The sequence below is a fragment of the Stegostoma tigrinum genome, unplaced genomic scaffold, assembly GCF_030684315.1.
Source record: "Stegostoma tigrinum isolate sSteTig4 unplaced genomic scaffold, sSteTig4.hap1 scaffold_86, whole genome shotgun sequence".
Classification (NCBI taxonomy): Eukaryota; Metazoa; Chordata; class Chondrichthyes; order Orectolobiformes; family Stegostomatidae; genus Stegostoma; species Stegostoma tigrinum.
In genome coordinates, this window is record NW_026728811.1 from 197,395 (window position 1) to 269,483 (window position 72,089).

General features: G+C 43.8%; 1 protein-coding gene across 9 annotated transcripts; it reads right to left on the minus strand.

Moving 5' to 3' along the window:
* Positions 1–6,974: 6,974 nt before the first annotated feature.
* Positions 6,975–44,590, minus strand: LOC132209324 (gastrula zinc finger protein XlCGF7.1-like). 9 transcript variants are annotated; one of them, XR_009445424.1, is made up of 4 exons: positions 23,858–24,022; positions 20,735–22,174; positions 15,032–15,082; positions 6,979–7,092 (listed from the first exon to the last, which is right to left on the minus strand). XR_009445424.1 is itself a non-coding variant. In XM_059644456.1 (2 exons), exon 2 carries the CDS (start codon positions 22,019–22,021, stop codon positions 21,101–21,103), a length of 921 nt encoding a protein of 306 aa, XP_059500439.1. In that variant the 5' UTR covers positions 22,022–22,174; positions 44,454–44,590; the 3' UTR covers positions 18,079–21,100. The 9 variants fall into 9 exon arrangements, 3 of the variants coding, with proteins under 3 accessions (XP_059500439.1, XP_059500437.1, XP_059500438.1); XR_009445423.1 differs by lacking the exon at positions 6,979–7,092 and adding an exon at positions 11,299–11,733; XR_009445425.1 differs by lacking the exon at positions 15,032–15,082 and having other exon boundaries at positions 6,975–7,092.
* Between the last annotated feature and the right edge of the window lie 27,499 nt (positions 44,591–72,089).

Below are 72,089 nucleotides of genomic sequence, written 5' to 3' on the forward strand. Positions count from 1 at the left end.
ATGGTGACAAAACGTCTGAAAACTAACCTTCCAGCTCAGCGAGCAAACTCACATCCAGAGCAGATCAGGTCTGAGCTGTGCAGTCCTACTGAGGGGAGCTGTGAATGGACATGGGCAATTACAGCCATAACGCAAAGAGACATCTCCATAAATATTCCCAGGCTCAACGCTGAGGGAACACAGGACATCATCCCACTGACAAGGCAGAACTGTTTGTTTCCGTCCTCAACAAGGAGTGTCGAGTTGATGTGGTTTGATTTATTACTGTCACATGTACCGAGATACAGTGAAAAGTTATGTTTTGCATGCAGTGCAGCCATATCACACAGGCGTACCTTTTGTATCTTCTTATTGTGGCCTCTTCCTGAAAACCTCAATGTCATTGATGTTGATCTTGAACTAATTTGACTCACTCCATGGAATATCGGGAAATAGCTGAAGGAACTGGATATGACAAAAGCTGTAGGCGCTGACAACCCTCCAGCAATAACACTGAAGGGTCATGTTCCAGAACTGGCCTGGACACGAGCCAATCTGTGCCAGTATATCTACAGCATTGGCATCTACCCAGAAATACGGGCAATTGCCCAGCAACGTTCTGAGCGCAAAAGCAAGAAAAAAAACCCAGTCGAGTGAATTTACATCCAGTCAGTTGTCTCCCAATGTTCAATGAAGTGATGGAAGGAAAGTGGACAGGACTCCCAAGCACCACATTCTCAACAATTAGCTTCTCACTGACACTCTATATCTTCTAATGTTCGCTGTCTTTGTTCATAGTATCCATTTGCTTGCCGTTTTAGATTTATCACCTTCCTTCCGGCAGGGAGGTGGCGTTCAAACACAATCACATCAAACATGAGCTTTCCGAATGGTGGCCCAGAGCCAAGGGACGAGACAGAGAGGGAGACAGAGAGAGAAAGAGAGAGAAATGTGGAGAGAAAGGGGGGTGGAAGAAAGGGGAGAGATGGTGAGAGAGTGGGTGAGGGGGGGGGGGGATGGAGAGAAATGGAGAGGGTGAGAAAGGGACAGAGAGAAGGAGAGAGAGAGGATGTGCGAGCTCAGAGATAGAGAGAGGGAAAGAAAAAGCCCCTGTCTCACCACTGACTGGTCCCTTTTGGTTAAAGTGACACAATGCCGACATCTGCTGGCGTCCCCCGCCACTACACAGGGGATGGTGAAGGGTGAAAAGCATCAGAGGTTCAGTCAGAGAGAAAGAGAGAGGAGCTAGCTCACAGCAACAGCAACACACATACAGAGTGTGCTGGTGTAGAGAGGATTGCAACTGTACTGAGACTGGTCTGAATAAATATGCTAATGTTCAGAAATGTTTGTGTTCCCTCTGCAAATGAGGAAATGGTTTGCCTTTGGGCATTGTTCTGACATTACACACAGTTAATAGAGTATTCCCTTTGCAAGTGTATTCAGGTACCTTCGAGTAAACAGTTTTGTGAGGAGGCATGGTGAATCTTAATGCACTTTCTGCAATTTGTCATGTTTTGGAATCTACTCTCCCAGATCCTAAGCGGGAAAAAATTCAAATGTGAAGGGAGTGAGATACGCAGTGGGTTTATTCATGCCTCATTCTGTTCATATCTCAAGGACAACATCTACCGGACAAAACTGCTTTGTGTCTCCAAAGATATTGGTTGAAGAACAAAACAACTGCAACCAGAGAGGTTCGGAGACTGTGATGCCTTGTGAAGCGAAAAAGAAAATCGGTGGCTTGTGTAGTGTCGTGGGGAGGCAAGAGGGAGCGAGAGAATGAGTCTTTGATTCATGACTTTTTAATTCCTTCATGATTCATTTGTTCAAATTTCCCCCCAGGGAGTCCCACTGCAGCCAGAGATAGAAATACAGATGCAAACACACAGAGACACACATTAACAGGACAGGTGTATCACTTTAAACAAAAGAGGGAGCGACATAATGAAAGAGGAGTGGGGGCAAAACACATTTCAATGGATTCACCCTCAAGACAAGAGATAGCCCATTGCACAGAGACACAGGCACAGAGACACACACAAACAGAGAGACAGATACTAATGCACATACTCAGAAACACTAAACAACAACTCATATTCCGCTTGGGAACCCTGCAGCCCAATGGCATTAATGGGGGTTTCACCAGCTTCAATATCTCCCCTTCCCCCACTGCATCCCAAAACCAGCCCAGCTCCCCCGCAGCTGCCTAACCTGTTCTTCCTCTCACCAATCCCCTCCTCCCACCTCAAGCCGCACCTCCATTTCCTACCTGCTAACCTCATCCCATTCCCTTGACCTGTCCGTCCTCCCCGGACTGACCTATACCCTCCCCACCTCCCCACCCATACTGTCCTCTCCTCCTATCTTCTCCTCTGTACGTATTCAGTCTGCCTTCCCCTCTTCCTATTTACTTCAGAATCCTCTCCCCATCTCCCCTTTTCTGATGAAGGTTCTAGGCCCGAAACATCAGCTTTTGTGCTCCTAAGATGCTGCTTGGCCTGCTGTGTTCATCCAGCTCCAGTCTTTGTTATATCAGATTCTCCAGCATCTGCAGTTCCCATTATCTCTCTCACACTCACACATACAGTTACAGAGACACACAGGCATATTTATACACTGACACAAACATACACAGACCTAGAGACACACAGCCACATTTATACACACAGAAAAACAAAAAAAAAACAAAAACATTGATAGACACAGAGGCACACACTGAGGCACAGACATACAATCCGATACTGACATCCACACAGACACACTAACACACAAACACACAGAAACATACACACATACAGCGAAACACAGCCACATATATACCGACACACAGAAACACACACACAGGGAGACAGAAACAAAGCATACACGGACAGATTCTATATGCAGTAACTGACACTGCGCTGAGATTAACCACCGTTAACATAGTTTTTGTTAATCAGATAATGCCCAGTTTTTCATGATGAAATGTCAATGAGAAAGTGGGAAAGCGCCTTGATGTCCCTTACTTTATTGTCAGGGCAAAAGTGAATGTAAACTCACTGACTTTACAAGATACCACGATGTGAAGCTGGATGAACACAGCAGGCCAAGCAGCATCTTTGGAGCAGGAAAGCTGAGTTTTCGGGCCTCGACCCTTTATCAGAAATGGGGGAGGGGAAGGGGGATCTGAAATAAATATGGAGAGTGGGGAGGTGGATCAAAGATGGATAGAGGACAAGATAGGTGGAGGAGACTGACAAGTTAAAGAGGCAGGGATGGAGCCAATAAAGGTGAGTGTAGGTGGGGAGGCAGGGAGGAGATAGGTCAGTCCAGGGAGGACGGACAGGTCAAGGGGGTAGGATGAGGTTAGTAGGTACGGAATGGGGGTGCAGCTTGAGATGGGAAGAGGGGATAGGTGAGAGGAAGGACAGGTTAGGGAGGCAGGGATGAGCTGGGCTGGTTTTGGGATGCGCTGGGGGGGATTGAAGCTTGTGAAATCCACATTGATACCATTGGGCTGCAGAGTTTCCAAGCGGAATATGAGTTGCTGTTCCTGCAACCTTCGTGTGGTATCATTGTGGTATCGTTGTGGTACTGCAGGAGGCCCAGGGTGGACATGTTATCTTAAGAATGGGAAGGGGAGTTGAAATGGTTCGCGACTGGAAGGCCTGGTGGTTTCATGGTGAGGTTGGGGTTGGAGCAGAGGGAGCGGAGGGCTGCAAGTTCTGCAGGGGCGAGGTTGTAGTGGGTGGGAGGGTGGAGAGGTTGAGGCGATTGATGCCTCAATACCTCCCTCACCTTCCTCGACCTCTCTGTCTCCATCTTGGGCAACCACTAGAATCCGATATCTATTTCAAGCCCACCGACTCCCACAGCTCCCTAGTATACACCTCCTACCACCCACCTTCCTGCAAAAATGCCATCCCATAATCGCAATGCCTCCATTGCATCTGCTCCCAGGATGAGGCATTCCACTCCGATACATCTCAGATGTCCTCGTTTTTCAAGTGCCACAAGTCACCCCCCGCAGTGGTCAAGAACGCCCTCGACCATGTGTCACACATTTCCTGCAACTCATCCCTCACGCCCCATCCCCGCAATAACAACTATTGTGATGAGAAAAGGGTGGGCATTGGTTCATAGGTCATTGCCAGGAGAAGAGATTGGGGTGTTTTGCACCCTGTAGCTTGTGGAAAAGAGTGAACATGAGTTCACACAACGACATAAGTCATAGCATGAAGGAAGTGTGAATGCTCTCACAGGCCGTTACTAAGGCAACAGTGTTGGGATGGTTTTGTAGACTATAGCAGGAAGAATATTGTGGGTTCCGGTTCGCAGCATGTTGGTAGGGGAACTGAGGAAGGATGCGTTCACAGGCTGTTGCTTGCAGAACAGTGGAGATGTGCTGATAGGCCGTTACTAAGTTAACAGAGTGGGGCACGTTCACAGGGTTTTGCTGTTAGAGAAGAGAGGGGATGGGTTTACTTGTTGTTGCTGTGAGAAACGATTGCGGATGGTTCACAGGTCAGAGAGAGGGTAACATAGACAGGATGGGCTCACAGGCCACCGCGAGGGTGTCCAAATGGAATAATTTCACAGGTACTTGCTGAGGAAATGGAGTGTGAACGTGTTCACAGGATTTTGCTAAGAAAGGGAGTAGGGTGGGTTCAGAGGTTGTTGATTGGAGAACAGAGTGGGGAGGGATTAACTGGCTGTTAGTGTGAGAACAGATTGTGGATGGGATCTCAGGTCACCGTTAGGATGACAGAATGGGGATGGGATTATAGGTCACTGTTAGGATGACAGAGTGGGGATGGGTTCGCTGGTCACTGTTAGGCTAACAGAGTGGTGAAGGGTTCACAGGTCACTGCAGGATGATAGACTGGGGATGGGTTCACAGGTCACTGTTAGGATAATAGAGGGGGATGGGTTCACAGGTTACTGTTAGGATAACAGCGTGGGGATGGGTTCACAGGCCATTGGCAGGGGATCAGAATAATGAAGGGTTCACATGCTTTTTCTAGGGGATCAGCATGGGGATGGGTTTGCAGGCCGTTGCCAGGAGAACAGAGTGGGTTATCATCTCCCAAACCATTCACAACCTCATCACCTCAGGTGACCTCCCACTCACAGCCTCCAACCTCATTGTTCCCCAAACCCGCACCGCCCACTTCTATCTCCTTCCCAAAATCCACAAACCTGCCTGCCCCTGTCCGACAAAACTCATCTCCACCTATCTGGACTCCATTTTCTCCCCCTTGGTCTGGGAACTCCCCACCGACATACATGACACCACCCAGTCCCTCCACCTCCTCCAGAACTTCCAATTCCCCGGTCCCCAACACCTCATTTTCACTATGGGCGTCCAGACCCTATACATCTGCATTCCCCATGCAAATGGCTTATAGGCCGCCCCGCTTGTTCCTGTACTGCAGACCCGACCAATCCCCCTCCACCGACACCCTCATCCTCACCCTCAACAACTTCTCTTTTGATTCCTCCCACTTCCTACAAAGGGGGTGGCCATGTGTACCCGCATGGGCCCAAGCTATGCCTGCCTCTTTGTAGGTTATGTGGAATAGTCCCTCTTCCACACCTACACTGGCCCTAAACCCCACCTCTTCCCGCGTTACATTGATGACTGCATCGGCGCCGCCTCTTGCTCCCCAGAGGAACTTGAACAGTTCATCCACTTCACCAACACCTTCCGCCCCAACCTCAAGTTCACCTGGGCCATCTCCAACACATCCCTCACCTTCCTAGACCCTTCTGTCTCTATTTCAGGCAATCACCTAGAAACCAATGTCTATTTCAAGCCCACAGCTACCTAGAATACACCTCCTCCCACCCACTTTCCTGCAAAAATTCCATTCCCTCTTCACAATTCCTGCACTTCCGCCACATCTGCTCCCAGGATGAGGCATTCCACTGCCGTACATCCTAGATGTCCCCGTCCTTCAAGGACTGCAACTTCACTCCCGCCCCCCTACCACCCCCCCACCCCGCAGTGGTCGAGAACGCCCTCATCCATGTCTCCCGCTTTTCCCACAACTCATCCCTCACATCCCGCCCCCGCAATAACCGCCAAAAGAGAATCCCCCTAGACCGCACATACCATCCCACCAACCTCCGGATACAACGCATCATCCTCCGACACTTCCGCTATCTGCAATCCGACCCCACCAACAAAGACATTTTTCCATCCCCACCCTTGTCTGCCTTCCCGAGAGACCACTCTCTCCATGACTCACTTGTCTGCTCCACACTCCCCTCCAACACCACCACATCCAGCACTTACGCCTGCAACCGCAGGAAATGCTCCAATTGCCCCCACACCTCCTCCCTTACCCCCATCCCAGGCCCCAAGATGACTTTCCACATTAAGCAGATGTTCACCTGCACATCCGCCAATGTGCTGCATCCACTGTACCCGTTGTGGCTACCTCTACATTGGGGAAACCAAGCGGAGGCTTGGGGACCGCTCTGCAGAAATCTATGCTCGGTTCGCAATAAAGAACTGCACCTCCCAGTCGCGAACCATTTTAAGTCCCCCTCCCATTCCTCAGATGGCCATCATGGGCCTCCTGCAGTGCCATAACGATGCCACCCAAAGGTTGCAGGAACAGCAACTCATATTCCGCTTGGGAACCCTGCAGCCCAATGGTATCACTGTGAACTTCACCAGCTTCAAAATCTCCCCTCCCCCACTGCATCCCAAAACCAGCCCAGCTCGTCCCCGCCTCCCTAAACTGTTCTTCCTCTCACCTATACCCTCCTCCCAACTCAAGCCTCACCTCCATTTCCTACCTACTAAAATCATCCTGCACCCTTGGCCTTTCCGTCCTCCCTGGACTGACCTATCCCCTCCCTACCTCCCCACCCATAATCTCCTCTCCACCTATCTTCTCCTCTATCCATCTTCGGTTGCCTCCCCCTCTCTCCTTATTTATTTCAGAATTCTCTCCCCATCCCCCTCTCTGATGAAGGGGCTAGGCCCGAAACATCAGCTTTTGTGCTCCTAATATGCTGCTTGGCCTGCAGTGTTCATCCAGCTCCAGTCTTTGTTATCTCAGATTCTCCAGCATCTGCAGTTCCCATTATCTCAGACAAGCCCAATAGGTCTGGCAGCATCTGTGAAGGAAAAAACAGAGTTAATGTTTTGGGTCCAGTGACCCTTCCTCAGAGCTTTGTTTTTGTTCTTGCTTCACAGCATCTGCAATTTTTTCAGTTTTTATTTAGTATTTAACTCACTGCCACATCTCTTCCAGGCATGCCCACCTTGAAGAATTTCTGCTCCTCTCTCTAATGGGATGTCTGTTCCGATCTTTCTTCTTGTCCACCGACATCAATTTCACCGTAACTCCTGGTGTTTGCCCAAGTATTTGCTAAAACTTCCTCGCACAGACATATCACATTCTTCAGTGACTACCTCCAGCTCAGACTTCCCTCACGTGGATTCCAGCTGAAGTTTTATCCATCATGTTTTGAATCCTCCCACTGTCATAGATCTCTGAGATGTTCAACGTTCCATAGATAGCTGCTGTTGCCGCACCCAGAGATCCACACTCACTGCCATGTGGTGCCACATACACACTCTCAACCTTTCTTTCCAATAGCATCGCATCACACTGGCTCAGGGCTGCACCACTCTGTAGTTCCACTTCATCCTCCGGCTTATTCGTTGTGCTAATAAGAAACTTCTTCTTTTCCTTTCAGGCATCAAGGCCCACAAGATGCAACAACTCAGAGATACCCATGAGCCTTTGGAAACTTCCTCTCCTCCCCGTCCCTCAGCCTCCATCTCCTCCCCAACTCCACCTCCTGGCGGGTATTCACCATCCTGCCTAACCTTCTGCTCTCTGATGCTGAACGTTCTGTACTCAGCAAAGGCCTCAGCTTTATTCCTCTGCGTTCTCACCCAGTTCTGAGGAAGGGTCACCGGACCCGAAACACTAACTCTGTTTTTTTCGTTATAGACGCTGCCAGACCGCCTGAGCTTTTCCAGCAACTTTGGTTGTTCCAGAAAATCTTCAACTGTACTTTCCTGCCTTATCCCCAAAACTGCTGATTCCCAAATTAAACAGAAATTTGTTTAATATCAAGTGTGCATTGCCAAAAGAGCTTTTAAATATCTGATTGCAGGGTGTGGTGTGTGTGTGTGTTCTGTGGAGCTGACTTGCCAAGGTGCTCACATTGACGAGACCATTCAGGTGTTCTCACCATGGGAAAGGCTGGAGACGATCATGGGAATTCACTGTCCATCTGCAAATTCATACAGCAGGGAGAGAGCCATCATCTGTTCTGCGTGTGGCAAAGGATTCAAATCAATCATTTATCTCATTGTATAGCGACTTGCTCATTTTGATAAGAAAACTTCTCTATATTCTGTGAACATAGTCTTAAAAGCAAAATGGACTTGGTGTCCACAAAATCCCACAGACACTGGTGAGAAGCGGGTCACCTGCTTCGTGTGTGGGCCAATAGTCACTCAGTCATCTCACCAACTGAGATACTTGTGAGTTTGCTAGTGACTGCAGGGATTTAGATCCTGCAGTTAGTCGCTCCTAGAGTAAATAATGTTCTGATCGCTGGGTTTTGCTTTTGCTCATATTGACAATTCTTGGTATTCTAGATACATGGTTAGTACTTCAGTTTTACTGAATTAAAAACATTATTGTTGATATTCTTTCCCAAATCAGTGTTTAACATCATCTGTTGGATCTCAAAGGATAATCTGGAGAGGGAGCGTTGGTAGGAACAGAACCCGTAGCCTGGACACACTCCTCGGGGACACACTGTGAGAGGCAAATAGCACATTGGTCTTTCCCATCTCTCTGTTCTCACAGAAAAGTCCCCACGTGGGTTAACAGTGAGGTGTGCTGCAAATGTTTTCCAACTGTACTTTTTAATGGTTCCAACTCCTAGGCACAGAACAGAAGCCACTTTCTAAGTCTGTTTCGAGTCAGGAAAAACATGACTGAATCCTGGAAATGTGTGTCAGTTCAGATACTGATGTCAAACTGTCAACTGTTCCAGAATAAAAGTAAACATGTTGAAACTTCTAATCTGAAATTGACTGTTGCCATTACAATGTAACCATGCCTGGTGCTCACTTTTAAAATAGACCTGATCAAAGTCTGTATTAAAATAGATGGAGAATGTTAACCTCAGACACGATGATACAATTGGCATTTCATCTGCCAGGTGAGCAAGGACTTCTAGCATCTTTCTAGGATTGCTCTGTTTTATTTTGTTAAATACCAGAATAAAGAAAAGTACATTAAAAAACATTACAAGTCATAGCAACACGGGAGTAGACTATTCTGCCCATCAGATGCCTCTGCATGTGGGTTATAGTAAACAACGGCGCTTGTCTTAAATGGTATTACGTCCTGTCCAGTCTGTCCAAAGGCCTCAGAAACTGATAGTCAGACTTTGAGGCACACAGTGACTACACCTAGAGAAATGGTGGTTAGCAGCAAGAAAATGCCTGAGGTCAAGATCAGCAGCAGGACAGCAGTAGGTGAAGGGCTCAGAGGTGAAACCTAGCAATCAGACTGGAGGGAGGACTGTGGTGCGGACAGCCCTGACTAGACGAGAGAACACCTCGAGATTTGACTTTATTTATTTACTACCATATGTACGGTGTAAAACTTTGTCTTGTGACCACTGCAGGCAAATCATAGTAAGCAAGGACATACAGGTCAAAGGATGCTGGGACAGAGTGAGGTGTGTAGCTTACGTCACACAGGAGATGTGCTGAGCAAGATCAGCATTTGAACATGATTTGAAGTTAGATAGCCCATTCATCAGTCTAATAAAGTCCGGAAAAAAGCTGTTCTTGAACCTGCTGGTGCGTTTGTTCAAGCTACTGTATCGTCTGCCTGATGGAAGAGGTTGTGGGAGAGCATTACACAGTGGGAGGGGTCTTTTATGATGTTGGTAGCCTTTCTTTGTAGGCATGTAGTCCATGGGTGGAAGGTTGGCTTCCGTGATGGTGTGGCCTGCGCACACCATCTTCTACAGTTAGTTCAGTCCTGGGCAGAGCAGTTGCCGTACCAGGGCATTTTGAACCCAGGGCAGTATGCTTTCTATGATGCATCTGTAAAAGTTGGTGATGGTCCTTATGGACTTGGCAAATTTCCTAAGCTGCCTGCAGAAGAGATGTCATTGTGCCTTCTTGACCGTCACATCTAACTGGTAAGTCCAGGCCAGTTTCTTGATTTTTTATCATCACTCCTGGAAACTTAACTCTCAATTTCCGCTCTGTTGACTTAGATGGGAATGTGTTCTCCTCCCTTCTTCCTGAAGTCAATGATTCGTTCTTTTGTTTTGCTGACATTGAGGGAGAGGCCGTTTATCATTGCATCATGACACCATGCCTCCAGTCTCCTTTCTGTAGGACACAAACCTCAATTCAAGTGGGCAATATTTTCACACTTTGCCACTGAGCAACTTTACAGAAGGTCATGGGCCCAAACAGGCCAAGTAAGGGCAGGGCAACAGGAACTTTTTCAGGCCATTCAGCTCCGAGGCTGCAGAACAGAACTTGCACTGTGTTAGTTACAGGGAATTGCTGAACAAGCACTAGCCTCCACTCGACAGTGCCCCAATTGTAAGATGCAGAGGGAAATTGATACCAGTTAACAGTCTGCACTGGAGGGTTTATTATTGAGGGAGTGGGGAGATGGAAGCTGATGGTGGCGCTGGTGCTGGTCCCTGAGTCTCAAATCAGCAATTATCAATCCTTCAGCTACTTCCTGTAACATTCGGGTGACCACCTGACACTGAAATTCACCGAGTGACAATCTCCTCTTGTAAATCTCCAGTAAATCTGCCTCTACCACCCTCTCTGGCTGCACATTTCAGATAATAACCTTGCCCATTATTTAAGATTTTACTCTGACATTCTAGCCACTTGTGTGAAACAATGTGGAACGGAATGTTTGTCAGTGTTGACATGGCGACCTGTCTGCAGTGACATGACTGGGTTTCAAACTTCACCCTCTCCGCCGCTGCCTCCTCAATCAGCCTGAAACTATGTTCTTTCAAGCACTTGCCCAATTTCCTTTTGATTGCTCCTGAACCTCGGCATTTGAAAGATTTCTCCCCAGCGTAGATACTGGTGTACTAGCAGCTTGGACGAATTAATGAATCCCTTCCCACACACAAGAGCATGTGAAAGCTCTCTCCCCAGTGTGAATTCGCTGATGTATCGACAGGCTGGATGATCGCCTGAATTTCTTGCTGCAGTAAGAGCTTTGGAATGGGGAGTATCCTATGGGAATGTGCTGGCTCTCCCTCAGTCCCCACGGACATTTAAAGCTCTTATCCCAGTCACAGCAATGATACTGTCTCAATTTTGCAAATAAAAATATGTACCTCTTCCCACACACAGAAAAGTTAAATGGCCTCTCTCCAGTGTGAACCTGCTAGGCCATCAGCAAGGTGGATGAATGAACAAATGCTTCACCACATTCACTGCAACAGAACAACCTCTCTCCTGGATGACTGCGTCAATGATATTCCAGCTCATATGAATAATTGAATACATTCTCACAGTCTCTACATTTATATGGTTTCTCCCCAATGTGACTCTGCTTGTGTTTTCGCAATCCAGATGATCAACTGTAGCCTCATCCACATCCACAACGTGCTGCAGTTTCTTCACTCTGTGAATGGGGTGCTTTCTGTTTCCAGGAATCAAGCATCACTGTCAGATCCTGATGTGATATTTGAGTTTTCCACTTGTACATGTTCCCCATCTAATATCTGGTGAAACGAATTGAAAAAAGGGAATGAGAGAGAGAGAGGGAGAGAGAGAGAGAAACAACAAAAATACAAAATAAAAACTGAAAGAACACTGGATGCTGTAAATCAGGAACAAAACTGGAAGCTGCTGGGAAAGATCAGCAAGTCTGGCAGCGTCTGTGAAGATAAATCAAAGTTAATGTTCTGGGTCCAATGACCCTTCCTCTGAACGTCCGGGTCACCAGACCTGAAATGTTAACTTCTGTGAAGAAAAATCAAAGTTATCAGATTTGCTGAGCCTTTCCAGCAACTTCTGTTTTTTAAACAAAAATTCAAAGCAAGATTGTGAAATTGAGCTGAATAAAGCTGCTCTTTCATGGGGTCAGCAGGTGAAAGGAAGAGTCTGAAAGCTGCCAGATTTTACCAACTTACATAAGTGTCCATCAGGAAGTGCAACCTACCACCAGGTTTTGGCCGACACAAGAGAAGTTGGGAAGTCAGCAAGGAAGGATTTCTATATTTGCATCTCAATGTGAGGTTTGATGGAACCTGTCACCTCCACAAGTTGGAAAGCCAAGAGCAGCAGGTCTGTGTAAACATTATCTCCAAATTCCCTTCAAGTCACATTCTGATTTGGACATAAGTTGCTGTTCCTGAATTGTTGCTGATGAAGATTCTATAAATCTTTATCAGAAAGCTTATGGTTGTACCTTCACCACCTTGTCTGCAACAGTTCAACAACAAGAATACTATCACCTTCTCAGTGGGGAACTTGGATTAGACAGATCTCCTCAAGTTCCATTTATTGCAATTTTTCTTTGGATTTGGGTTAGTAAGCAGTGTGTTTCCTGTGCATCTGAAATTAATAATTATCTCGTATTACTGTAGCCACAGCGGTTTACTTTAAAACAGGTTTTTGAGGCCTGGCTGTAAATTGGATATCTTTGCGAGCACCTCTTACGGATTTTTTGTTCTTCTTAGATTATTTTCTAACCCGTTAAGGAAAATAATGGGGCCTCAAGGTTTGATAGAGATTTACAAAACTTTCTTTTAAACAGTTGAGCAAAACGCTCATTGCTCAGAGAGGGAGACTTCAGCTTTCACTTTTACTTTGAGTTTTGAGCGGACTTGTGAAGTTATTGGATGAGGAATGCCCTGCAGTTCAGTTCACTAAATAGTGAAGGAGATATCGTGAACTAGATAACCTTAGAATGAGGAGTTAGAGTTTGCCCACACCAGACGTGTTGTAACTAAACCTTAAAGCCGTTATTTTAAGCTGAGCATATTTAAGCTTGAGTACATAATAGCTCCAGGGAGAAGCTGTAACATTAAAGCATTAAAGCCAAAAGTGTGTTAAACCTACAAAGGTGCAGACACAGAGGCTCTGGTGTGAGTACTGCATAACTCTTGGATACAGGCTAGGCCATTTAGGACTGAAATGAAAAACACTTATTCATTGAAAGGGTCGTGAACCTGTAGAATTTTCACCCATAGAAGGCTGTGAAGCCAAGTCTGAATATATTCAACAGACAGATGGATTTTTTTAAGACTTTAAAGGTGTCAGCAAGTGCAGGGCAAAAGCAGGAATGTTGTACTGAGATGAGGATCAGTCACGATCACGATGAATGGCAAGGCAGACTCAAATGCTGAACGGTCTGTTCCTGCTCCCAGTTACTATGTTTCAATGAGTGCTGTATTGGGTAATGTACAAAAGCTATTTTGTTTCTTTTTAATTTATGACTGGGTTTTTGCAATTTGTGTGGTTATATATTTACTGTGTTTTTAAAAATAAATTACTCAAATTGTATTATAAGTGAATAGTTTGTTTTATTCTATTTTATATTCATCTCTTTTGCTAGTTAGTTTCTATTTAATTGTTAAAGCAAAATCTGCAGCACTATATGCTTATGTTTTAGTGAGAGATAACATTGTTAAACTATTAGATTTCTGCCTGGCTTGTCTAACAATGACTTCAGCTGGGATCACAACATGTGGAGGGTCATGCGGTCTCTTGATGGGATTTTGGAGTTCCTTAGCTTTAAAAAGTATCTGTGTCTTTCTTGTCCAAATAACAGCTACAGAATAGTTCCAGGGCATAAAGCAGAGTGTAGTGGGCATGTTCATTGCACAAAACCTAACAATGGTTTAGATGTGGCTAAGAGTTTTCCGGAAGTGAAAGATAATTCACTGATCAATCTAAAATCTTTGAAAACTAAACCAAGAGAATTAGAAAATAAATTGAAGGTAGAAGTACAAGTAGGATCTTGTGAGGATGAGAAACTTCAAGTCATTTTTCAACATTTAGAATTGGAAGAAAGGAAACTTTGAAGCAGGATATCACAGTTGGAATTGGCTGATATATAGTTATAAATGAAAAGAGACAGGACTTTGAGAAAAATATAAATACCTGAAATTATAGAAAATGAAAAATAGAGAGTAATGAAATTAGAAGGCAAAGTGAACAGGGAATAATGGAGACAGAAAAGCAAGGAGAAATGCAAAAGGAGGTGGATTTTAAAAATCAAACTCCAAAGAGATAAAGAAATTGGAGAACATGAGTTTGTCAAGGAAAAGGTGAGAATAGAGAAGGAAGAAACAGGTAATACCCTGACGGGTAATAATGATTCCATTGAGGGAACTGATTTACCCAAGAATCTATGCTTTGTATCTAAATTAACAAGGATGGAGCCAAGACATGCTTTACCCCATTTAAGAAGGTCGTTGCACAGATTAAATGACGAAAAGTGATTTGGACTCCCATGTTACAAAGTATTTTGGCATGCTATGACAGTATACACCAGCTCCCCAGGAGAACAGTCTGCAATGTAGGAAGCTTTCTAAGTGACAACAATGAATGCTTATCTGCTCGTCTCTAAAGCTTATGAATGGAGGGTGACATTTACTGATACCCCCCCGAAACCTCCATTAGTGTACATGCGCAAAACACACACGTGCAGTACACCAGCCTGTACTGCCAATGAATTCTTACCAACCGGTTGTTAATCTTCAAGCTTACTTGGGCCCCACCGCATTTTGTTTTGTAACTAGTAGGGTTTTCACAAAGTCTGCACAAGTAGAGCTTTCTGCATTGCGTATGTCAGGAAACTCAGCTTTAGTTGAAGTTAGAGAAACATTTTGAGAAGTTATGGGAAATTACCATCATGAAATAATTCAAATAGCAGTCTTTCAAATTTATAAACTTATTTTGATAAGCACCAAGTATTCACGACCAGTGAAGCAGCAAATCTGGCAGATACTGTTACTATCTCACACAGACACATATGTGGAGAAATGAATGTATGGCGATATTTCATCTCACCTGATTTTATGTCACTGGAGATGTTCTTTTCTCTCTCTTTCTCAGTCAATTCTTGTTGGAACCAAAAAGAATGTAGTATTTCCTCAGCATGAGGAAATCCTTCTAACACACAGCCAGTATGTTATCACACCCAAAGTGATGGTACAGGATTTAGATGATTGGCACACATAAGAAATGTGAGAATTCAAACAGTGTGAAAAAGGTAGTATTTGCAAACAAGAACAAGGGAAGGTCTAAGACTTGAGAGAATGAGGTTTATGGACTGTCATAGAGTCAGATACACAAATGGACTGAAGTTGAAGCGCAAAATGCAGCTTCGATGGTTTGACAGTGACATCACAGGCAGTCTGGCCAGAAGGTGGCCATAACTGGGTGTTAAATATCACAAGTTACAATGAATTTGAAATGAAAATAAAGGATGCAGCAACTGGATAGAAGGAAGACTGGTGCACTGGTACAAAAGAACTGTAGATAATCAAAGCAGTATGGAGATTTCATTTCAATAAAACAAACCCCTGTGAACATTGGAAATTTTAAACTAAAACAGAAATCGGACAAACACAGCAGGTCTGGTAGCATCTGGTGAGGAAGAATAGTTAACATTTCAAACCCTGAGAATGTAGTCCTGTATTCTTTGTTTCCAATTATGCAACGTCTGCAACATTTTGCTTTTATTGGTGGCATGAGGCTTTTCTCCTTGGAGAAGGGAAGTTAACTTGAGATCTGATTTGTGTGTGCAGAATCCTGAGATATCAGAACAGAGTCGATAGTGAGACATTGTTCACTGTGTTGGTGAAATCAGAAGCAGAGGATACCAGTTCAATGAGACTAACAAAGGAATTCTCATATGAGGAGGGTGAAACACCTTTCCCATTGCAAGTGGGAGAATGCATTGTCAGGTTCATTCAACCCCTTTAAAAGAGAATTGGACAATTACGTGAATGGAAACGATGAAGGATTGGGACACGATGTGGTGCTCATGCACAGACACTGGGGATCAAATTCTGTCCTTCGATTCTGTAATAAGATGCAGGGAATTCTGGGACTGCATGTGGCTCTCATAACCTCCCCCATCCCCAAACATTCAAATCAGATTAGAGAAATGAATGTGTGCATCACAGGCTGGTGAGAACAAGTGGGTTCAGGGCTGTGTGGGACCTGCACCAGCACCAGCACCAGCATGGTGGGAAATGAGGAATTTAAACTGCACCTAAACTGGAAAAATCAGATGCGCTAATGTAGCCTTGATGAAGAGTTCATAAAATGTTCTCAAAATAGTCGCTTTGAACAGCATATTCTAGAGCTAACCAGAGAGCCAGTTGTACTGGACTTGATGTTGTGCAATGACAGAGGTTTAATTAACAACCTCACAGTGAAGGCACTCAGAGGTAGCAGTGACCCTAATCTGATGGAATTTTACAACCATTTTCGGGGACAGGAGTGGGTATCAGACTATTATTTTAAACTTAAATTAGGGCAGTCATGTGGGTGTGAAATCAGAGCTAGAGTGAAGTGGCAATTTAGCTTCAGAGGTCGGTTGAGATACAATGGCAAATAATTAAGGGGATACATCAGTATACACCCATCAGATACATTTGAGTGAGAAAGAAAAGTTCCAAGTCAATAAGTATGCTCCAGTAATCATCACACAGATATGGTGACAGGATGACATGGATTTGGAGCAGGATATTGAAGGATTCATGACATTGGAGGATTGGAAACTGGGAAAAAATGGAGGAAATATTACATCATCTGCGGGTAACTATAAAATGCATTTAAGATGATGTCAACTACAAAGAAGAAGCATACAATTGCTGAAGTATGGGTGGCAGATTAGACAAAGCAGAAGGTATAAAATGGCAAAGAATGACTACAAGATTAATAAGGAGAGAAAAAAAAAGTAGGAGACAAAGTTAGCCAAAATACGAAGACAGTTTAGCAGTTTCCCTGCATATTTAAAACAAAGTTCATAAAGGAAGCATCTGTACTAAAGGAGAAAAGTCTGACGAATTACTAATAGAAAACAAACAGATGGCAGGTGAATTGAACGGGTATTTTTCATTGGCCTTATTCAATAAGCAGGAATTAATCAGGAAATGGAGGAACTGAAGAAAATTACAATCACCAGAGAAACATATTGAGTGAATTGTCGGAACTACATGCTGAGACACGCTGAGTCCTGATGGACAGCATCCTGGAATTTAAAGGAAATGACCAGAGAGTTGATGTGTTGGTTTTGGTTTTGGATTTGAAAATTCCCTAGATTTGGGGAAGATTCAGAGATTGGGAAACAAAGAAATTTAAATCCTTTATTCAAATGGGTATAGACATAGAATGCAGGTAACTGCGCACCAATTAACTTATAACGTATTCCCTGTGATGGATGTTATGATCAAAGATGACTTAGCAGGGCATGAAGCAAATTTTAAGGTGAGCAGTCCGTGGTTCGGTAAGAAATCAACTTTAAACAATTTATTGTCATTCTTTCAGGAAGTAACACATTCTTGATGAAAGGGAACCAATGGAGCATAATGGCACAGGTTTCTTGGGATAATTCAAGAGACACTGCAGAAATTCATTCCAAGGAAGAAGAAACTTGCTAAGGTGAGGATGAGACATTCACTACTGCACGGGATGGTGGGTAAAGATATTCCCATTGGTGAGATTGTTAGCTATGATGTGAGAGTGAATTGGGATGGCAATCAATGTAACTTAGAACCAAATAGTACGGAAATAAGTGTAAATGACAAGAATTCCTAAATATTTTCAGGGAACTGTTCAACAGCATTGTTTTATTCATTCATGGATTTGCACTTTATTAACAGGGCTAAGTTTTGCTGCCTGTCGTCAAATGACCTTGACATGGTGGCAGTGAGCTTGTGTGCGTTTGGTTTGGAGACACCCACAATGCTGTAAATGAGGATTTTAATCCAAAATATGTTTTCAGTCCAGCGAGAAAGGATGTACGACTAGACTTGGTTTTTGGAAATGAGGCGGGGTAAGATTATGCAAGGGACCTAGCATTAATCCCAATGGTACACCACTGGACACTGGCCTCCAGTCACACAAACAGCCTCCTCCCATCACCCACTGTCTCATCAGTCAGCCAATTTTGTATCCAACTTATCAAGTTATCCTAGATCCCCTGTACTTTGATCTTTAATTTTATCATGTGGACTTTCCTGTTTGGTCTCACCGGTGAGCTCCTTTTAATGGTTTAAATGTTACTTTACGGTCCATAAATAATATAAGGATTGGGTGGTTGTCCCTGGTGTATTAAAATGTGTAACACAATCTTTTCCACTGCCTGTACCAGGGACCATGCGGAGGTTTTTTGGAGGGTTGAAGAAACAGATCTGATGATCCTGAGTCTGATGAGTAGCGAAAGGGAGTGGGATCCCAGTCATGGGAACAATCTGATTTGGCCAAATTGTCTTGAGCAGTGACAAGAGAGTGAACAGGAGTGGAGAGCTTGATGATGAGCGCGGCAGGCAAGACAGTGATCTTGACCATATCAACAGCTCCCTGTCAACCATCTGACTGGAGTTTAAGTGTTTAGAGATGTACAAATGTTGCATTTCTTCCGCTGTTGCATTATTTCTGAGTTAACTTGGCCCCACGTTAATAATGTCATGACAGGATATGGGATGTGAAGATTTACTGAATTAAACTTTGAGGTACTCTGTCCTGAAATAAACAGTGAATACTGAACATATGTTGAGTACACGGAGGTATTTGTCAATCTATGGGGTTGACTAGGTCTGAAAAGTAACCAACTGGAAAACCTTTCCCAATCACTTCTTGCACTACTAGAGCAGATAGGCCTTGTGTTGACAGCAAATCAATTGTACTACAATTGTAGAAGCAGTTTAAACACACTGTATGTTTAACATATTTGAATGATTTGACTTTTATTGAGGATATTAATCCCTATAACTGGGATGAGATTTATCCAATATTATCAGAAACAGACCTCAATGAACACTGTTCATCTCCAAATGTGCTTAGCAGCAAATCTCTGTCACGCAAGTAACTTGTGAATTGGCTGGTATCTTAGCAGATTGGATGAGTGAGTGAATCTCTTTCCAAACTTACACCAAATGACAAACGAGAAGCTATCACATTCCAAACTCAGAAGTGCCCTGTGTACCTCAGATTACTCTGAAATGGCAAGGTATCTTAAATTTTTGAGCATTAAATGAAACCAGCTGATTCAAACTGCTACTGCCATTCAGAATTACAGGATTGGTGTTCAACAGTACTGGAATGCTGCTGTCCAACCAAAAAATGTTCTGCCAATCACATAAATGTGTAATATGGGATATGTGTGATGCTAGGCATGTCTGCCATAATCCCAAAGACTGGCTGATCGTATCAAACAGCATTTCCTTTTGAATGTTTGCAATGGCAAGGTACTGACCATACTCAACTAGTCCATGCTTGTAAAATGCAAACGACAGCATTAGATGTAATTCTGCAATTTGACAACATTTTCAAAGTATTTCATAGTTATGAATTACAGTTGCTAATTGCTAAGAATTACACTGACAATCAATTTAGAGTTGTCAGTCCAGCTCACAGTGTGGTCCATTTGCATGCACTGGAATCCATGTGTGTTAGTACACAAGACCCTGTTATTTGTTGACAGGCAAAACATATACAGATGCCGTACCTGTTTCAACTCAAAAAAATATAGGCATCAGCCATTAGGTGGTTAATTTTTCAGGTCAATGCCAATCACAGGCAATCTGCCTGGTTTAAAGTGTAAACAAAGCTTTGAAATGTCTGCTCCAGCCGCACAGGGTTTAAAATCACAAACAGTTTCCAAGTGAGGCAGAGTTTCAGCCAATAGGGGAGCTCCAGATCCAGTCCCACTCCTCAGACACCCCAAAAGGTTGGAGGAACGGCTGTTCATGCTCAGTCCTCCAACTAAACAAGAGTGTCATGAACACTTGGTATGGGAGTTGGAAAAAAATTTCTTTCCCAATCCTTCCAAATTAATGGGAAAATAAATTATAATTGGCGTTTTCCGCTATTTCTTAAATTCTCCCATTTCTTAGAGTTTTAATACTCAATTGTTTAGTGATAATTAACTGAGCTTTTAAAACTTTTCACTTCTAAGTGACTAAGCATAGTTCGCAAATATTAAGAGTTCACTAGATAGTTAAGTACACAGAGTACTGGGAGGTGTTTCATTCAATAATTCTGTTCTATTTTTAATCTTTCATGAGCTGTGTGCTCACAGTCAAGTTGGGGATGTCCTTACTTTCCAGGTGTTTGTTTTGCTGAGCTCTTCTCATTCTCAGCAGTTATGTTTGTATTTCCTCTGTCACTGATGCACACATTCAGTTCCGCATTTTTAAAAATATAAACTCTATTCACTGAGGTGTATGGGTTTGATTTAAAATGTTAGCGGGATAAAACAGCAGAAAGATCTAAAAGATGCAAGAGAAAAATTGGTTCTCTTTTTTAGTGGAATGTGCTTCGCTAATAAATGCTTGTTGGTTGATCGACAACAGACTAACAGCAAACTCCTATGGTTAAGTGGTTAAGCCAACAGACACAGAGAGAATGATGTAAATATAAATATTCCAATCTGAACCCCTCAGATCTGAAACATTTCTGAATGTGTCGTAATTCGCAAAGGCTAGGAAAGTAAAAGTTCAACCACAAATATCACATGAAGGAATAGGTTATACTCACTAGGAAAGCCTGAAGATCTTTTCCTTGGAAAAGAGAAGGCTGAGAGATGCCATATTAGCAATGGAAGGTTTTGTTCCAGTTTTGTGTTTACTAATGTAGGGAAAGCAGAAATGTGCCCATTAACTTCCAGCCAGGAAAGGTCATCGTTCTACATAAATTTTGATTTGATAGCACATTTCCAGCTTTCATCATTGTTATTTCTGACTTTATACACAATTGTAAAAGGGTTTTCTGATCAAGGGCTAGGATTTCTGTGCCATGGAAGAAAATGGCTGGAACGCACTTCTTGCTCTCCTCAAGATCAACTTGCTAGTTCAGTCCTGGCTGTAATGACCAGCAGCAATACTGTCAGAATCTGACTCCCAGTCAGTTGTGAACTCGCTGATGTTGCAGCAGATTGGATGACTCAGTGAATCCCTTCCCACAAACAGAGCAAGTAAATGGCCTGTCCTCTGTATGAGTGCGTTGGTGTTTCAGAAGGTGAGATGCACATGTGAATTTCTTTACACACATGGAGCAGGTGAATGGTCGCTCCCCAGTGTGAATTCGCTGGTGTGTGACCAGGGTCGATGATCGTGTAAATGCTTTCCCACACACAGAGCAGGTGAATGGCTTCTCTCCAGTGTGAGTGCGTTGGTGTCTCAGCAGGTTATTGCTACTTTTAAAAGTCTCCTCACAGTCAGAACATTTAAAAGTTCTCTTCACAGAATGAACTCGCTGGTGTCTCAACAGGTTGGATGAATTAATGAATCCCTTCCTGCATGCAGAGCAGGTATATGGCCTCTCCCCAGTGTGGGTGCGCTGATGTACACAGAGTTCAGATGATTTTCTGACTCCAGTCTTGCAGTGAGAGCACCTGAAAGGTTTCTCATTGGTGTGAACACGTTTATGGGACATCAGGTCACCAGAACATTTGTAGCACTTTCCACAGTCTGAACATTTAAAAGGTCTGTCATTAGTGTGAACCCGCTGGTGAGCAAGCAGGTTGGATGACTCTCTGAATCCTCTTCCACACTTGGAGCAGGTGAACGGCCTGGCCCCCGTGAGAGTGCGTCCATGTATTTCCAGCTGGGATGGCCAACTGAATCTCTTCCCACAGTACTCACATTTCCATGGTTTGTCCATGGTGCTGGTGTCTTTGTGTCTCTCCAGGTTGGATGATTTGCTGAAACCTCTTTTACATAAAAAAACGTGTAATTTCTCTGGGTTGAGAATGGTGGAATGCTTATTCAGGCATCGTAATTGGTTAAAGCTCTTTACACAGTCAGTGCACGGTAACATTCTCATTTGGGTGTTTCTGTGTCTCACGATGAAGTTTTCCCCAACAGACAGAAGAGGCAAGCATTTCTATTTCCACATTGAAAAGCTGATGATAATCAGATCCTGACTAGTGATGTTTACTTTGCATTTGCCATTCACAAATCAGCTTCTCCCAATCCTCTGTAAAAGAAATACAGAATGTCAGTATTTTGCAATGATTTGTAGCTCAGGTCGTGGGTGAGATTGTTGACTTGCTCACCTTGAAAACAAAAACAAGCCAGCTCGGTGAGCAAGTCAACAACCTCAATGCCAGAATCATGATCAGTCCATTGATGGCAATTTAGAGTAAATAATTCTAGCTTCTCAGTCAGTCAGATTGATATTGTGAAGAGCCAGTGCAGACACGGCTGGTCAAAAGGTCTCCTTCCACACTGTAATATTTCTGTGACAGAATGTTCTTTCCACTCAAAACTAATAAAAGCAAAAATAAAGAACAAAGTCATGAGGAAATTCCCAGCGTCAATGAGACTTTTTTTTACTCCATATTCCTTCCTGGGATGAGGGCACCGCTGGCTAGGCCAACACTTATTGCCCATCCCTAATTGCCCAGACGGCAGTTACGAGTCAACCACATTGCTGTGGGCCTCGAGTCACATGTAGGCCAGACCAGGTAAGGATGGCAATTTCCATCCCTGAAGAACTTTAGTGAGCCAGATGATTTTTCCAACAATCGACAATGGATTCACGGTCATCATTAGACTCTTAATTCTAGCTATTTATTGAAATCAATTTCCACCATCTGCCGTGGCAAGATTCAAACCCAGGTCCCCAGAACAACACCTGGGTCTCTGGATTAACAGGCCAGTGAGAATACCACGAGATGATTGCCTCCCCTTATGCTGACATGTTACCATTGTGGAAGGTATCAAATGTAATGGTTAGCAGTGTGTGCCCAGGGACAGCTGGGCATGGAAGACACTTCTCATGGAGGGCAGGCAGGAAAGTAGAATTAAAGTAACAATCTGATCAGCCATGATCTTACCAGAATGATAGAGAAAGCTCGCTGCGCTGACGACTGTTCCAGTTTCTTAAATAAGAATGCTCAGTAATAATACAAAGGAGGCTAAGAGGGCATTTAATAGAGATATCCAAGATGATCAGAGGATTAGATAGGGTGGACAGTGAGAGTCTTTTTCCGAGGATGATGACTTCAACTTGTATAAGGGGGCATAGCTACAAATTGAGGGGTGATAGATTTAAGACAGATGTCAGAGGCAGGTTCTTTACTCAGAGAGTGGTAAGGGCGTGGAACGCCCTGCCTGCCAATGTAGTGAACTCAGCCACATTAGGGGCATTTAAACAGTCCTTGGATAAGCATATGGATAATGATGGGATAGTGTAGGGGGAGGTGCTTAGATTAATTCACAGGTCAGCGCAACATTGAGGGCTGAAGGGCCTGTTCTGTGCTGTATTGTTCTATATGTTCTATATTACACAATGCTGTTTTAGCCAGAATTCCCTGACTCACCAACTCTTCTCCACGTTGAGCAGCCACAGATGAGAAATCAGGGCTGAAGTGACACAAAACGAGAAGTTCAGCTCTTCTACGTATCAGGAGTTGCAGCCACAGCCACTCAACTGAATGTATCCAAGGCCCATGGCAACTCGAGGCTGCATAGGTCAGCTGTGGCTGGGAATGGGTGAAGCTGCTAAAAACCCCATTGTTAATTACGGTTACACGCCTGGCGCTAGGACCCAGCTGAGACCGTTCGAACCCCACTCACGATAGGAACCCAGTCAAGATGGCGACCACTAAACCGGAACCGCTTTTTGGGCAAGGGCCTGGATCTGGAAATACAGCACCTGTAGATTCATTTTTAGTTTTCATTGCCTTCCAGAGGTGTTTAGAAACCCCTCCCGGGCCTCTGTGGTTTCCATCGCTCCCGTCGCACTTTCAACCTTTACCGACTGCGAATGTGACAAAAGAACGTCTTTCCCCGTCGCCATTACTCTCAGCGCACACATTCCAAAGAATTCAACGGCATGACGCTTGCGCAGTGCTGTCCTGTAATGTTAATCAGGGACCTTTATCAGCGCGGGGACTGCTGGGTAGAGGCACTGCCATTGAAAACCCTCAATCAATAAAAATTTTACTGTGATGCAGCAGATGGAGAACGGTGCAGTACAAAAAAACGATACAGCACAGAAGCAGGCTCTTCAGTCCTCCAAGCATGCGCTGACAGGTTTTGCCCTTCCATATTAAAACTGTGTTCTCTTACATCCCTCTGTTCCCTTCCTATTCATAGACAATGTATACATAATATTTACTTTTTCAATATTTCAAGTCTGAATCTATAAATAAGATAATTTTGTTAATTTATTGCAGAAAGATGTAAAAGGAACCTAAGGGGCATTTTTTTTCATGTCGAGGGTAGTGCGTGTATGGAATGAGCTACCAGAGGAAGTGGTAGGGGCTGGTACAATTACAACATTTAAAAGGTATCTAGATGGGTGCGTGAACAGGAAGAGTTTGCAGGGGTGTGGGCCAAATGGTATTAAATGGGACCACATTAATTAGGATACCTGGTTGGCTTGGACGCATTGGACCAAAGATTCTGAATCCATGCTGTGCAACTCTGTGGCTCTAAGTTGGAGAGTGGCAGAGTTGCTTCTGAGACTAAGATCCTGAATTTAAAAAGAGGAAACCATGATGGCATGGCACACAAACCGGCCATAATAAATTGGGGAGTATTACTTCAGGGGATAGAAGTGGATAGGCTAGTGAAAACACTTAAAGAAAATATTGGGAACTGCAACAGTTGTTCATTCCTTTCTGGCACAAAAATGAAATGAGAAATGTGGCCTAGCCATGACTCGGAGGGAAATTAAGAATAGTGATATAGAGTCTTAGGAAATAAGAACATCAGGTGCCGGTGTTGGACTAGGGTGGACAAGGTCACAAATCACACAACACCAGCTTATTAGTCCAACAGGTTTATTTGAAAACACAAGCTCTCGGAACCTCAGATAATAAAATGTGTGGCTGGATGAACACAGCAGGCCAAGCAGCATCTCAGGAGCACAAAAGCTGACGTTTCGGGCCTAGACCCTTCATCAGAGAGGCTCTCTGATGAAGGGTCTAGGCCCGAAACATCAGCTTTTGTGCTCCTGAGATGCTGCTTGGCCTGCTGTGTTCATCCAGCCTCACATTTTATTATCTTGGATTCTCCAGCATCTGCAGTTCCTATTATCTCTCGGAACCTCAGACCTTCTTCAGGAACAGATCGCTCTTTCGCCCTTGAGACGGTTCTGCCATTCATGCTGATATTGCTGATCTAAAACTCAGTACCCTCTCACGTTCAACACCCTTTGATCCCTTTGTCACTCGAAACAATAAGCTAAACCTTCTTCACAACGTTCAATATTTTGCCACAACCACTTTCGTTGGTAATTGAACTCCACAGATTCACTCCTCTCTGAATGAGGAAACCCTCTTCCCGGAATCAGTCTGGTATATCTCCATAGCACTGTGTCTACAAAGACAGTCTATCATTCCTTAGATAAGGAGAACAATACTGCACAGAATACTGTGGCAGCGGTTGCCCTGGTGTCACGCAGTGTTGTTCAGTTCACCGAGTGTGGGTTACATTGGCTCCGCCCCAGCACTGTGACACTTGGAACGAGTTTCAGCCAATGAGGAAGAGCTACATAAACTCTCTCCCGTCATTCACTCCGATTGGTTGGAGGATCCCCCGTGCTTTGTTGGTCACTCCTGTGTCCTCCCACCCAACCTTCACATTGACAGCAGCTCGAGACCAATCACATGGGCCGAGTTGTGACCCGGAACATGCGCAGTGCGGGCTTTGCAGCAGATCGTAGGTGGTGCCAAATCGGAGGAGAGGCGTCACATTTTTAGAAGCTCTCCAGGCCCAAGCAACAAAATCCCTGTCCTGCTCTCGAGGCAGGGTAGGAATAGAAACCATCGGGGGTTGTTGCCTGGGCAGTTTATAATCGCGTGAGGGAGGCCTGGGGACCCGAGTACCAGGCCCACGGATCACTAACCGCCATCTTGGCTAGGTTGGGGACGGGAATTCTCTCCAGATACTTGGCCACCATCTTCGTAAAGATAAGCCACGTCCGACTTGGGGAGAAATCGATGAGGCTGTGACTAGGAAAGAAACCCTAGACGTGTGTGGGGAGGATTCACCAACACCTGCTGGAGACTCAAATCCTGAATCAGACTCATTGGTTTGATTTTCAGTCAGCAGACAGGAGTTGGGAACTTTATCCAGAGAGGAGAGGACGGAGAAAGGGAGAAAACTGGAAGAGGAGAACAGAGATAGGGGGATAGATCTGGATTTCCTCTGGAAGGAGGGTACAGCCAGGAATTTACAGAATTGAGAAATAAGAGAGGAGAATAATGGACTTGTCTGTTCTGAATTTCTAGCCTGCAATGACAGTAAATGTCTTTTGTAAACTCCTTTTGCAGGATATTAGAAAAGAAGGGTTTGCAGATATTAAACACAAATCAAAATTCCTGCTGAGACTGGTTGACTCATGCAATTTACAAGGACCTGAGTACCTTCAGCCTCTGAATATGGAAGGAGAAATGTTTGACCTGTATGTAGGTGATACACACAATATTCAGCTGAGAGAGTGTTGCAGCGAGTGGACTGCATAAAAGATTTACCCTGTTGCATGTCCCAAGTGGGAGCATTCCAGTGAATTTCCAGTGGAGAGAAATTGAACCAATCAAGCAGGTTGGGAAAACATTTACACCATTCACAGTGGGGAGATACTGTGCTCGATCAGTGTGCTGTCAAGGCTTCAGTTGATCAACCATTCTGAAGTAATACAAAGGTGACAGCACTGTGGAAATATGAGGAGTGTAGTAAAAAGATTCAATTACCCATCCCAGCTGGAAATCTATCAATGAATTCACACCAGGAAGAAGCCATTTACCTGCTGTGTGTGGGGGAAGGAACTTAATCAAAACAAACAAACTCATGTCACACCAGAGAATTCACACTGGGGAGAGACTGTTCACCTGTTCAGAGTGTGGGAAGAGATTTACACAAACATCCTAGCTCATGTGACATCAGTGGATTCACACTGAGGAGAGGCCCTTCAGCTGAATTTACTGTGTTAAAAGGCTCATATCTTCATCTGACCCGAATATACACCAGCTAGTTCATACGGGGGAGAAGCCATTCAGTTGTTCTGTGCATGGGAAAAGATTCCCTCATTCATCTGGCCTTCAATCACACCAGCAAACTCATACCGAGCAGAAACTATTTGGCTGCACCTCCTATGGAAAGAAGTTCAGACATGCATCTGCCCTCATTGGACACCAGGGAGTTCACGCTAGGGAAAAGCCATTCATCTGCTCTGTATGTGGGAAGGGGTACAGTCAATCATCCAGCTTGCTGAGACACCAGTGAGTTTACCCTGGAGAAAAGCTGTTCAGCTGCACTGCCTGTGAGATAGATTTTTGGCAGTCATCCACCCTGTTTGCACACTGGCAAAAAACCGTTCACTTGCACTGTGTGTGGAAAGGGATTCTTCATTTTGTCCACAATCGAGTATCACCGGCTCATTCACACGCAGGAGAAGCCATTTGGCTGTACTTCCTGTGGGAGTAGTTTCAGGTGTTTATCCTCTCTCTGCTCGCCAGCGAGTTCACACCAGAGAATGGCCTTTTATCTGCATGTGCGGGAAGGGATTCATTCAGTCCTTCAACCTAGTGATACATAAGTGAACCTCAATAACCTTTATTGTTCAACAAGGAAACTCACCATCATCTTCTCCAGGGCGACTAATGATGGCCCAGCCAGAGATTTCTGTATCTTATGAAAGATTTGAATTCTGCTGTTATTGATCACTTCCAAAATTAACAGTCTGACAATATTAGATTTGTTTCAACTGATGTTAACACACCTAAAACTGGCTGCAGTTTGGTAATCTGGATATATTGCTGATGGTTTGGACAAGTGTCCCTTTTAAAAGCACCAACGGTCATTCTAATTCAAGATTGTGTTTGGAGAAAGAAACAGATACCTTGTGGAAGGGAAAGCACAAAAATCATCAATTTGTAGAAAGAAAGCTGACAAAGTGATGGCTTAAAAAGCTTTGTTCATCAATGCTTCCAGGGCCAACTGCTCCTTTCATTGCCCTGTATTGCACAGATTAACAGCATCACATCTGAGAGGTCCAGGGTAAAGAATGAAGGGAAACTGGGCTGTGTCGGAACCCCAACTTTGTTTCACATTTTCTTCTTCATTCTCTCAGCCTTGACATTCCCCTCTGAAATGAAGAAGTCTACCTGTATACCTGGTCAGGCAGCGAGCTCGACTCTCAATCCAGACTGAACACAAAAGACAAAAATAAAGCTTGTCTTCAAATCTCTACCGTACACTGATGACAGTGCACTGGTCCACTCAACTTTCTTTACCACCTTATCCAACTGTGTTCAGGGAGCTATATGGAATTGGACCCCAAGATCCCCCTTTATACCAATGATCTTAACGGTCCTGTCATTTACTGTATACTTTCCTCTTGCATTTAGCCTCCCAAACTGCATTACTTCACTCTTCTCTGAATTAAAGTCCATCTGCCATTTCTCCATCCAACTTTCCGATTGATCTACACTCTGCTGTGTCCTCTGACAACCAATCTCATGATCCTCAGCTGCACCAATTTTCACTGCATTAGCAATCCTATTAAACAGACAACTTAGATTTTCATCCAAATCTTTTAAAAAAATTACAAACCTTGTGGAACACCACTGGTCACAGATCTCCAGTCAAATGCTTAGGTAGAGTACATGCAGACAACATCCACTGTGCTGCCTTCAATCATCTTCGTCAGTTGTTCAAAAAACTCAATCCAGTTTGTGAGACATGACCTTCTCTGCAGGAAGCCGAGATGCATGTTATCCACATGAAGTTTAGCAAGGCCTTTGACAAGGTCCCTCATGGCAGGCTGATAGAGAAGTTTAAGTAACCTAGGTTACACTGAGTTGGGTACAGAACTGGCTTTGTCATAGAAGATGAAGAGTAGCTATAGATCTGTGACCAGTGCCTTTCTGTAGGAATCAGACCCCTGTCGTTAACATATTTATTATAAAAAAAATTTGGAGGAGAATGTAGGTGATCAAATTAGTAAATATTTGAATGACAAATATCTGGGGAGCTGTGAGGAGTGAGGAGGAATGCCAGAGGATACAGCAGGATATAAATTGACTGGAGACTTGTATGGAAAAATGGCAGGTGGTATTTAATCCGGACAAATGTGAGGTGATGCATTTTGGACGGTCTAATGAAGGAGCAAAGTGTACAGTAAATGGCAGAATTCTGAGAAGCACAATCATAGAGCAGTATCTAGGTACACAGTTTCACAGTTCCCTGAAAATGGCAACCGTAGTGGAGATGATGGTCAGGGCAAAGTGCATAAAAATTGGGCATGTTGCAGCTCACTAGAACTTTAGTGCGGCTACATTTGCAATGCTGCGTACAGTTCTACTTGCCAAACCACCATAAGGATGTGTGGCTTTGCAAAGGGTACGGAAACAGGTTACCAGGATGTCACCTTGTTTGGAGGATATTAGTTATGAGGAGATGTTGGATAAATTTGGTTTATTTTCTTTTGAACATCAGAGGCTGAGGGGCAATCCGGTAGAAATTTACAAAACTGAGAGAGACATGGATAGTTGGCATCTAGAGTAGAAATGACAGTTTGTGTAGGGGACATAAGCTGAAAGTAAAAGGGAAAAATGTACAGGAGGTGTGAAATGTAAGTTTTTACACACAGGACAGCATGTGCCAAGAATGCATTGCCAGAGGAAGTGGGACAAACAGATACAATCACAATGCTAAAAGGACATCTTGATGGATTCGTGAACTGGCAGGGAATACAGAGATACAAACTGTGCAAGGGAAAGAAAGAGATTTCATGATTAGAAAATCATGTGTTAATGGAGGCTTGTGAGCTAAAGGGACTGTTCCTGTTCTAGTGTTCTTTGAGGCCTCAGTTTTTCAAATACAGACTGGAATATTGGTAGAGTAACAGGCAGTGACGGTAAGTTTTCCTGGATTGTATGCACGATAAATCTACGAAAACAGTGCATTCAGTTCAAAAAGAAAGAGCGCTCGTTTGGTCCTACTTCTTGGGAATGATGGGGGCCAAGTAGATCAAGTGTCAGTGGCAGACCATTCAGGAGACCATGATCACGTGTAGGAAGGTGCAGAATAATGTCAGATAATACCCAGCATTAATTCAGAATAAGAAAGCTCAGTTAATGGAGAGTTGTCTTCGACAGAGCAAGGTCAACGCTGGACAGCAATGACTGAGTGGCAGGTTGATGGGACAAAGTATAAATAATAATAAGGGCTACTTTCAAAGAGAAGATGGCTCAAGTACACTCAAAAAGGAAGGGAAGGGCAAATATTCAGGGCTGCTTGTATGACAAATAGAATTTAAGATAAGAAGAAAAGCACTTATGATAGGTGTCAAGGAGAAAAGTCCAAATTGACAGTCACAAGGAATACAGAAGGTTCAGAAGTTGGGGCAAGCAGATGAAAAAGCACACAAGGAAGGGAGACAGTTAGGAGAAAAGGTTGGCAGCCAGTTGAGAGGGGCTGATAACACACTGGCTATAACAATGTAGGAGAGAAACATGCAGGTTCTGGTATCAGACACAGGGCAAAATTTAGGAGCCCCTTGGCCTCATCAGAAGCAGCAGAGGCAATGGATTGATTGTCACCATGAGTGAGACAATGAAGCTCTTTGAGCTCCTCAGTTGTTGTTGTAGGTGAGGATGGAGGATACATGGGGGAGCGGGAGAGATCTTCAATGAGAACAAACTTGTATTCGAGATATCATAAATAAAAAACATACTGCAGGTCACACAGAAAGCTGTTTGATTTGACTCTTATGCTAAATATAAAGACTGAGAACTGGAGTTATTCAAACCAGTGGAAACAGATTCCGTTCAAACGGTTCGGTACTGACTGTGATTGAAAGCAAAGTCCAAACATCCAACAGCTACCTACAAACTCACTTCTGTGTCAGCAACTGAGATCAATGAGTGAATCCCTTCCCACCCTCCTTCCATGTTCAAAATCTGATAATGTTCTGTTCACAATAAACTGAGGGGTCCATAAGACCCTGGGATTATGCCTGGTGTCAATTTCCCTTTGAATACTCTGCAAAATCAATTTAAAACAGAACAATGCGAGTAAGAGAGTCCACACAAACACCAGGCTGCCTATGAACAGCTGGTAATGAATTTGGTAGTTTGTAGGATTAATGATGCACTATGAAAAAGTGACCACAAAAGCCAAGTGGTTCACTATGTCGATTCAGGGAATGGAACCTGCCACCTGGTCTGGACTTACAAGACTCTGGCCTCTTTGAGAGTGGTCAGACGAAGAAAGAATGTGGAGAAAGAGGTGAAATACAGGTATTGACTAAATCCACATCTCAAATCAGGACTTTGACATCATGTCACAAACCCTTAATCTTCACTATTGTGAATGTCCAGTGTGGAAGATCTATATGGAATGCCATCACCATGAGGACCCCCTCCAAGTCACATATCATCCTGACTTGTCCGAATCCAGTGCAGGATGAACAGCAATTTCCTCCAATTAAACACAGACAGCTTCTACACTGACTCCAACCTTCTGTCTAGTAACTGTGTGAAGCTGAACCAGACTGTTCACAACTCTGATGAAATACTTCACATTAAGATGAGCTTTCAACCACATCATCACCAAACCAACTGTTTCCATCTCAGTAACCTCACCTGACTCCATCCACGTCTCAGCTCATCTGCTGCTGAAACTCTATCCATTCTTTGTTACGTCTAGATTTAACTGCCCTGACGCTGACCGGTCCCCCACATTCAACCTTCCTGTAATGTTGGAGTGATTCAAATCTCTGCTCTCTCAGTTCGTGTTATTGGCCCAAAGTGCATCACAGGTGCTGAAAAATAAGTCAGCAGATCTGTTAAAAGACTATCCAATTTAGCATCGTGATAGTACCATGCAGCATGAGAAGTTTTTCTCAAAGTGAGAATGGGACCTACTTTCCACAAGACTGTGCAATGGTTACTCTCACCGAATGCTGAGGATGAGGTAACATAGGTTTTCCCCTCCCTCTCTCCCACTGTTCTTCCTCATCCCTGCTGTACCTATTTTGTTTCTACGTCTCCTGTACACTCAAACATATCTGTGTAGCTCCTTGAAAAATAACTTTAATAGAACTTCAAGTATATCTCTTTTTTTTTCTTCACGCAGCAAATTATGCATATTGTCTCCTCTTTTCTGACACACAGCAAAATCCTGTGGAGAAGAAAATGCCACTTGCTCAAGGGACATTCACAGCAGTGAGATTCAAACCCACATCAATGAAAAGACTGGAGTCTTAATTCAGCACCTTAGACTGTTCAGCCACAGTAACTGACAAGTCATGGTCATCCTTATTGTCTTCGATGATAATGACTCTGCACCAAATTTGAGTCATGGAGCAGGAGGCCTCGAGACTGCATTACCATTTCTCAAATCTCTAATGGGTTCCCAACCTCAACACCAATTTTGCCTCAAATCCCTGCAAAGTCTTCAATTTCTCTCAGGTCACCTCTCAAGCTTTTCTCCTCAAGAAAAGAACTTTTTGCTGTTTAACAGAAAGTGCTATAGAAACATAGTAGGTCTGGCAATGTCTAAGACAAGTGAAATCATGTTAGTTTCAAGATCTTACCACTATTTCTCTCTCTCACACCCTCTCTCTGCAGGAATGGCTTCACTACATCCTACACAGTTGTTACAATTTTTAACAATTATGTAGCAATTAAAGTTAAAATTCTATTTTCTTTCTTTATCATTTGCAGCACCAGCAAAGGACTTTAGACCCATTTCTGTCCTTTTCCATACCAATCCTGAATCAAAAAGAGCTATAATAACTAACTGAGAGACCTGCTGCATTTATCCAGCACTTTTTTTTGGACAATTTGTGTTTCTAAATTAATTCCCCTCAACGTGTCAAATGCCTTAAATACTTGCTCACAAGGTCTTGGTGTCTGTTGTTTGAACACTGCACTGTGAAGACTTCAAAGCCATTTTATAAGAAGCAAGCACACAGAAACTGAAGTCTACACTTAAAAATACATTTCCTTCCTAATCTTTTGCCTGTTTATTTCTTTGTACTGCTTAGCAGTAAGTCATACAACTGCACCAGAAACCTCTGATCCTTAGAATCTTTTTAACCAGTGTCTGAACATGTAGTCCATAACATGAGAATTGGCAAAAGTTGTAGACACACAGAACAAAGAAAATGTTGTGTGAGACTCAGCAAATAAAGGAACATTTCTTATACTGTAGCTGAAAAGAATTGGTTTATTGAAACAGTTTTATTCACCATTTGACCGAGTGACTGGAGTCATACAGGCTGCTTAAAGATGAGGGCAACAACATCACCAAATTAATTTTGAATTTAAATCATGGAGCAAGTACTGAAAATGGATTGCAATGTGAATGAGAAGAATACATTGGAACCTTGGGATTTTCTAAAGCAAACAACTTTTACTTCCTTGGACTGTGTGGCGTCAGTGAAAAACCCATTCATCATCTTATAAAGCAGGATTTGAACACTGACTGTGGGAGGCCAATTTAGCTGAGTTGTCAGAACATATGCTGCTTAAGTGCAGGGTTGTGAATATGAGCCCAACACTGGGCACCACCTATTTATTATTCAGTATTTCCCCTCTGCAAATTCCCTTCCTCCAGCTATTCATGATAGGCTAACCCTTTCATCCCATGAATCAGCTTAGTGAAGCTCTTTTGCACTGCATTCAACGCCAGCATATCCTTTCTTAAATACAAGCACCAAAACTGTAAATAATATACCAGTATGGCTTCACCAACATCCAATACAGTTGTCACAAGATGTCCTTATCCTCAAACACCAACACCTCGCAATTAAGGCCAAAATTCCATTTACTTTCTTCATAACTTCAGCAGCAGTTTAGGACTTAAGACCCGTCCTTGTCCTTTTCTTACAAATCCTGAATCGAAAAGTTATAATAACTACCTGCAAAATGCCATCCCACTGAAACTTCAACCACTTGCTCGACTTTGTAACCTAAAGTTAAGTCCAGGACCTTCCCCTTCCTTGTTGGGACTTCTACTTAGTGGCTGAAAAAAATGCTGTCCTGGATGTATTTTAAAAATTCTGATAAATCCTTCACACTGTGATGACTACATTAATGTCGAGGAAGTTGAAAGCTCCTGCTACTTTTACACTTGCTCAAAATTTGCCTCCTTATTTATTTGTAGAGTTTTCAAAGATGCCACCCCTCCTTATTGCTGTAATCGATTCCCTAAACAAAATAACAATATCTCCTCCTCCTTTACCACCTCCACTGCCTTGCATGAAGACCCTGTATCCTGGAAGACTGAGCTGCTAACCATGTCCAAGTGACAGCAATGTCTTTATGGCCCCATTAATTTGTATCCTCAAATCATCTGCCTTATTCATCTGACTCCAAGCATTAAATACCATTCACCCTTAAACTCCCTGATACCTTAAACTGGCCTGTAACAATGCCTTCCAGACTCTCGTTTCTTCTCTTTTTGGCCCTTGTTATTATTTTGAACATTCTCTCTGGATTTCAGCCCACTGCTAAGTGATTTACAAGACCCTCAACAGTACTGGAAACCCACCCCCACCCCCCACAAGGATGCAGGTCCCATTCTGGTTTAGGTGTAACCGCTGTGTGTAATTCTAGTCTTCCTGCTAAAGGAAGGGTGTTGTAAAACTTGAAAAGGTTTGGAAAAGAATTGTAATGGTTATTATTGTAATAGTGTACCATTAGTACACTAAGTTTCAAGCATTATGGGATGACCCTGTTCTCAATTGCTCATATGAAGTGTACTGACTGTCATTCTGAGTGAAAAATAAAAACCACAGGTTCCTCGCACATGTTGGAGGTGAGGATGGAGGAGTTAGGGGAGATGGAGAGCCTTTCAAAATAAACTAGTCTGCTTTTGAGATGAAGACTCAATGCACAGTAGTTTTATTAAAAGGTTGACTTATATTGTTTTTTTTCCTCCCAACTAGGTAACCAGACACATGGTGTTTTCAAACATCATGAGAAACAAGCCCAGATAACATGACTTGGAAACAGATAATAGGAGCAACAACAAAAATTCCTACAGATTCTTGGGAACTCATTGGTGGTTATCCACAGTGGCTCAGCGGTTAGCACTGCTGCCTCACAATGCCAGGGACCCAGATTTGATTCCACCCTTGGGCAACTGAGTGTGTGGCTGTTGGCATGTTCTCCCTGTGGCTGCGTGGGTTTCCTCTGGGTGCTCTGGTTTCCTCCCATGTGTTGGTTAGGTGGATTGGCCAAGCTAAATTGCCCAGAGTGTTCAGGGATGTGTAGATTAGGTGGGCTACGGGGAGATGTGTCTGGGTGGGATGCTCTGAGGTTTTCTGTGGAATTCTTGGGCCAAATGGCCCGTTTCCATACTGTAGGAATACTGAATTCTATAAAAACCAGTCCTAATGAACTAGGAAATCCCTTTTCACAGTGTGCAGGTGGATTGTCTTTACCCAGTGTGAATGTGTTGATATACAGCAAAAAAAGTCATCATTTTCCAAACCGACCCTACAGTTACATAATTGTTATTAAGATTAATGTAAAAGGACTAATAAATTAGACACCATTTATTTCAATGCCAGAGGCCTAACAGCTCAGGCAGATGAACTCAGGGCAAGGTTGGAAACATGGAACTGGGTTATCATTGCAATTACAGAGACAAGGCTCAAGGATGGACAGGGCTGCCAGCTTAATGTTCTAAGATATAGATCCTATAGAAACGATAGAAAGTCAAAAGCGGGAGGGGAAGGCAAAGCAAGAGAGGAGTGAAAAGTGGCTTTTTTGAGCCAGGGTAACATTATGGCTTTACTTAGGCAGGATATATCTGAGAACACATCCAGGGAAGTTATTTGGGTGGAACTGAGAAATAAGAGAGGGATGATCACTTTATGGGGATTACACTATAGGCCTCCCAATAGTCAGCAGGAATGTGACAAACAATTTTGAAAGAAGATCTCAGTTATCTGTAAGAATAACAGGGTTGTTATGGAATGGATTTTAACTTTCCAAACACAGACTGGGAATTCCATGGTGTAAAAGGTTTGAATGGAGAGGAATTTGCTGGGAGTGTGCAGGAAAATGTTGATTCAGTATGTGATGTACCGACTAGAGAAAGTGCAAAACTTGACCTGCTCTTGGCAAATAAAGCAGGACAGGTGACTAGGGTATCAGCATGGGAGGGCGTTGGGGCCAGTGACCATAATACTATTAGTTTTAAAATAGTGATGGAAAAGAGTAGACCAGGTCTGAAAGTTAAAATTCTATATTGGAGGAAGGCCAATTTTAATGGTATTACACAACAGCTTTCAAAAGTTGATTGGGACAGATATTTGCAGGTAAAACGGAAAGGTTCAGAAGTGGGAAGCCTTCAAAAAATAAGATAACGAGAGTTCAGGGACAGTATGTTCCTGTTTGGGTGAAGGACAAGGCTGGTAGGTGTAGGGAATTCTGGATGACTACAGAAATCAAGGTTTTGGTCAAGAAAAAGGACGGACATGTCAGGTATAGACAGCAGAGATTGTCATTATACTCTTATAAGAATTCACTCAATGGTATACTTAAGAGGGAAATTAGGAGGGCAAAAAGGGGACATGAGGTAGCTTCGGCAAATAGCATGAAGGAAAATCCAGAGGGATTCTACAAATAGATTAAGAACAAAAGGATAACTATGGAGAGATAGGGCCCCTTAAAAAGCAGCAATGCCGCCTATGTGTGGAATTGCAAGAAATGGGGAATATAATAAAACAAGTATTATGCATCAGTATTTACTACAGAAAAGGATATGGAAGATATAGACTGTGGGGAAATAAATAGCAACATCTTGAAAATTAGCCATATTTCAGAGGTAGTGACGCCGAACGGCTTAAAATGCATAAAAGTGGATAAATTCCTGGGACCTGATCAAGTGTATCAGAGAACTTGGAGGGAAGCTGGGCAAGTGATTGCTGGGCCCCTTGCTGAGATATTTGTATCAATCGATAGCCACAGGTGAGGGACCAGAAGTTGGCTAATGTGGTGCCACTATTTAAGAAAGGTGGTAAGGAAAAACCACGGAACTATAGGCCAGTGAGCCTGATATTAGTGGTGGGCAAGTCGTTGCAGGGAATCCTGAGGGATAGTACTTGAAATATTTGGAAAGGGAAGGACTGATTAGGGATAGTCAACGTAGCTGTGTGTGGGAAATCATGTCTCACTGACGATTTTTTTTTTAAGAAGGAACAAAGAGGATTGATTAGGGCAAAGCAGTGGATGTGTTCTATGGATGTCAGTAAGGCGTTTGACAAGGTTCCTCATGACTGATTAGCAAGGTCAGATCACATGGAATACAGAGAGAACCAGTCATTTGGATACAGATCTGACTTGAAGGTAGGAGACAGAGTGCTGGTGGAGGGTTGCTTTGTAGACTGGAGGTGTGTGACCAGTGGTGTGCCGCAAGGATCAGAGCTGGGTCCACTCATTTCTGTCATTTATAAAGATGATTTGGATGTGAATGTAGGAGTTATAGTTACTAAGTACCAATCCTTGCAGCATACTGCAGGTCAAAGGCCTTTCCAAATGGCCAGCTCTCCCTGGATTCCATGTGATCTAACCTTGTTAATCAGGCTACCATGCGGAATTTTACTTACTGAAATCCATAATCGAAAACATCCACCGCTCTGCCATCAATCTTCTTTGTAACTTCTTCAAAAAGAAAACTCAATCAAGTTAGTAAGACATAATTTCCTACGGACAAAGCCATCTTGACTATCCCCATTCAGTCCACGCTTTCCAAATACATGTAAATCCTATCCCTCAGAATTCCCTCCAACAACTTACCCACAACTGACGTCAGGCTCACCAAAAGTATTGTTCCCTGGTTTTATGTTACCACCTTTCTTAAACAATGGCACCACATTAGGCAACCCCCAGTCTAACAGCTCACCTATAACTGTCAATGGTGCAAATATCTGAGCAAGGGGCCCAATCGCAAGCCTAACTTCCCGCAAAGTTCGACAGTACACCTGAAGAGGTCCTGGGATTTATCCACCTTTATGCTCTGTAAGGCATCCAGCACCACCTCCTCTATAATATGGAACTTTAAGATACACATTCATTTCTCTAAGGTCTCTAGCTTTCATATCCTTTTCCACAGTAAATACTGATGTAAAATACTTGTTTTGCATCTCACCCATCTCATGCATTCCCACACATAGGCGGTCTTACTGTGCTTTGAAGGGGTATAATCGTGTCAAAGTTGGCCTTCGTCCCATTTAAAACTTTAACTTTTAGACCAAGTCTATCATTCTCCATAAATATTTTAAAACTAATAGAACTATGATCATAGGCCCCAAAATATTTTCCCCACTAACCCTTCAGTCACCTGCCCTACCTTATTTCCCAAGAGAAGATCAAGTTTTGAGCAGGGACTAGTGACACAAGTACAAACAGCCCAAAGATCAAAGTTCATTCCTTGATTTAAGAGCAAAATCCTTCAAATGTGGTTGTGGTGAACTTGCTGGTGTGTTAACAGTTTGCATGATTGAGTGAATCCCTTTCCACACATAGAACAAGTGAATGGTCTGTCCCCAGAGTGAACTCGCTGGTGTCTCAGCAGGTTGATTGAGTGAGTAAATCCCTTCCCACACTCGGAACAGGTGAACGGTTTCTCTCCAGTGTGAGCTCGCTGGTGTATCAGCAGGTTAGTTGACGAAATGAATCCTTTCCCACACAGAGCAGGTGAACAGTCTGTCCCCATTGTGAATTCGCTGATGTGTCAACAGGCTGCATGACAAAGCAAATTTTTTCCCCACATACAGAGCAAGTGAATGGCCGCTCTCCTGTGTGAATTCACTGGTGTTTCAGCAGGTGAGATGTCTGCGCAAATCCTTTCCCACACAGAGCAGGCAAACGGTCTCTCCCCACTGTGAACTCGCTGGTGTATCAGCAGGTTGTTTGACTGAGTAAATCCCAGCCCACAATCAGAGCAAATGAATGGTTTCTCCCCAGTGTGACTGCGTTGGTGCATTTCCAGCTCGGATGGGTAAATAAATCCCTTCCCACAGTCTCTCCCCAGTGTGACTGCGCTGGTGTTTGGACATTTCAGATGAATCTTCACAGACTCTTCGACACACAAACAATACGCATTTCTCCCTGGTGTGAACAGTGCTTCTTCCTTCAATGTTCAAAATCCTGAGATAATTAGGTTATGACAAACAGATTGAGTGTCAGATCTGGGTGTGGTTTTGTTTGATTTCTCTGAATGCAATCAAAATTTCAAACAGAAAAGCAGAGAGAGAGAAACCAGAAGAACACACATAAAGATTGTGAAACTCAGAAATAAATCTGGTCAATTGTGGATCCAACACTTGGGGCCACAGCTGGATTATCAGTAAAACTGAACTGGTTCATTAAATGTCCTTCAGGGAAGGGAAACATTCAGCGTTTGCCCAAAACTACAAAAAGAGATAGAGTTTGGACAGACATGCATTTTATACATCTGAAAATGAATCCAATTCCTGTTTTCTCCCCATACCCTTTGATGCTTCTGAAGGACTAAGATGCAGCAAAATACCTGAAATCTGAAATAAAAACAGAAAAAGATGGAGATACACAGCAGATCTGGCAGCATCTGAAATGGTGATAGATGCAGGAACCATTGCAATCTTGAAGAAGTGTTGAGATGATCATCCATTGCACCATAATACAGGTTACACACCAAGTGCCAGAAAATGGGCCTAGCTTCAATAGGTGCTTGATGGCCAGCACCGATACAATGGGGACATTGTGTTCAACAATTTTACCCGAGTGTCTGACCCCATTTAGTTCCGTGTTTCTCTCCTGTTCTCTTTTAGAAAACAGGCAGCAGCAAGTAGTGAAGAATGCAAATGATATTTCGGCCTTCATTGAGAGGATTCGAGTACAGGAAGAGGGATATCTTTCTATAAGGGCCTTGGTGAGACCACACCTGGAGTCGTGTGCACCTTTGTTCTCCTTTCCAGAGGAAGGATGCCCTGGCTACTGAATGATCGTAAAGAAGGTTCACCAGACCAATTCCTGGGATCACAGGACTGATGTATGAAAAGCGATTTGATCTTGATTAATCCTTCTTTCTTTTAATCTTTCAGCCACCGAAAACATCATGAACTAATTTCACGTCCCATTTGCTGATTTGAGTCTTTTACTGCTAAAGGTATACTTTGGTTCCCATTCCCCTGTCATACGAGTTTAAATCCTCACCAGTGGAACTAGCAAAAGCATCAACAAGAATATCTGTCCCAGCTCTGCCCAGGACAATTGTTCAAGCTTGTGCATGTCCCACCTTCCCCAGAAACAAACAAAGTCTCAATGCCTCAGGAATCCAAACCTTTTAAGTTATAGCTCCAGCCATGCACTCATCTCATCTGTCCCCTTATGCTTTTACTAGCACGTGCATTGTAGCAGCTCACACTGTTACTGGATTAGATCACAAAAGGTCCTGTGGGGGTATAAAAGAGTCCTGTTGAGAAGGAACATTAGGGAATTTACTGGGGTTTCTGTAAACAGACAGTTCAAAACACATAAGCATTTTAACAAGAGGCAGTTTTTAAAGGCCTGGTTCAGCCACAATCACAAGTTTGTTACTTAATAAAAAGTAGAAGCAAAAGTCTGATCCTACAGCATTCTGAACTGTTTAGGTAATTGTAACCAGAAATGCAAACAACCAATTAACGTGAAATGGTTAGTTGAATTCCTTGAGCAAATGTTTGTCAGCAATAAAAGCAGCTCACTGTATCATTATGGAAGGCAAAGCAATAAATGGTGTAAACACAACCTCTAAAAGACCAACAACATAGGAAGGGGCAAAGAAAGGTTATAAAGAGAGAAGTCAGGGCTGCAGAGAGATAAAACAATTGAAATGTAGATATGGATAATTTGAATAAATTCTTACATCCAAAGATCAAGGGAAGAGTGACAAAGATGGATTACAAAATCCAAAATGAAGATATGGTTAGTGCCTTAGTTATTTGTGAAATCTAAACAAGTTCTCTTTCATGGCTTGGTAAAGCTCTAAAGGTGACTGAATTTCACCCTCGGTGGAATTTGAATAGATGCTTTTTATTAAAACAAGAAAGTAATAATGGAAAGCGCTTAGAGTAGAAAATGAAACTTCAGTTTAAAAATCATTTACAGAATGCAAATCGTTGGGATTGTAAACTGCAGCAAGTCAGAAACACTGTTTGATCTCTTAAGCTGAAGTGAGAGAGGGATTTTTCCACAATTTGTATTACAAAATTGTAACTTTATATCAGAGTTGAGTTTAAAAGACTTAATCACAATTCCTAACAATCCACATTACAGTTAGTAGAGAATTTGGAAAAGTTCTTAGTGAGAAGCTACTATTTTGGTTTTGGCAAAAAATGTGGTGCAGCTGGCAAATGTCTGAGGAGGGATGTAACTGTCAAAAGCATTGCCAGGTCCCAAAGACAGACGAAGTAGTTTTCTAGATAACCTCAGGAGATTATAGGAGGGTTTAGGACTGAACATAGTGTTGTCCACAATTGTTTGAACATAGAACATAGAACATTACAGCACAGTACAGGCCCTTCGGCCCTCGATGTTGTGCCGACCTGTCATACCGATCTCAAGCCCATCTAACCTACACTATTCCATGTACGTCCATATGCTTGTCCAATGACGAGTTAAATGTACCTAAAGTTGGCAAATCTACTCCCGTTGCAGGCAAAGCGTTCCATTCCCTTACTACTCTGAGTAAGGAAACTACCTCTGGCATCTGTCCTATATCTTTCACCCCTCAATTTAAAGCTATGCCCCCTCCTACTCGCCGTCACCATCCTAGGAAAATGGTTTGCTTACTGGATTGGGTATGTTGATTTGGGGTGTGTGGCTAACAATGACAACAATATTGCATGTAAATAACACCTAGCGAATGGAATAAAAATATCACAATCAGCCAGGGAAAGTTTGAGTGTCACTGTCCACTCTTCCAATCTGAGCTGTATTTAAGAGGGGAATTAGGCCTCATGTGAAAGCCAGGTTTGGAGCGGACTCTGGCCTCTCCCACACATGCGGTAACAGAGCTCTGAATAAAGGTCACTTGTACAACTGACCACAACACAAACTTCTCCCGACAACAATGTGGCACTGGGTGTAAGCTTGACAATACTACATTTGAGATCTCGTATTTTAGTGTATCTCTTAACTTCCTATCTTCAGCTTTCAGGTCCTCCTCCCTTGGTTTTCCTATGTCACTGGTACAATCGGATGTTCATCCTCCCACTCCAGAATGTCCTGAAGCTGCTCCATGTCATTGCTAATCCTGGCACCAGGGAGGCAACATACCATCCTGGATTCATGTCTCTCTCTATCCCTTACTATCGAATCCCCTGTCTCTACAGTCATATTCATCGTTTCCCTCCCCTTCTATGCAGCGGAGTTACTCCGAGTGCCATGAACCCGACTGATGCTGCTTCCCAAGTGGCCACCCCAACATCACCCCCACCCCCGGACAGTACCCAAAACAGTATATCTATTTGAGGGGGATGACTCAAGCACTTCCTTTCTGAGCCTTTTACTTGTCTGATGGTCACCCATTCCCTTGCTGTCTGTGTAATCTTCACCTGCTGCGTGACCAATCTGTTGAGAATGCGACCACAACCTTCTCAGTTACCATGGATGCTCCATACTGACTGCACCCACAGCTCAAGCTCTGAAAAGCAGTTAACCAGTAGCTGCAGATGGACACACTTCCTGCGCAAATAGCCAATAGGGACACTGGTAATGTCCCGGAGTTTAATGCGGAAAACTGTGAGGTGATTCACGTTGGAAGGAGTAACAGGAATACAGAGTACTGGGCGAATGGTAAGATTCTTGGTAGTGTGGATGAGCAAAGAGATCTCCGTGTCCATGTACATAGATCCCTGAAAGTTTCCACAAGTTGATAGGGTTGTTAAGAAGGTGTACAATGTGTTCGTTTTTACTGATCGAGGGATTGAGTTTCAGAACCATGAGGTCATATTGCAGCCGTACGAAACTCTGGTGCGGCCGCACTTGGAGTTCTGGTCACCGCATCGCAGGAAGGATGTGCAAGCATTGGAAAGGGTGCACAGGAGATTTACCAGAATGTTGCCTGGTATCAAGGGAAGGTCTTATGAGGAAAGGTTGAGGGACTTTAGGCTGTTTTCGTTAAAGAGAAGGTTCAGAGGTGACCTAATAGAGACATACAAGATGATATGAGGATTAGATAGGGTGGACACTGAGATCCTTTTCCCTCAGATGGAGCTGGCTAGCACGAGGGGATATAGCTTTAGATTGACGGGTCATAGATATCGTACAGATGTCAGACATAGGTTCTGTACTCAGAGTAATAAGGGCGTGCAATGCCCTGCCTGCAACAGTAGTCGACTCGCCAAGTTTAAGGGCATTTAAGTAGTCATTGGATAAACATATGGATGATAATGGAATAGTGTGGGTTAAATGGGCTTCAGTGTGGTTTCACAGGTCGACACAACATCAAGAGCCTATGTTCTATTGTGCAAGAGGAGCACACCACAGATGTGATGTCTTCTGTTATGACTTCTCTCCAGATTAAACCAGTTTCTGCCTTAAAAAGAATTTAATTAAGCTAGGTCCTCCCCCTTAATTTCAAACATTACTATTATAAACCTAAAGCCCCTAACTTTATTTAAGCTAATACATACTTTAAAAACTGTAAGAAAGTTCTTTACGGTATCAAATATCAATTTGAGAGACTTTCTGAACTGCCCAAACTGAGACTGAGCATCACACTCAATCTTTCAGTTTCACTTTCTGTTTCACCCAACTCCAAAGCACTCTCACTTAGCCAAGCAGTACTCACAGTGCAGCCTTTTCATTTTCATTGTCTGCTCACACCCACTCTGATCTCAGCCTCCCATACTGTTTCAACACAGCTCAATGGAAGCTCAGGGAACAGCATCTTCACATTAAATGCAGTAATTTATAACCCTCAGGAATCAACACAGACTTCAGTTTCAGGATCAATGGAGTTGTCAGGAAATGGAAGATTCCACCTGGAGGGGTGCTGGAATTTGTGCCCATAAGGAATTTTAAAAGGAAGTTTACAGGTATTCAAGAATGAAAAATGTATAGATTAAAATCATGAAGTAGGCGATTGGGACTAAATATGGCAGTTCTTTCAAAGAGACTAGGTGTTGTTTGGACAAATCTACCCCTCTCAGGCCAATATCTCCTTTCTCAGCTGCAGGATATAGAACTGAACACTTGTCCCAGGGGTGATCAAACCAAAAATTTGAATATCCTGCTTTCAAGTTACAAACTTACCAGGAATATTCTCCCACGCATAGAATGGTTAAACCTCTTCCCTTTCCCAGTTAAGTGTCAATGATACTCAGATCCTGATCACTCCGCTTAATGGAGAACTTGCTTTGTGATCCTGGTCTGCAAATTATTCTCAATAAATATCTTGCAAAGCAAATCCACAAGAGACAAATAACAGTCAGCCCTGGACAGAAATCCAGAAAAAACAACAAGATTGTCTGGAAAAGGCAAACATTTCTCTTGGTTTCTGTTAGTTATGTATAAATCCTCCTCTTCAAAGCACCCTGCTCCCCCACACAGAAAAATGCAGAGGTAAAATACACCCATTATTAGAGACTGAGGAAGTCAGACATTAATAAATTTGACCAGGGAGCACAAGGGGACTCAGAGCACTTTCAGTGATTTGATCCCAATCATATGAATACTGGGCAAACGGATATGCTTTAATAGATCATAATATTTAAAGCAGGACTTCCTACAGTGAGAGTGCAACAGGTAACATGAAGTTCTAAGCAAGGGTTAGCGGATCCGAAACGTTATTTTTTTTTCTTTCACAGATGCTACCAAACCTACTGAGCTTTTCCAGCAACTTTGTTTTTGAACATGGCAGTTCTGAACGCGTTTTCGGCATTTCTCCTCCATTAAATATCTAACGTATAACTTGCAGCAATTTATACTGCCTGAAGCCAGTACTCCGCCAGTGTCAAAAGTCCTTCCCAGGAAATACACGCCATGTCCCACAGTCTGGGAAAGAAGTCCAGAAAAACAAAAACAAACATTTCTCTTGTCTTAATCTCCCCCTCCCAAACAAGAAAAGCTGCGCTTGCGTTCCACTGCAGATTGCCACCTATAAATATGGCGATCCGGCATGAGTCCCGAAGATCATTGCCCCTAATAAAGATGGTGGCAATTACCTCTGCCTATCGCAGCCTCAGGTCCGCAGCAGTTTTTCCGTTTCCTGCAAAACACGGGGCCGGCATGTTAAAATTTGTTTTCTGACATGCATCAACGGCTATTAAAGCCTCTCAGTCAATACCGAAAGTATTTCCCTCCCGTTTTTTTGCAGCTTTCCTTTTTGTCCCGTGTACTGTACTTTCGGCAAGCAGCTAACCTTCAGTCGCAGAGATATTGCGTCTCCGGACAAAGACGATCACGTGATTTTCAGACAAACATCTCACTCGCTCTCTGATGAAGGGTCTAGGCCCGAAACGTCAGCTTTTGTGCTCCTGAGATGCTGCTTGTCCTGCTGTGTTCATCCAGCCTCACATTTTATTATCTTGGAATCTCCAGCATCTGCAGTTCCCATTATCTCTCACTCGCTCTGATTGGTTGGAGGGTAGGCCGCTTCCATTGGGTCCTCCAAGCCCTGTCCCGTGCTCCTATTGAACCAAAGCTGACATCGCTCACAGGGAGACAGCAATAGCTGCAGGTGCTGGAGTCACAGTTGACACAGTGTGGAGCTGGAGGAACACAGCGAGCCAGGCACCATCAGAGGAGCAGGAAAGTTGATGGTTCAGGACCTTTCTTCAGAAGTGGGGGAGGGGATGGGAGCTGAGACATAAACAGAGTGGGGGCTGGGGAAGGTAGGTGGGAAGGTGATAGGTGAGTGCAGGTAGTCAGTGGTGAAGATTTTTCCTGCTGTTCATTAGCTCTGTGAGTGATGGTGAGGGTTCATCCCGAGATGGGGAAAAAAAAGGCCACTCCTGATTCTCCTAATGTACGGCAAAACAGCTTGTATTTTGTGGAAACTTTTACTCTGTCATTTTCCTCGATGTTTTGGCTGTTTCAGAGACTTGGATAGAGCAGGGTCAGGAATGGATGTTGCAAGTTCCAGGGTTTAGATCTTTCATTGAGGTCAGGGAAGATGGTAAAAGAGGGGGAGGTGTGGCTTTGTTAGCCAAGGACAGTACAACGGTGGCTGAAAGAACTTTTGATGAGGTGGTATGGGCTGAGGTCAGAAACAGGAGAGGAGAGGTCACACTGCTGGGAGTTTTTTATAGGCCCCCGCAAAGTTCCAGGGATGTGGAGGAGTGGATTGGCAAAATGATTCTGGGCAGGAGTGAAAAGAACAGGGTGGTCATTATGGCAGATATTAACTTCTCTAACATTGAATGGAAATGCTATAACTCTAGTATGTTGGATGCGTCAGTTTTTGTCCAATGTGTGCAGGAGGGTTTCCTGACTTGGTATGTCGAAGGACCGACAAGAGGGGAGGCCACACTGGATCTGGTACTTGGTAATGAACCAGGCCAGGTGTTTGATTTAGTGGTAGGTGAGCACTTTGGACAGAGTGACCATAATTTGGTTATGTTTACTGTAGCAATGGAAAGGTTTAGGAGTATGCCACAGGGCAAGAGTTATAGATGGGGGAAGGGCAATTATAATGCGATTAGGCAAGACTTAGGAGGCATAGAATGGGTTAGCAAAATGCAAGGGATGGGGACAATCGAAATGTGGAGCTGGTTTATGGAACAGATATTGCTGTCCTTAATAAGTATGTCCCTGTCAGGCAGGGAGGAAGCGATAAGGTAAGGGAACTGTGGTTTACGAAAGAAATTGTATCTCTTGTTAAGCAGAAGAGGGAGGCATATGTGACGATGAGACAAGATGGTTCAGATGAGGCGATGGAGAGTTACAGATTAGCTAGTAAGGATTTAAAGAGAGAGTTAAGAAGAGCAAGGAAGGGACATGAGCAGACATTGGCAGGTAGAATAAAGGAGAACCCTAAAGCGTTCTATAGGTATGTGAGGAATAAGACGATGTCTCGGGGAGGAATAGGGCCAGTCAAAGACAGAAGTGGGAAGTTGTGTGTGGACCCTGTGGAGATTGGAGAGGTGCTAAATGATTATTTCTCATCTGTTTTCACTGAGAAACAGGAGAATATTGTAGAGGAGGTTACTGAGTTACAGGCTACTAGAATTGAAAGGATTAAGGTTAGTAAGGAGGAGGTGTGATCAATTCTAGAAGGTGTGAAGTAGATAAATCCCCTGGGCCAGATGGGATTTTTCTGAGGATTGTCTGGGAAGCCAGAGAGGAGGTGGCGGAGTCTTTGGCCTTGATCTTTGAGTCCTCATTATCTACAGGTTCAGTACCAGAGGTCTGGAGGATTGCAAATGTTGTGCCCTTGTTCAAGAAGGGCAGTGGGGCTGACCCAGGTAATTATAGACGTGTGAGCCTTACATCTGTTGTAGGAAACATTTTGGGAAGGATTATAAGAGATAGGATTTATTATCATCTAGCAAGCAACAATTTGATTGGAGATAGTCAGCATGGATTCGTCAAGGGCAGGTTGTGACTCCCAAAACTCATTGAGTTTTTTGAGAAGGTGACCAAGCATGTGGATGAGGGAAGGGCAGTTGACGTGGTGTACATGGACTTCAGTAAAGCCTTTGATAAGGTTCCACATGGTAGGATATTGAAGAGAATACAGAGACACGGGATTGAGGGAGAATTAGCAGTTTGGATTAGAAACTCGCGTTCTGTAAGAAGGCAACGAGTGGTGGTTGATGGAAAATATTCAGCCTGGAGTCCAGTTACTAGTGGTGTGCCTCAAGGATTTGTTTTGGGACCACTGCTGTTTGTCATTTTTATAAATGACTTGGACGCAGGCACAGGTGGATGGGTTAGTAAATTTGCAGATGACACTAAAGTCAGTGGAGTGGTGGACAGTGTGGAAGAATGTTGCGGGTTGCAGGGAGACTTGGATAAACTGCAGAATTGGGCTGGAAGGTGGCAAATGGAGTTTAATATGGATTAAATGTGAGGTGATTCACTTTGGCAAGAATAATAGGAAGGCAGAATACCGGGTCAACGGAAAGATTCTTGGTAGTGTGGCTGTGCAGAGGGATCTTGGTGCCCATGTACTAAGATCCCTGAAAGTTGCCACCCAGGTTGATCGTGCTGTTAAGAAGGCTTACGGTGTATTAGGTTTTTTTGGTAGAGGGACTGAGTTCCGGAGCCATGATGTCATGCTGCAACTGTAGAAAATGCTAGTGTGGCCTCGTTTCGAATATTGCGTGCAATTCTGGTCGCCCCATTACAGGAAGGATGTGGAAGCATTGGAAAAGGTGCAGAGGAGATTTACCAGGATGTTGCCTGGTCTGGAGCGTAGACCCTATGAAGAAAGGCTGAGGGACTTGGGTCTGTTCTCTCATTGTAGAGAAGGAGGCTAAGAGGGGATTTAATAGAGACATACAAGATGTTCAGAGGATTAAATAGGGTGGACAGTGAGAGCCTTTTTCCGAGGATGATGACTTCAGCTTGTACAAGGGGACATAGCTACAAATTGAGGGGTGTTAGATTTAAGACAGATGTCAGAGGCAGGTTCTTTACTCAGAGAGTGGTAAGGGCATGGAACACCCTGCCTGCCAGTGTAGTTAACTCAGCCACATTAGGGACATTTAAACAGTCCTTGGATAAGCATATGGATAATGATGGGGTAGCATAGGGCAAGGGGCTTAGATTAGTTCACAAGTCGGCGCAACATCGAGGGCCGAAAGGTCTGTTCTGTGCTGCATTGTTCTACGTTCTATGTTCGAGGTGCTTCACAGATGAGCAAAACATCGATTAAAGATATCAATTTTACGATGTATCAGAAAGAATAAGAGAGAGGTTTAGGGAGGAAATTCCGTAGTTTGGGTTGTCAGCAGCTCCAACCCTGGAGTGTTGTAAGTGGGGTGGGTCAGAAAAATATCTGGAAAGGGGAATTGCAGGAGTGCAAAAAACACATATGGCCTTAATGATGGCAAAGGTTTCAGAGACTGTCATTAGAGAGTACGGATGTCGCATGGAACTTAAGGCATTACTCTGCACTCAATCCATTACAAGTCATGACCACAAAGGTACAGAAGATTTCTGATGCCTTAATCAGGCTGATCAATATTTGTATCGATGGGCTTGCAAAATGTCAGTAATCGCCTCTACCTCAGAGTCATGGTTTTGTTGGGATGCTGCTACAGAAGAGGAGACTGGGAGCAAGGAATGTCACATAAAATGCTCTCCTCTTCTCACTATTTTCACTGCAAAACCAAGGGAGCACCTAACATACCACCTCTATCTCCCGTCACAACACTTTGCCCCACAATAACTGTGTCTGCCCCTGCACAAGGAGAAGTGGGAGTCTTTTCCAGGACCATGTGGCGCCCTGAAACTCTGAGTGAAGACCAAAAGCATCGGAGCGGTGAGAGCAAAGATTTGAGAAGACTGTCTGCACCTTTGCTGAAACTTACAGGAGCACCAGGTCAAAGCAATAGGCAGCATGTGGAGTACAAACTGGAATTGATTAAGTGTGCATCTGTACAAATTTGGACAGGCCAGGGGTTTGGGACACTTGACAAAATTTTCAGTTTCCTTTTTGAATAGTCACCTGAAATGTCTTTTTGGAACCACTTCTAACCCTTATCCTTGCTCAGATCTGGAGGGCCAGGTCACTCTTGCTCTGGTTTCATCCTGCAATTTTATGAAGTCAGCAACAAGATGAGTTTCAACATTGACTTTGAAGATTATTGAAAGCTAACATCGATTGCCATTAGAATGTTTTGATTTTGATTTATGTTGTCTCGTGTACCGAAGTACAGTGAAGTGTTTTTGAGAGCGGTGCAGGCAGATCATAGCAAACAATGATTTACAGATCAAAGTGTGCATAGACAGAGCAAGGCATGCAAGGTTATGCCTGCATAGGAGGTGTGCAAAGCAAGATCAACACTATTTGGAGTTACAGAGTCCATTCATCAGTCGAATAATGGCAGAGAAGAAGCTGTTCTTCAACCCCTTGATGGGTGTGTTCAATCTTCTGCCCAATGGAAGAAGTTGGATGAGAGCATTACCGAGATGGGACGGGTCATTGATGATGTTGGCAGCCTTTCTGCAGCAAAGAGAAGTGTAAATGAAGTCCATGGCTGTTGCCGTTGTGGCCTCCTCTACATTGGGGAAACCAAGCGGAGGCTTGAAGACTGCTTTTCAGAACACCTACGCTTGGTTCACACTAAACAACTGCACCTTCCAGTTGCAAACCATTTTAACTCCCCCTCCCATTCCTCAGACGACATATCCATCCTGGGCCTCCCGCAGTGCCACAACGATGCCACCCGAAGGTTGCAGGAACGACAACTCCTATTCCGCTTGGGAAGCCTGCAGCCCAAAACGTATCAATGTGGACTTCACCAGCTTCAAAATCTCCCCTCCCCCCACTGCATCCCAAAACCATCCCAGCTTGTCCCTGCCTCCCTAACCTGTCCTTCCTCCCACCTATCCCCTCCTCCCACCTCAAGCCCCACCCCCATCTCCTACCTACTAACCTCACCCTGCCCCCTTGCCCTGTCCATCCTCCCTGGACTGACCTATCTCCTCCCTATCTCCCCACCTATACTCACCTTTACAGGCTCCATCCCCGCCTCTTTGACCTGTCTCCTATCCACCTATCATCTCCTCTATCCATCTTCAATCCGCCTCCCCCTCTCTCCCTATTTATTTCAGAACCCCCTTTCCCTCCCCCATTTCTGAAGAAGGGTCTAGACCCGAAATGTCAGCTTTCCTGCTCCTATGATGCTGCTTGGCCTGCTGTGTTCATCCAGCTCTACACCTGTTATTCTCTGGATAAGAGTTTGGCTTCTGTGATGATTCGTGCTGTGCACACAACTTTCTGTAGTTTCTTATGCCCTTGGGCTGAGCAGTTGTTGCACCAGGCCATGATGCACCCGATAGGATGCTTTGTATGGTGCATCTGTAAAGGTTGGTGAGGTCTTCATGGACATGCAGGACAGTAGATAAACAAAACATAAAAAGTAAAAGTTCAAAAAGATGCCAAGTTAGACATGCTGGGACTTTAAGTCAGATTTGAAACTGTTTTGTGTAGGTAACAGTTAAAGAAAGCTCTTGCAGTTCTTTTGTCAGTGAGTACAGAAGTGCTGGTGAAATAAAGGATTATAGATGTAGCAGCCCTGAGTTAAGAGGAAAACAGCACAGGCATAAATATGCAGAAGATCACGAGGTTGACTAAGGTCAGTGTTGCTTATATGAACTGTGACTGGGCACAGTGGGGAGTTAATCAGATAAGAACAAGGATAAAATAGACCTGTGTCTGTGCAGTGGAGACCAACCAGAATCAGAAGATGAAGGCCCAAGACAGACACTTTGAAGATCAAGGCTGCAAAAACTACCAGAAGTCCTTTTAACACTGTTGTTTAGCCACTGACAGGAACAGTACAACTGTTTGAGTGTAAGTTGTTGTCTGCATTTATCACTGCAGTTTGCCTGACAGCAGATCACCTTCTACTGACTCTGTCTCAATAAAGTTGATTGTTGCTTCACAGCCCAGCTCTGCTGCCAAGCCTGCTCCTGCCTGACAAGTGTAATCACAAAAGAAGATAATGCTTATTGCCAGTCCAGGCAGGCTGTGATTGTGGATGAGAGGGGAGGATGTTCGACAGAATGGGAAATGTTCATTCTGAAGAGATTGACCTGAAACAGTGACCATTAGTCTACTACTTTGCTGCTGTGCCTTTCCCCATGTTTGATATGTCAGTTCAAACTGTGGTGGTTTTGCTGAGTGTTCAGATCACAAGACCATAATGCATCCGAACAGAATTGTGCCATTCCGTCATGACTGAATGGTGTGCAGTTCTGGTCTCACTGCTATAGGAAGGATGTTGTGAAAGGGCTGAGGATTGACAAGGATGTTGCCAGAGTTGGAGGGTTAGCGACTCGCTTGTCAAATTGACTTTATTTCTGTGTATTACAATTGTTGTTCTGCTCCAGTTCTTATTTTAATCAGATGTTGATAATCATGCCCAGACATACAAGGCAGAAAATGATCTATCTCCATCAGCAGGGTATCAACCCCCTAATATTTTGAATAATTTTTTTTATCTCATCTGCTGTCTGGTTGCATATCTCTTTCTGTTTTCTTTTTGTTTTCTTTTTCGCCACTTTGTCACTTTACAGCCTGGAGGAACATTGAAATCCATAACTAAACTGACCACATGATATCTGTTCTCCTTCTGTCTTCCACCTTCCACGCACCTTCCTTCCATTGATAATAAAATGTGAGGCTGGATGAACACAGCAGGCCAAGCAGCATCTCAGGAGCACAAAAGCTGATGTTTCGGGCCTAGACCCTTCATCAGAGAGGGGGATGGGGTGAGGGTTCTGGAATAAATAGGGAGAGAGGGGGAGGCGGACCAAAGATGGAAAGAAAAGAAGATAGCTGGAGAGGAGAGTATAGGTGGGGAGGTGGGGAGGGGATAGGTCAGTCCAGGGAAGACGGACAGGTCAAGGAGGTGGGATGAGGTTAGTAGGTACAAAGGGGTGCGGCTTGGGGTGGGAGGAAGGGATGGGTGAGAGGAAGAACAGGTTAGGGAGGCAGAGACAGGTTGGACTGGTTTTGGGATGCAGTGGGTGGAGGGGAAGAGCTGGGCTGGTTGTGTGGTGCAGTGGGGGGAGGGGACGAACTGGGCTGGTTTGGGGATGCGGTGGGGGAAGGGGAGATTTTGAAACTGGTGAAGTCCACATTGATACCATTAGGCTGCAGGGTTCCCAGGCGGAATATGAGTTGCTGTTCCTGCAATCTTCGGGTGGCATCATTGTGGCACTGCAGGAGGCCCATGATGGACATGTCATCTAAAGAATGGGAGGGGGAGTGGAAATGGTTTGCGACTGGGAGGTGCAGTTGTTTGTTGCGAACTGAGCGGAGGTATTCTGCAAAGCGGTCCCCAAGCCTCCGCTTGGTTTCCCCAATGTAGAGGTAGCCACACCGGGTACAGTGGATGCAGTATACCACATTGGCAGATGTACAGTGGATGCAGTCCTTCCATTGATGTTTTGTGAGGATTTCATCAGTGCCAGCAGCCGTGATCGAATCGGAGGAACAGGTTACATTGCAATTACATTTAAATCCTCCCCCAACTGAAAAATCCCTCGAAAATTGAACACAATTTCAAGGAAGTTATAAAACACATATGGAGCAATGAATTGAATTGTTAATAATGTTTAATCGGTGTGACAGGATTATAGAACGAAAAAACACTGCTGATGGTTCGAAGCTGAAAGACTAACAGTGAAATGCAAGAGACACTTAGCAAGGCGGGACACAGTCTGACGCACACACACTACAAGATAACCAGGGGAATGGGGAGGGAATTTGTTGGTTATACCGGGATACAGGGTCAACAGCGAAAAGTGGGAGTCACTGGATTGGGAATCGCGGGATAAAGACACGTAACTGGGTCAGAGAATGGGGACAGCACAGCGAGGCTCCCTGTGGTACTCGCCTTGGACTGCCCCGCTTTTGGGCAGGTCTGAGTTCAGTTTCCGGAAACTGCAAGTTCTGTGAAGTGGGCGGGACTAAATTTGTGATTGACAGGTAGGGGGTGTTTTTCAGTCCAGAAACAGCCTCTGCTCCGCCTTTTCTTGGTGAATGTTTCCCTGCAGTCGAGTTGGTGAGTGTTTAGAACTCTGTCGGTTTCCCGGTAATGTAGGTGAACTGTAGCTCACTGTGTGTTAGATCATATCGCCAACCCTCTCTCATCCCCTTTCTCCCAATCCCCAGTTACACGCTGCTGGCTCAGGGAGCTCTGGCGGATGCGGGGCTGTGGTCAATCTCGGCGCTGGTTTCGGTTCACAGAAGACGGTTTAGTTTTTGAGGTAATGACAGATCATTCTGCCCAGCAGGACAGATTCTAATGTTGTCAGCAGGGACCATACAGCCCTCACAGACTGGGGTTAGTTTCTTTCCAGCAGAACAGACCGAGGAAGGGTCATCGGACCCGAAACGCTATATCTTCTTCCCAGATGCTGCCTGACCTGCTGAACTTTTCCAGCAACTTCCGTTTTGTTGTAGACGAAGGGGGGGACATGACTGACATGTATAAATTTATGAGGGAAATAGAGAAAACAAGAACAAATCTTTCTGCTTAGTGGTGGAATCAGTATCGGGCGACATGGATTGATGGTAAGCGGCGGGAAGTTTTGATGAGTTGAGCGGATTTTTTTCACTCAGATAATGGGGGGAAACTGAAACTCACTGCCTGGCAGCCTGGTCGAGCTAGAAATGGTCATAACATTTCCGGAACTATTGAGATGTATAAAATAAACACGGAAAGAACTGGGATGCTGTAAATCAGAAACAAAAAAGAAATTGTTGACAACATTCTGCAGATCTGGCAGCATCTTGGAGAGAAGTCAGAGCTCAAGTTTCGGATCGAGTTTTTGAAGCCAGGATGTAGAAACCCCAATGAGGAAAGAGGGGACCTAACTTCAGACAACCAACGCGGACAAGTGCTTGAAGTATCAGCGGGGAGAATTTTGCAGGCAGTTATCAGAACTCTTTTGAAAAGATTTGGGATTGTTATGGAAAAGGACAAGGATGGACCTGTAATCAAAGTTCTAACTTGGTTGATTTTAATAAGATATGATTTGGCCATAGTGCACAGGAAGTAGATACTTTCAGGTACATGTGCAAGAGGGAACATAAATGGAGAGATAAGGAGAGCTCTAAGGGAAATATGAATTGATACTGTCAAGTGAAATGAAGCAAAATGCTCTGTTGTTTTACAGGTAGACATATGGTTAAAGGATAAGGGGGAATGTGTAAGGTCCATTAAGGACCACAGAGGTATCTGTGCGTAGAACTAGAGAGTGTTGGCCTGGGTCGAAATGAATACTTTGTGTCAGTGCTCACTAGTGAAATAGATGAATCAGGGAGAAGGTCTGTGATAGAATGTGAAGAAACTATCACAGAGAGAGAGAGGAAGTACTGAGTAGTCTGGAAGGTTTAAATGCAGATCAGTATCCAAGGTCAAGTGAAATGTCTCCTGTGATGTTAGGATGAAATAGCAGGGTGCTTGCAAGGTTCTTAATTCCCCACTAACCACAAAGGGACCCTTCTGAAGGGCCACCGGACCCAAAACGTTAACTCTGTTTTCTCCTTCGCAGTTGCTGCAAGAAGTGCTGAGCTTTTCCAGCAACTTTGTTTTTGTTCCCAATACTTTTATTTAATCTCTTTGGACATCAGCAAGGCTTTTGGGAGACTGAAAGAAAAGCTAAGTGCGCATAGAATCCATTGAAATTTAGCAAATTGGATCCACAATTGGCTGAGGTTCAGGAAGCAGAGAGGTGGGTTTTTTCTTGTTTCTAACCGCAAATCTGTGCACATTGGTGTGGCAGAGTGGCCAATGTTGGGCCCTTATTTTTGTTTTAGGTAAATGCCTTAGATTTGAATGTATGAAGGTTGATCAGTTAGTTCAGATGATGCAAAAGTAATAGATGGTAAATAATGAGATGGATAGCCTTAGTTTACAGACAGGCTGATCAGTGGTAAATGGAATTTGATCTAGATTCGTGAATAGCAATACATGGACAAGTTATCCTGTCCTTGAATTCATTTGTTAATCAAACAGTTTGTGATTAGTTGACTAGCCAGGGAAGGAAGGCTATTTCCTTTTCCCATCAACATACACCATGACACAGTCCTGGATTGTAAATGGGGATTTTGGCTGTAAGACAATTTTGCTACATGTTGCTCACTCCACAGTTAGACCTCAAATGAGAGGCTCTAATGTATGGTGCTGCAAATTATGAGGAACGAAAATCACATTTTGGCTTTTATTGCTCATCAATTTGCTGTCCCCTAAATCTTGATCATCTCTAATAGAAATCATGCAAACATGAACATGAGGAAAGAGGCCACCATTTTAGCAGGAAAACAAATGTGTAAAGCTAAGAGAGCAAATGATGACAGTAAATTTAAGAGACGTACCAGAACCAACATTTGCAGTGTCGGCACCCTCCCTGGATTCACTCCCTGTCCCTTCCTTTGCTGCAAGTGAACAATTTCCCCACCCTACCACTCAGGAAGACGAAAGAAATGGAAAGGAAGGAGACATTGCTTTGCTCCCAGATGTTGCACAGAGGAAGAGGTTTCACTGGAAAGACAACATCTGCATTGTGAGCCCATAACTGAAGCAGCCAATAGGAATTGCTGTGCTCCGTGGTGATGTCTCAGGTTTCAGGCACGTGGACACGGGAGCCCCGCCCCCACCTGTTGTTCCCCTCCTGCTGCCAAGGTTTCCGGGGCAACCAGCGGGCGGCTCGAATCAGAGCGAGAAGCTGCTCGGGATCTGCCCCTCCCCCTCCCTCCGGCGGCAATTGCTGAATCAGAAGGTGACCATGATCAGCCTCTGACTGTTCTGTCTGTTTATGGTTTGCCTGTTCTGTCTGTGGGGAAAGGTATGGACCATGTGGAAGCAAAGAAGGAAGACCATGGAGGAATTTGAAAATAAGGATGGGTCTGAACAGCGGGCCTTAGATTGTTTGTTATGAAATGTTTGTTGGTGAGATGTGGCCAGTGCTGCCTGGATCAGCATTTATTGCCCATCTCGGGTGCTGTGGAGAAAGAGCTGCCATGGACCATGTCTATAATCTTTGACTGCCTATTATGCTGGGGACCAGGCAAGTCAGCGTTTCTACTGGACCTGAAGCCTGTCAATTTCGGATGGGTAAATCATGTTAGACAAATCTACAAAAGTGTTTTTTGAAAATGTAACTGATAGAACCCGGTGGATGGGGTCATTTGGATTTTCTCAAAGCTGCTGATCAAGTTCCGCTTAAGAGGTTAGTGTGCAAAATCAAAGTTCATAAGATTGTTGGGAATTTACTGGTGTCGATTGTGAATTGGTTAGCAGACAGGAAACAGTAGAAATAAATGATCTTTTTTCAGTGTCTAAGGCTTTGACAATTGGGACACCACAAAGATCAGTGCCCTTGGACCTCATGTGTTCAAAGTGTACATCAATGATTTGTATGTGCGAATCCAATGTACTATTTCTAGGTTTGTTGACACAAAAGAAGGGGGATTGTGAGTGAGCAGGACATAAAGAGACTTCAGAGTAATTTAGATGATTTGAGTGAGTAGCAAATGCATAGCAGATGCAGTATCAGTGTGAAGTTATCCACTTTGGTACCAAATTCAGAATGGCAGAGTATAATTCAAGTGGTGGTCGATTTGGAAATGTTCATGTACAAAGGGACCTGGGTGTGCTTGTACACCAGTCATTCAATACAAGCTTGTAGGTGCAGCAAGCAGTTAGGAAGGCAAATGGAACTTTCTCCTTCATTTCAAAAGGGTTTGAGTATGGCAGCAAGGTGGTCTTACAGCAGCTGTGTTGGGTTTTGTGAGGCCACATTGAAATCTATGAGCAAGTTTGGTCTCCAAAACAAAGAAACATTATTCTTGCTGCAGGCAAACAGCAATTTCTTGTGTTGCTGAGTGAGGGACAGAAGTTATCACTGACCATGAATCAAGAAGAAGCTCCAGTTGCTGTCTTGGTTTCAAGTCAGATTTGGAGATGATGTCACTTGTTGACAACACTTTAAAGCATTTCCCAAAGCGGGAAGTGGGTGATGTTCCCTCACTTTTGCTTCATTTCCCTCTGGCAAAACAAGACAGAGTCTGAGGGTCTAGGCCCGAAGCGTCAGCTTTTGTGCTCCTGGGGTGCAGCTTGGCCTGCTGTGTTCATCCAGCCTCGCATTTTGTTGTCTGAGGCACTGTTTGGTTTAGGCATACCCACTGCAGGGCTCTGCTCCCCACCCCACCACCTCCCCCTGCTACACACACTAAGAAAGGAATGATGTGGATAAAGTAATCCAAAAGGTGTAGTGTGAAATACAAGACAAAATAGAGAGAGGTAGTGTTAGAGGAGCTGGAATCATTGAAAGTGGATGAGTCACCAGGCCCAGATAGATAGTTCCCTGGCGTGTTGAAGGAAATAGCAGATGTTGTGAGGATTAATTTTCAATCTTCACTTGACTCAGGTGAGGTGCCAAGGGGCTGGAGGAATGCAAATGTGGTGTTGTTGTTTAAAACAAGTACAAAGGAAATGCCATACAACTATAGGCCAGTCACTCTTACTTTGGTGGTGGGCAAACTGTAAGAATCAATCCTGAGAGATCAGAGAAACTGTCAGTTAGAAATGCATGAACTTGTCCGGGATAGTCAGCATTGCTTTGATGAGGGAAGGTCATACTTGAGCAATTTGACTGAATTCTTTGAGAAATTGGTAAGGAGTCTCAGTGTGGGTAGTGAAGTGGATATTGTTTTCATAGATTTTGTTAGGATATTTGACAAGATCCCACACAGCAAACTGGTCAAAAGTAAAAACGCATGGATAACAGGGTAATGTGTTGAATTGGATCCTCTGTTTACAGTGCTCTGACATATTTCCAGCTGCAAGTTCCAGCAGGAGACTGTAATATAGGAAGCAGTGAAATTGTTTCAGAGCTGAGCATAATGGACTATTCAGCAAATTTTGAGTTGGTACTGCTGTGTTCTGTTATCTGTGAGAGTTTGCATGGTCCAGGGCTGATGTGACTCCTTTAATCTGGCTCTGAATTCATGTTCACCATTGCTGTATTTCATCTCTACTGTCCTAGATCTTCTGTCTGCAATTGTCTAACTTCTGTCCCTGCATTTTAGCTCTGTTTTGTGTTTTACTGTTACATCTGCTAATTGTGCCTTAATTAGACTTCCACCACTGCCTATCCCCTGACCGTGTGCTTTTGACTGACCAACTTGATTTTCTCACAGAATTGTTAATAGTCAGAAATTGTTTTTAGTGTTCTGCTATCAACTTCTACTCTGCAAATTACAAGATTCATCCAGTTCACATTTTATAACCTACCATTTTGATTTTATGGTTTCTGTCTCACTCTCCTTGTTTCATCCAAATCAGCTGAACATGGTTTTCAGAAGAGGAGATTTTGCAGTTTACAAACTGAAACCAAACGTCACTCAGGATCTGAGAGAGTTACCAAACGTATCACAACCTGAATACAACAGAATATTGGACATGGAAGGAGAAAGCACTGTTCCCAGTGGGGAGAAACTGGTTCTGTTTTTGGGTAAGGCTTCAATCAATCATCTGGCTTATCAGAATGTAACACACTCATAATGATTAGAAGCCATGGAGATGAGGGGATTGTGGAAAAGACTTCTTTCATCCATCAGTACTGAAAAATCATCAGCATAGTTACACCAGGAAGAAGCCATTCACCTGTTCTGAGTGTGGAGAGAGACTCACTCAAATCATCCACCCTGCTGACACACCAGAGTGTGGCAAGAGGCTGTTCACCCCCACAGAGTGTGGAAAGAGATTTATCAATTCTTCAAACCTGGTGACACACCGGCAAGTTCACACTGATGAGTGACCTTTTAAATGCCCAGCCTGCAGGAAGTGCTATGAAAGGTCTGGGGAACTAATGCTCCATCAATGTGCTCACACTGAAAGAGACTGTTTGGGTGTCCTGACTGTGGGACAACATTTCAGTGATCATCTCGGCTCACTGTATACCATTACGTTCACATTAGGGAGAAGCCCTTTACCTGCTCTGACCGTGGGAGGGAAGTCAGTCAGTCACCCCATCTGCTGAGGCACCAGCACATTCACACTGTGCAGTGACCATTCACCTGCCCCAGCTGTGGAAAGGGAATCACACAGGTGTCATATCTGCTGAGTGACCAGAGAGTTCACAAGAAACTGCAGTGATTGGGCTTTACTATTAACCGTGTTCAGGAATTAACCAGGTTCATTGTGATCTGTTTCTGCTGATATTAATAACCACCTGTTCAGGTATATGTTAATGTAGATACGTATCAAATAAACCAGTTTTGTGTAAAATACAATGTTTCATCTTCTTATTGTCTCTAACACAGGGGATTCCCTTTCAATTGCTGTCCCACTCCCCTCCACCCTCACCTTTAACAAGAAGTATGAAAGCTCCATTGTCACTGAGATGAAGACCATCTGATCAGTTGCCTCTGCCCAGACTGGGAAAATTGCTCTGGAAAATGGGTCTGATTTTCCACCAATGTATTTACTCACAGAGGAAAGACCATTCAGGTGCTCTTGTTGCAGGGCTGGCCTCAGGCAATCGTCTGTCTCACTGCGCATCAGTGTGTTCACACAACAGGGAAGCTGTTCACTTGGTCTGAGCATGAGAAGATTCACTCAGACCTTTCACCTTCTGAGACGCCAGTGAGTTCATTAGTGACTACAGGAGTTGGATTTCCTGTTAATCAGATGCGAGACACATTCATTTTCTCATTTTGTCTTTTTTCTACTGGTGTTAATAAATTCCAGAAGTTTTAAATGCAAATATTCAGAATAAAAACTCACATGAATTAGCTTAGTGTTAAACCCAGTGTGTTGAGTCTTTTTCATAGCTCGAACACAAGTGAGTCCCTTTTGAAGGCTCTCCCTCTTTCTTCTCATGACACGGGTGAGACGTTCAAGGAGCTGAGACCCCAGTACAATTGAGACAATCTGATTGGTTGCCTCTGCTGCTCCCCTCCCTTCCTCGAACTCATTGGGTCAAACTGCTTGTCAAGTGCTTCTAGCCTGACCCCGGATCCCCAGCTTTCTCCAGTTTCTCTCCTGTCAGAGCTTGTCTTGCCCATGAGGCCCATGTTCGTTCCACTGACCTATTCTCACGAAACATATTTGCTAATAATGTTAAAGTTCACTGTCCCTTAAAATTTCATCTTCCCAATTTTTTTTGAAAAGCCTAGATTTCATGGTATTTGCAAAGACTTGAACTTGGTGTTCACCAAAGAGCTGTTCTCGGTCCCTCCTATTTCTCGCCTACACGCTGCCACTTTTAAACATCATCCAGAAGCATTTTGTTAGTTTTCACATGGTCACTGACAACTACCCGTTCTAACTCATCACCAGCCCTGTCTATTCCTCTATTGTTATTCAATGATCCCACACCTAATACTGGAAAAGCTGAAATGTCCTCCAGGGAAACGTTTGAAAGAACAATCCATTTTCTTCAGTTACTGCTACACATTCCATTCTCAAAATCTGAACCTGTAACTCTTTCCTGAGAGTAAGGCTGAACTACACTGCTCATAGTCTCAGTCACAGATTTGACATGAAGATGAATTTTCAATCACAAAACCATCCTTTCACTCACACCAGATATTCTAATTTCCATAAAGTCAGCCATCTCCACCTCAGCCCAGCTCATCTGATCCTGAAATCCTTGTCTGTGTCCATGTTAAACTTGATAATTGCAATGCATTCCTGATCACCTTCTCACGTTCACCCCAGACCCGTGTGGAAATGTGAGGTCTCCCAAAATCTGTGTTCTGCAATTCCTGTTGACATTCCCGCTAAACTGTGTGAGTGCAGTCACTCCAAGCTTAAGTGGTCTGACTGAGGCATTGACTTCCAGTTTTGGAAGTCATGAGCGTGCACCATCCCTGGAGGCCTGCACAACCAGAATAAAAATGAGAGGGAATTCTGGTCCTGTTCACCCAACACCTCTTTGTTCCCTGAGAGTGTTGCTGCTCATTTCCCTTGCTGTGTTGAACTCTGAGGTCTGCCTGCAGCAGCAGCAGTGTTTGCTCGTGGGACCTTGGTGCTCCGCTGGATCTTTTTAAACCTGTCCTTGTAGTGAATCTGTTAATCTTGGCCCTCGTCGGCTGAAATCTAAATATTAGAGCATTTATACAATTTCATTTTTCCACTCCAGTCTCTTCCTTCCCTCTCCCTTGTCTGCTTTGAATTCACCACACATTGTGTGCAGTAACAGACTGAAATCAATGAGATAATGTTTTTAGTGGGGTCATGAGAACTATGAAGAATGTAGAAGAATTAACTGAATTACTGTTAATTTTCAACCTATTTAAAATAACCTTTCTTCAGTTTAAATGTGTTGAATATGGAAGGAACGCTTTAAAGTTTCAAAATTTGTACATGTGAAGGAAGAAAAATTGAACAAGTCCTTTTGCACTCTTGAAATGTCAGAACTGTCTGTCTCCTTGTTTGTTTGTGGTGCTGTGTGACCAAGTTAATCCCATTCTATAATTATTTGGTGGATTTCCTCCCCTGGTTTAATTACACCCATAATAAATAAGAAGAACATAAGTAGATGCAGTAAATTTTACTTATTTTAAATAAAATAATTAGTTTTTAAAGCCCAATCAGGTGGTAGGGAAGGTGATGTGTTGTGACTTCAGGATGTGGGAACTCCTGGAGACTGGTGTGATCCCAGACTGATATATCTTCAATAAGCATCTGCGGCTAGAGGAACCTCAGCCCATAATCATTGAATTAGATGTTATATTACAAATGCTGCAAAATATCAGGGAGAAAGTTACCTGGACAGTTTGTTCCAGGTGATAGTCACAGCTCATAGGTATTCTCATCTTATTTGGTCCATGGTTAGGGGCATGAAAATACATAAGGCAGGTTTGGGGATTTTCTTACATTTCTAAGAACAGCATTTGAAATCTAAATGCAGGTAAGTGTGACAGTATGGAGAAACTGGGTTTGACTGTAGCGGTATACTGGCAGACCTTCAAGAAGACATTTACCAAATCTTAGCAACAATGTATCCCAGTCAGAAAGTGACTAAATAATGAAGTTAAGAATACTTCCAAATTTAAAGAAACACTGCACCCATTTACAAAGGTCAGTGGTAGGTCAGAAGATTGTACAAATTTGAGTGAACAAAGAATGATACTAAAGAACAGGAAGAAAGAGTGTTATTAAACTAGGGAGGGTTCAGAAGAGATTTACCAGGATGTTGCTAGCATGGAATGTCAGTTACAGAGGAAGACTGGATACGCTGGGACTGCTTTCTCTGGTGCATTGGATGTTGAGGGGTGACCTTATTGGGTTTATAAAATCAGGATTAATGGTAGGTGCCATTTTCCAAGGATGGGGGTTTCAAGACAAGCGGGCATATTTTTAAGGTGAGAGGAGAAAATTTTAAAAAAACACGTTTTCTAACATGGAATGAACTTTCTGAGGAAGTAGTGGATGTCAGCACAGTTACACTGTTTAAAAGACACTTAGAAATGTATTTCCACAGGATGAGGGTGTCGCTGACTCGGCAGCATTTATTGTCCATTCCTAAACAGTTTAGAGTCAACCACATTGCTGTGGGTTTGGAGTCATATGTAGGCCAGACCAGGAAGGATGGCAGTTTCCTTCCTAAAAGGACAGTAGTCAACCAGATGGGTTTTCCTGACAATTGGCTATGGATTCACTGTCATCATTCGCTTCTTAATTTCAGATATTTATTGAATTCAAATTCCACCATGGGCCACGGTGGGAATCAAACCCAGGCCCCAGAACATTCTCAGGGTCACTGGGTTAACAGTCCAGCGATAATACCACTAGGCCATCACCTTCCCATTGGGTGGGGGGGGGGGGTTGTGCACTGATTCTCAATCCCCAGGACTCCCTGGGTCACCACAGTCTAATCAGAGCACACAATATGCCTGATAGCAAAGTGTGGAGCTGGATGAACACAGCAGGCAAGCAGCATCTCAGGAGCACAAAAGCTGACATTTTGGGCCGAGACCCTTCATCAGACAATATGCCTGACTTTGCTGTCTGTTGAATCAAATTAACAGAAAATACAACCAAGTTCTGTCCTTAACAAGCTCTCCTGTATATTACAAATACGAGAACAGAGTTAGTTCTCATATCAGTTTTCTCACTATGCTCAAGCGAAGGTGAGATTTGAATTCCTGATATGCAGAAACAAGAATCCTTTCAATGTCTCAGATAAGTAAATATCATCAAGAATGTCAGAGTCAATGTCCCAGCAGACTCAGAGAAAGGGAAGTTGACATCATCCCATAAGCTGCTCATGTGCAACTTGCAATTCCCAACACCCAACTTCAGGACTCTGATGTTCTCAGTGGCATTTCCTGATGGGAAACCTGCAAACTGCACACAAGTCAGGTAGGTGTTGAACCTACAAACCTAAGATCTGCAGTCAGATGTGTTACTCATTACACCATTGACCTGCTAGTGCTCACATGCTGCAGAGTTGTGGTGTTAACAGGGACATCACCATCACTGCTGCACTTCAGTGGCCCCCACTTTGAGATTAGGTGAATTTCACTGGCAAAAAAGAAACACATTTGTTCTCAGGTAGTTTCTTCAGTATGCCCTTCTGTCTGTGCTGGAACTTCCTGTTATTTTACTCACCGTCAGCCACTCCAGTGAAATGTATTTTCAGGCTTTGAGTCATGGTTTGTTCAATTAGATTATGGGTGATCTGGTAATTCTCAACACCACTCTCCTGACTTTCCCCACTAGAGTCTCTTACTGATTAGAAATCTGACTTAATGTGCCAGTCTCGACAGCTCTCTGCAGTCAAGAATGCCACAAATTCATAACTCTCAGAGAGAAGAAATTCCTCCTCAGCTCTGTCTGAAATGTGTGAACCTCGTTCTGAGATTCTATTTTCTGTCCTAAGATTGTCCCAGAAGGGGAAACAACTTTGACAAGAAGCTGTCAAGCTCCTAAGAGAAGCTTTCTAGTTATTAGTCTATTAGTCTTATTGTTTCAATAAGGAGCAGGGCTTATGTAGTCCTGTGGCCAGTATTTAGGAGCAGCTAAATACTCAGGAGTGGACAAATATGTGATTTGTTCCCGGTGTAGCGTGTTGATTTCATCTCTGAAGTAAAACCCACAGTGATTCAGATGGAGTTACACTGTTTATGCTGTTGTCACTGTGAAGAATTCCTGGGATTTATCAGTTTGTACAAGAACAACAATTCTCTGAATGAGGACTGAACCTGGGAAAGGGCTGTGAGAGCACCAAATCCTAACCACTAGACGAGCAGGGAACACAACATTAATTCGCCTCTCAAGGCCATGGGGAATGGAATTGGAGCTGTGAAGGAAACAGAAACAAAAGATGTGGCTGGGACAGGTATGCAGCTGACAAAGAAACAAGTTGAAACAAACAAAGAGAACAGAATAGGGGGCAGCATTCACACACTAATTGTTAGTCTCGATGGTGAATCCAGAAAACTGTAAAGTGCTGAATTGAAAGGTGTGCTGCTTTCTTGGAGCTGACATTTAGCATCATTGGAAGAGTGCATTGAGCCGATGACAGAAATATCAGTGTGACAGCAATATGGAGCATTAAAACGTAGAACTTTCTCCAACAGGTTATGGATACTAAGGACCAACTACACATTTTAAAACTGCAGTGTTAGATTTTTGTTAAAGTCTTCGAGCAATTTGGAATAAGCATCAGTCCTCTTTGCATTGAATGGTGGAGGAGTCGAAAGGGATTAAGTTCACTCTTTTTGCTGATGGAGATTCAGTGAAAAGAAAGTTTAGGTAAGATTAATAATTAGAAAGCTTCTCTTGGAGATTTTTGTATCTTTTTCTATGAATATTTCAATAAAACTGCGTTTGATAGCCTGGCCACTGCTTGAGGTATTGGGGCTAATATGGGAAAGAAGCAAATGTCTTCAGATACCAGGAAAATGGCTTGGGTAATGAATTTCAATCAAACTTGATCAAGAGCAGGGATGTGTTGTCACAGTTATACAGGCATTGGTGAGGCTACAGCTAGAATGTTCAGTGCAGTTTTGGTCTCCTTTTCTGAGGACGGGTGCTCTTGCTCTCACGGGAGTGAAATGAAGGTTTACCAGGCCAATTCAAGTGATGGCAGGACTGACATATGAGGAGATATTGACTGGGTTAGGATTGTTTTCGCTGAAGCTCAGTTTCTTTGAGGGGCGATTTCATGGAGACTTATAAAATTCGAACAGGACGAGACAGGATAATTGCAGGGAGGGTGTTCCTGATGGTAGATGTGTTCAATCAGGGGTCACAGTCTGAGGATTCGGGGGAGACGATTTAGGATGGAGATGAGGAGACATTTCTGCACCCAAAGAGTGGTGAGCCTGCGGAATTCATTGCCACGGGAAGTAATTGATGCTAAAAAAATGAATGTATTCAAGAGGCAGCTAGATATAGCACTTGGGGGAAATGAGATCAAAGGTTATGGGGAGAAAGCAAGATTAGGCTATTGATTTGAATAATCAGCCATGCTTGTGATGAATGGTGGAGCAAGCTCAAAGGGCCAAATGCCCTCCTGATCCTTCTATCTTCTCTGCTTCTATCTTCTGAACAGTTAAACTTATTTTGACTGAAGTAAGGTAATAAAATTAATTATGCGCCTAACATTTAATTGAAGAGGACATCCTGCAATTAATCAAATATGCTAGTTACTCTCCAGTTAGAAACCGATGATTGAACAATGAGGCTTACAAATTTGACCTACAACAGTCAAAGAACATGATGCATTTCCAAGTCAGGACAGTGTGTGGCTTGGAGGGGAAGTTGTAGACACCATTATTTCCCAAGTATCTGGTGCCCTTGACTTTCTGGGTGATCAAGTTATCGTTTTGGAATGTGCTGTCTCAGGAGCCCTGGTCAGTTGCTTAAGCTGGTGGTGTTTGTACTGCTGCTTCTGGGTACCAGGTGACAAAGTCATTCCTGCCAACCTCAAATATACATACTGGGAAAAGTAGGCCATTCAGCCCCTTGAGCCTGCTTTGCCATTCACTCAGATCATGTCTGCTCCTGTATCCTCCAAATAACCTTTGATTCCATTCACAAAAATCTCTGATCCCTGCAGTTGACAATTCTAAGGTGACCTCAGATTACTTCTGCTTCACAGCGATGACTGTGATCAACATGGGATGATCAATGACATGGCTAAGATTGTTTGTGGCCAGGAATTGAATCACACACTGTTGATCGCTGCATGGGTTTCACATACAGGACACATGATTACAGATTTCTTTAACCCAGTCTCTGAGTGTCTGATTAGTGTAGTTTGACCCCAGAAGGCTCTCACATTACTCACTGAGCCTGTGTCCTCAGACACGAACAGCCACTTACTCTGCCCACTCCAAGTTTGGTAGAAACTGTTTCCTCAATTGCAGTTTGAGTCATATCTCAGCCCTTTAATCAAGGTGATTCCCCCAAACCTTCATTCCTTTTTGTTCCTTGTGATACTGTCGACGCTATCAGTTCTGAGCTTCCACACATTCCCACCCAGTTCTTTCTGTATGCTCCATATTGAAGTGGTGAACTGTTCTCTAAGTGAACCAGGGATGTGCCAGGAGATGATGGGAGGCTCGTGCATTTCCAATGTCAACCTCAGAAGAAGGAAGATGCAGGAAATCACTGCTCATGGAGCATGAATCCTGAAATGTTGGGGAACGCTGCCGAGATGGAGGATGCAGAAGCAGGCGAGGATGATTAATTACCTGGTCAGACTTTCATGCTGGAAATCATCAGCACCATGTTTCTCACTGCCACACGGGAGAATATCAAATTGCAAATAAGTCAGGTGGGAATAGATAATAATGAGGTGTAAGTGCATGCAAACAGGAGTCTCACTACTTACCACCAAGCTCTTTGTCTCTGTTAAAATCTTGGGTGGAAAATTTGACTTTTCAGTCTTTGACATTGAGAATTTCATTATTGAAGTCGCACCATATTTTCCCAACAGCTTTACATAATGTTTGCTGTGGGACACATATTAGGTCTTGACGCTGAAAGTGACGGAAAGATTGGGTTTTGTTTTTAAGTGATCACAGGACCTTTGCTGGATACCAAGAGGAAGAGAGACACTCTCTTGTCCACAGGAGTAACCGAAGTTTGGGAACAGAAAGAATCCCGAGTTAGAAAAGAGAAGAGCCCTAAACATGCAGCAGTCATCAACAGGACATCACTTATTCTCAACGTATCTTCCAGAAATTGAGGATACACTGTTTCAAATTACATTCATACATTTTGATTCAATAGAGTACTTAAGTTCCAGTCCAGATTTGGGATTAACAACATCAACAGAAATAAAACACAACTTTCAGCATGAACTCTGTTGTAATTAACAGCAGCAACAGCACAATCCATCCCCTGCAGTTGCTTGTGAACTCACTGACATGTCTGTACGTGACATGACTGAGTAAGTTGCTTCCTACTCATGAAGCAAATGAACACCCTCTTCCCCGATGTGACTTTGCTGGTGTCTCAGCAGTGTCCTCTGCTTTTACATTCAGAGTATATTCAGAACATTCAAAATGGCTGTTATCTGTGTGAACAGGCTGATAGGAATTTAGGTCAGATTGGCGAGTGAATGCTTTTGTACACAGAGAGCAAGGAAGCGGCCTCTCCCCAGTGTGAATCTAATGATATTTAATGAGGATCCATGAGTGTCTAAATGACCTCCAGCAGTGAGAGCACAAAGCTGTTTCTCGGTGTGAACAAGCTGGTGTTTGACCCAGTTTATCCTTTAAAGCTGTTCTCACAATCAGAGCAGTTAAACAGCCTCTCATCAATGTGAGACCTAAACCCCATCTCTTCTTCCGCAACATTGATGACTGTATCAGCACTGCCTTGTGCTCCCACGAGGAGCTCAAACAGTTCATCCACTTCACTAACACCTTACACCCCAAACTTAAGCTCATCTGGACCATCTCTGACACCTCTCTCTCCTTCCTGGGCCTCTCTGTTTTCATCTCTGGCAACCACCTGGAAACCGATTTCCATTTCAAGCCCACTGACTCCCACAGCTACCTAGAATATACCTCCTCCCACCCACCTTCCTACAAAAGCGCCATCCCTAATTCCCAATTCTTTCGGCTCCGACGCTTCTGCTCCCAGGATGAGGCAATCCACTCTCGTACATCTCAGATGTCCTTGTTTTTCAAGGACCTCAACTCCCCCCCTTCAGTGGTGGAGAATGCCCTCGACCATGTCTCCCTAATTTCCCGCAACTCATCCCACACATCCCCTCCCGGCAATAACAATCAAAACAGAATCTCTCTCATCCTCACGTACCTCTCCACCAACCTCCAATCCAACGCATTATCCTCCGACACTTCCGCCATCTGCAGTCTGACCCCACCACCGAAGACATATTTCCCTCCTCAACCTTATCTGCTTTCCGGAGGGACCACTCACTCCAGGACCCCCCTGTCCACTCCACACTCCCCCCAGCCCTGCCACACCCAGAACTTTCCGTTGCAACAGCAGGAAGTGCTACCCCTGTCCTTACACTTCCCCCATCACCTCCATCCCAGGCCCAAAGAAGACTTTCCACCTCAATCAGATGTTCACCTGCACATCTGCTAATGTGGTAGACTGTATCCGCTGTACCCGTTGTGGCTTCCTCTACATTGGGGAAATCAAGATGGAGGCTTGGGGACTGCTTTGCAGAACACCTCCGCTCGGTTCACACTAAACAACTGCACCACCCAGTCGCAAACCATTTCCACTCCCCCTCCCATTCCTCAGATGACGTGTCGATCCTGGGCCTCCTGCAGTGCCAGAACGATGCCACCCAAAGGTTGCAGGAGCAGCACTTCATACTCTGCTTGGGAACCCTGCAACCCAACGGTGTTAATGTGGATTTCACAAGCTTCAAAACCTCCTTCCCCCTACCGCATCCCAAAACCAGCCCAGCTCTCTGACCTGTCCTTCCTCCCACCTATCACCTCCTCCCACCTCAAGCTGCACCTCCATTTCCTACCTACTAACCTCATCCTGCCCCCTTGACCTGTCCGTCCACCCCGGACTGACCTATCTCCTCCCTACCTCCTCACCTACATTCACCTCTCCTGGCTCCATCCCAGCCCCTTTAATCCCCCTTCCCCTCCCCCATTTCTGAAGAAGGGTCTAGGCCCAAAACAGTAGTCTTCCTGCTCCTCTGATGCTGCTTGGCCTGCAGTGTTCATCCATCTCGACACCTTGTTATCTCTCATCAATGTGAACCAGCTCGTGCCCCAGCAGCTGGGACAGAAAATTAATCCCTTTCCCACTCACAGAGCAGGTTCTCCCCAGTGTGAGGCCTTTGATGGGAATGTAACATTGACTGTAATGTAAATCCCTTCCCAAACATGTGGCAGCGGAACAGCTTCTCCCCAGTGTGACTGAATTAGTGAATCTCCAATTGAGATGGGTAATTGAATCTCTTCCCACATTTCCCACAATTCCACTGTTTCTCCAAGGTGACCATGTCCTTGTCTTTCTCCAGGTTGAGCAATCAATTCAAAACTTGTCTACACACAGAACACATCTGAGTTCATCGACTGCAGCACTGTCATTCAGGCACTGTGACTGCATAAAGCTCTTTTCATCATCAGTTTACTGTCACCCACTCATGTTGCATCTGTCTCAGTGCTTTCCCAGTCATTTCTCTTTCCTCATTCAAAGGCAGATGATACACAGGTCCTGATAAATTGAGAAATCCTGTCAGATTTTGAAGTGATGATTGGCTTGATTTGCCATTTCGAAATTTTCCCCGACAAGTCTCCTTCAGAAAGAAAAGCCTTCCCGCAGCCAGCACCAACACCTGCTGCACACCTTCCTGACCAATAAATGTTACACATGGTTAGTGATAATGAAAATTAACATTTTTGAACCATTCCTGTATATTCACTGTAGGTGAAGTATAAGTTCTAACGCAGACCCTTCTCTCACGTCACCCTGGTGCATACTGTGTGGTTACAACAGAGGCAGAGACAGGCTGCTCATACCCCTGCTCCCACTGCTCATGTGCTTTTGATCTCCATGTTGTACGTTTGCCAAATACTGTTTTATCTTTACCAATGTTGAAGAAACCTAAACCTGCAGATTCACTTCCAGTCAGGAACGGATCATTGATTTACGCTAATCTCTGATTTGAAGCACATTTCCAGCATTCACCGTTGTACTTCCCCTGACTCTAAACCCAGTTGGAAACGAGATTCTGTTCCGTGTCAAGGAGCTGTGAGCCATGGAAGACAGTAGCTGGGACACATTTCTTACACACAGCAGGATTAACCCACACCGTGGCTTGGTTGTCAGTGAAGAGAGACGTGAAAGATTAAAGTGTCATCTGACCCCCTCAGTGTGACCCTGAAGGATTTGCCCCGACTGAAGCTCTGTTGCTGCCATTCGATTGCCCCCCTCGCCCTCCCTCCCCCACCCTGAGATTGTCCTTTCTGAACTCCAGGTGCTGTTCAACCCTCAGGACAAATACAACAAGCTACAGTGATGTGTTTGAAGCAAAGCTGATTTATTTTAAACTTTAGCCCAATTTGAGAGATTATAAACATCATCAGAAACAAACTCCAAATTTCAGAACAAAACTATCAGAAAATTACAGCACAGACTAAGACTATCTTTAAAAATGTATTTGTGAGATGTGGGTGTCGCTGGCTGGCCAGTATTATTTGGCCCATCATGTTTGTGTTCGTTGAGATTGAAACACACATGTTTACAGCTTTCTGGATTCACCATTGAGAAGAGCAATTTCAGGCTGTGAACTCTGCCCCTATTTGTTTGCATTTCTTGTTTCAATTTGTTTCCGTGTTTTCTACACACCAGGTTCCAGGCACATCATTTTTAAAACAAAAACAGTGAAATTGTTTCAACATTGAGCATTTTGTAACCCTCATTCACAAATTTGCGTCATTATAGCTAAGCTGTGATCCTTTCAGAGTCCAAAAATGTGCAGGTTAGGTGGACTAGCCACGCTAGATTGTCCCCTAGTGTGCAGGTTAGGTGGATGGGTTAACCCTGGTAAATGCTGAGTTATGGGAGTAGAGAGTCAGTGCAGTGATGGGCCGAATGACCTTCTTCTGCACTATAGGGATGAGATTCTAACCAGTTGTGATCATGGTCACATTTTCCTCATGACAGCCCACACATCACCAGGTTCATTCAGCTCAGGCTGTCATGCTGCCTTTGTGTTTTTGTGGATTGGTACTCAGACATTTTATGGTTTACACAGTCTATTTGAAGGTAAGAGTGAATTTGTAACGAAAGA

Coding starts and splice junctions, on each gene's coding strand:
- LOC132209324 (XM_059644456.1), bottom strand. CDS start 22,021: ATGAGAATGTTACCGTGCACTGACTGTGTAAAGAGCTTTAACCAATTA.